Source organism: Amia ocellicauda, chromosome 7 (assembly GCF_036373705.1).
Source record: "Amia ocellicauda isolate fAmiCal2 chromosome 7, fAmiCal2.hap1, whole genome shotgun sequence".
Lineage (NCBI taxonomy): Eukaryota > Metazoa > Chordata > Actinopteri > Amiiformes > Amiidae > Amia > Amia ocellicauda.
In genome coordinates, this window is record NC_089856.1 from 6,987,145 (window position 1) to 7,059,233 (window position 72,089).

The 72,089-nt window shown below is 37.3% G+C and overlaps 1 protein-coding gene across 4 annotated transcripts; it reads right to left on the reverse strand.

The window, feature by feature from the left end:
- Positions 1–13,491: 13,491 nt before the first annotated feature.
- Positions 13,492–58,871, reverse strand: LOC136752643 (cAMP-dependent protein kinase catalytic subunit alpha). Of its 4 annotated transcripts, none has more exons than XM_066708133.1 (10): positions 58,324–58,871; positions 30,672–30,733; positions 25,720–25,848; positions 24,525–24,623; positions 23,364–23,446; positions 20,637–20,763; positions 20,222–20,317; positions 19,440–19,562; positions 17,464–17,628; positions 13,492–14,272 (listed from the first exon to the last, which is right to left on the reverse strand). In XM_066708133.1, exons 1-10 carry the CDS (start codon positions 58,367–58,369, stop codon positions 14,147–14,149), a joined length of 1,056 nt encoding a protein of 351 aa, XP_066564230.1. In that variant the 5' UTR covers positions 58,370–58,871; the 3' UTR covers positions 13,492–14,146. The 4 variants fall into 4 exon arrangements, with proteins under 4 accessions (XP_066564230.1, XP_066564229.1, XP_066564232.1 ...); XM_066708132.1 differs by lacking the exon at positions 58,324–58,871 and adding an exon at positions 49,133–49,797; XM_066708135.1 differs by lacking the exon at positions 58,324–58,871 and adding an exon at positions 43,940–43,965.
- Between the last annotated feature and the right edge of the window lie 13,218 nt (positions 58,872–72,089).

The window sequence follows — 72,089 nt, forward strand, 5'->3', positions numbered from 1 at the left end:
TGGCCACATTGATGCAGCGGACGCGCCATCGCCACCGCTTCACCTGCAGCCGCTGCGAGACACTATTTTCATTGTTTTCACAATTGATTTAACTGTGCTCTGGGGGATGGTCAATGTTTAGGATTTTTTTTTAAGCTGGCTGGTGTTTTTCCAGAGCTTTCTCTCGGACTTGTTTTGAAAGCTCCTTGGTCTTCATTGTGTGGTTTGGATATGCTCTCTGACATACTCTGGGACTTTACAGAAACATGTATATTTAATCTGAGGTCATGTGACACTTTAATTGCACGCTTGGGCTCTGTTCTACTAATTATGTGACTCCTAAAGGCAGATTGGCTGCATCACAGTTTATTTAAGTGTGTCATAGCAGTTTTTTATTTGTAGTTAATAAAACATAAATAAATAAATACATCGTTTTTTCCCCAACATGGACATGTAATACTCTGTGAAGATCAGTGACAGACAAAGCCCTTTATATTTTATTGCATATATTTTATTGTTGGTTAAGAAAGTATTTCAGCAGTTTGGACAACCCCAATAGACATATGTATTAGAAAGTAAATAGTTTATTTTCACCTAAACTTGCTTTTACTAGGTGGAAAGGCAGTGTTTGGAATGGAAGAGGGAGGAACAATGAATGCTGGGAAAGTGGAAGTCAAGCATGAGAGGGTATAGTCTTCCTCTCATTCTTCAGCTTAAAACTCAATTTTTATGTTTAGATTTAAACTGTTTAATTAAGCTGTAAACAACCTAAATAACACATCTGACTAAAGAATAAAACAGGTACTCACCAATCCATTCGGCCAAAGTGGTGAGTTACAGCTAAAAATTAAAAAAAAAAAAAACATGAAAATAACACAAAACTAACAGCCTCAAGTGCCTTTCAGATGGATTGCTACTGACCATGGCAGCGTTTAGAAAAGGATGAAAGCACACGATGCTAATACACTGGGTATGGACAGGCTGCCATAGGTCACTGACCTTAGCTATTTATAATTTGACAATATCTGACAAAGCTGCAAAAATAGTTATGCATCTAAAAAAGAAATGTCAATTTCAGATTGTCCAAACTTATGAACCTACATCAGGCAATCAAGAAATGTAATATTTAGAAGACTTAGGAAGGAAATGTGAAAAAACATGAGGAATGTAGGACACGCATTCAAATTATTATGGGAGACTTCACAAAATTAGAAAACAACAGGAGATATCAGTACAAAAATCTGGATATGGATGAGGAGACAGGAATGAAAGAGAATAGATTAGTGCTATTTTAGTGCTGTGACCCACTTGACTTTTACCCCAGCTGGATAGGTCTGCAGAACAACCTCAGAGTTGGGAACAGCTTTTTCTTTCAGATAACCAAGGTTGCACCCGCAATCCAACATTATCTTTTAATTTGAAAACCGTTCCTAAATTATGGGATACTGTGTAGCCAAGCCTTCATAAGGGAGGGCTAATGGCAAAGACACTCACACTCTGCTGCTCTCAGGGGCCAAACCCAGAGCTGCATCACCAGGATCAGGTGTCACAATACAATCCGGGCCTGTGGCAGCAGCTGCCAAGGCTCCCCATTGACCAACAGAACCAGAGCGAAGAAACAGTCTCCGGGAGGCAACTGGACTTTCTCCAAGAAGGCCAGAAGTGGAATTGGGGGGAACATGTACAAGAGGCCACTCCCAGTGGGCTGTTGGTATTATGGATGGAGAACCACAGGGTCAGTGCACAGTGACTCTCATGAGGCAGAGAGACCGAGACCTGAGCAGTACCCAGCATGCCAGCTGATTAATGTATGAAAGCAACATGTTTCTGTTCCTCACTGGAACATGCCTGCCACAGAGAACTGGCAGGAAGTTCTGTAGGTCCAGAAAGACAGCATGAAGCTCCAGCTTATTTAAGGGGAGAGCCCTATATGGCTCAATTCACACCCCGCCAGCTCTGGTTTTATTTCACTCCACCCACCAACCATCGTTAGAGGAGTCAGTGGCGAGTATTTCCCAGGGTCAGATTCGCGGCCGAACTCCCACCCCCCTTGAACCTGCCAAGGGGTGAAACACTGACCCTACAATAGTCTGACCAGGTCACCAAAATAAATCATAGGCTGTTATACTGAAAAACCTACCCTTGCCAAAAAGCCAACAGTTATATTTCACAATGTAATGGTCAAAGTCAAGTTATATAAGGAAAATGAAAATGTATCCATGAGTATTGAACTGAAACCTGAGATCATAAGAAATGCAATAAAAAAAAGTGTTTCCAATACACACTCTCGTGAGTTATATATTTGGTGAAATGTACAGTATATGAGATCACTTTAGTAAAACTGACAAGATGAGATGAACATGAGGACACAAGTGATGAGTATAAACAAATTAAAAGCATGTAGCTTATATTTCAGTATGATCTATTCATTCTTAGATATAATAATAAAACATACCATGCCAAAATAGCCTTCCTACTGCCATATTGAAAATTGTAGCGAACAAAATGTGACTGTAGTCTTTCCCGATTGATTGATTCAGCCCTTAGACTCTGCAGCCCAGCAAGGCATTTCAACACATCAGACATATTGCAAAAGAACAGATGAAAGATGGACTAAAGAAGCTATATAATGGATCCCAAGACTTGAAAAAGGATCAAGACAACCATATAGATACTACTACTACTACTACTACTACTACTACTACTATTACTAATAATCATCATCATCATCTGGAACAACCTGTTAACCAATTCAAATGAATAAATTACATTACATACAGCACTAGAAAAAATTAAGAGACTACTACAAAATCAGATTCTCTGGTTTTACTATTTATATGTATCTGTTTGGGTAAAATGAACATTTTTGTTTTATTCAATAAACTACTGACAACATTTCTCACAAATTCCAAATAAAAATATTGTCATTTAGAGCATTTATTTGCAGAAAATGACAACTGGTCAATATTACATAAAATATAGTGTTGTCAGACCTCAAATAATGCAAAGAAAATAAGTTCATATTCATTTTTAAACACAATACTAATGTTTTAATTTTGAAAGAGTTCAGAAATCAATATTTGGTGGAAAACCCAGATTTTCAATCACAGCTTTCATGCATCATGCTCTCCACCAGTCTTTCACATTGATGTTGGGTGACTTTATGGCACTCCTGGCGCACAAATTCAAGCAGCTTAGCTTTGTTTGATGGCTTGTGACTATCCATCTTCCTCTTGATCACATTCCAGAGGTTTTCAATGGGGTACGGATCTGGAGATTGGGCTGGCCATGACAGGGTCTTGATCTGGTGGTCCTCCATCCACACCTTGATTGACCTGGCTGTGTGGCATGGAGCATTGTCCTGCTGGAAAAGCCAAGCCTCAGAGTTGGGGAACATTGTCAGAGCAGAAGGAAGCAAGTTGTTTTCTTCCAGGAAAACCTTGTACGTGGCTTGATTCATGCGTCCTTCACAAAGACAAATCTGCCCGATTCCAGCCTTGCTGAAGCACCCCCAGATCATCACTGATCCTCCCCCAAATTTCACAGTGGGTGTGAGACACTGTGGCTTGTAGGCCTCTCCAGGTCTCCATCTAACCGCTAGAAAACAAGGCGTTGGGCAAAGCTGAAAATTTGACTCATCAGAGAAGATTATCTTACTCCAGTCCAATCCTTACGGCCTTTTGCAAACCTCAGCCTGGCTCTTCTTTGCTTCTCATTGATGAAGGGCTTTTTTCTAGCTTTGCACGACTTCAGTCCTGCCCCTAGGAGTCTGTTTCGAACCACCCTCGCCATGTACTTCACCCCGGCTGCCATTTGCCATTCTTTTTGTAGGTCACGTGATGTCATCCTACGGTTGTTGAGTGACATTCGAATGAGTTGGCGGTCATCCTGGTCAGTGGAGTCGTTTTTGCCCTCTGCCGGTCTGTAGCTTTGTTGTCCCCAATGTCTGCTGCTTTACCTTGTTCTTATAAACTGCCATCTTTGAAAATTTAAGGGTGGAAGCAACCCGACGCTCACTGTACCCCTCTGCCAGTAAAGCCAGAATTGAACCACTTTTCCCTCACTCAAAACTTTCCTTTTCAACTCTTTTGGATGATCAAGGGTTATTTTTACGTTTGAGGTACTACTAGCACTGTTTTTGCCATCCAGCTGGTCCTATTGCAAGAGGATAGTGATGACCACAGCAGTGGTTTTTATAATTTTCCTTGTTAAATAAGATTTGGTTCACAATCAGTAGAATGCACCGGTGTTGGAATTCAACAGACACTGGAATGGAATGGCTGCAATACATGTAGAGATGCTGATTTAAGAAAAAAATTCAGTGGTCTCTTAATTTTTGTATAATTAAATGTAAGGTCAGAATTAACACTAAGAATAAAAAATGAAATAACTTTAGTACATTGCAGGTTGAATGGACAAATTACAAGTGATTCATACAGTTCCTTTAAAAAAAAAAAAAAGGTTTTAATGATAAAAATTATACATGCACAACATGCTTTGATCATTAAAAGCATTTTCTTCTTTTCTTTAAACAAACAGGATGAAATCACTTGAAATGTGTCCATTCAACTTGTAATTTACTTGAAATATCTAGTGCTGTAAAAAATTTGATCTAGTATTTACCAATTTCAAAATATGAATCCCAAATTGAAGTTTACGGATTAAAATAAATACTTATGTTCTAAAAATGTAACATTAACAGAACAAAATAAGATTAATCTTCAGCAAAGGTTTGAGCAAGTAGAATAGTATTGGACGAGTAGTACCTGGATGAAGGATCATGTGTGGCATGTGGCTCATGATTAAATTAAAGATGAATGATTAATGATATAGGTAGTAATTTGAATTCAGTTGCTACATATGAACACAAGGGGTCAGCAGATCAGAGAGGTATTGTTGCTCGTTTATTCCACATACGGTGCTCCATATAAAGAGGTTTCTGTATGAATCAAGTTGATAATTTAATGAAACCGTTTGTCAGTTATTTTGTGATACTTGACTCATGAAGGTGGGCTATGTTGGGCAGAGTACTTACACTGGTCTCAGTATTACTACAACTTAGGGAAGTCTAGTATTAAATGGAATTTCCTACTAAGGTAATTTTCTATCCCTGTGTTCCCTGTTCGCCTCTTTTCCTTGTTTACCTTGCTCTTATGCTTGCTATTCCATATTTGAAAAGGTTTCTCAAGGAAGCCTGAAATTAAGTGCACAGAGGAATATATATATGAATTAATAAACTTTGCAGGTGAGACATGGAAAAGGGAAGCTATAGACTGAAGCTGAAGAATATTGGGAAAGCCTTCATTCAGCAGTGGATCAATATAGAGTGATAATTACCCACTACACAGATATATATCTATATACATCTATCTATATATACATCTATCTATATATCTATATATCTATATCTATATCTATATCTATATATATATATATATATACACACACACACATATATACACACACACACACTCACCTAAAGGATTATTAGGAACACCTGTTCAATTTCTCATTAATGCAATTATCTAACCAACCAATCACATGGCAGTTGCTTCAATGCATTTAGGGGTGTGGTCCTGGTCAAGACAATCTCCTGAACTCCAAACTGAATGTCTGAATGGGAAAGAAAGGTGATTTAAGCAATTTTGAGCGTGGCATGGTTGTTGGTGCCAGACGGGCCGGTCTGAGTATTTCACAATCTGCTCAGTTACTGGGATTTTCACGCACAACCATTTCTAGGGTTTACAAAGAATGGTGTGAAAAAGGGAAAAACATCCAGTATGCGGCAGTCCTGTGGGCGAATGATGCTAGAGGTCAGAGGAGAATGGGCCGACTGATTCAAGCTGATAGAAGAGCAACTTTGACTGAAATAACCACTCGTTACGACCGAGGTATGCAGCAAAGCATTTGTGAAGCCACAACACGTACAACCTTGAGGCGGATGGGCTACAACAGCAGAAGACCCCACCGGGTACCACTCATCTCCACTACAAATAGGAAAAAGAGGCTACAATTTGCACAAACTCACCAAAATTGGACAGCTGAAGACTGGAAAAATGTTGCCTGGTCTGATGAGTCTCGATTTCTGTTGAGACATTCAGATGGTAGAGTCAGAATTTGGCGTAAACAGAATGAGAACATGGATCCATCATGCCTTGTTACCACTGTGCAGGCTGGTGGTGGTGGTGTAATGGTGTGGGGGATGTTTTCTTGGCACACTTTAGGCCCCTTAGTGCCAATTGGGCATCGTTTAAATGCCACGGCCTACCTGAGCATTGTTTCTGACCATGTCCATCCCTTTATGACCACCATGTACCCATCCTCTGATGGCTACTTCCAGCAGGATAATGCACCATGTCACAAAGGTCGAATCATTTCAAATTGGTTTCTTGAACATGACAATGAGTTCACTGTACTAAACTGGCCCCCACAGTCACCAGATCTCAACCCAATAGAGCATCTTTGGGATGTGGTGGAACGGGAGCTTCGTGCCCTGGATGTGCATCCCACAAATCTCCATCAACTGCAAGATGCTATCCTATCAATATGGGCCAACATTTCTAAAGAATGCTTTCAGCACCTTGTTGAATCAATGCCACGTAGAATTAAGGCAGTTCTGAAGGCGAAAGGGGGTCAAACACAGTATTAGTATGGTGTTCCTAATAATCCTTTAGGTGAGTGTATATCTATATATATCTATATCTATCTATAGATAGATATAGATAGATATAGATAATCTTAGCCATTCATGTGAATCAACGTGATAGAGGTTTTATAGATTGCAAAAGCTAAGTTAAAGGTTGAGAGAAAGAAAAAATAAAAGTTAGGTCAGTGATTCTCAACCCTGCTTCTAGAGGACCCCCCTACCCTGCTGGATTTTGTTCTGACTGAGCTCTCGGCTATTTAACTGAAGTAATACTTTACTTACATTTGACTTTTTAAATTGTATAACTGATAAAAAGTTAGTTCCTTAATAACATAAGTTCCTTTTTACAAATTTATACTTAACATTAAACTCCTACTATTTTAAATAATTAAAAGGCTGTGATTTAGGAATTTACATTGATTAAGGGTTCAATTAAGTAGTTGGCTAAAACAAAAAACAGAAGGGTAGGGGTTCCTCCAAGACTAGGGTTGAGAACCACTGGGTTAGGTTATGCTGTGTCCCCTTCCTCCATCACAGGAGCACAAGGGTGGTTAACCCTGGTCCTGGAGAGCCACAGGGTCTACAGGTTTTTGTTCTATATAGATCATTGCTTAATTGAACCAATTGTGGATTTTAAGTAGGCAAAATGTCCCGGTGTTCAAGGTATCCATTGATTGGTAAATAAGAGAGACCTGGAAAACCTGCAGGATTGCAGCTCTCCAGGAACAGGGTTGGCCACCCCTGCTCCAGCATATTACAGTGCACAGATCCAACATTTTAAAACTGGGTACTGGGAATAGAACGCAGCGACCCAGAACGCTAATGCAACATCTCTATTTTCAAGGAACCAGGGTTATGTTCATAACATAACGTTCCCTTTCGATTGCAAGATTTACCATTACGGACTATGGGTAGGTATTGAAACTCACAGCACAAGACATCAGCATTGAACTCCACCCTCCCAAGCATGAGAGACAGCTCTCAGTAGTAATGGCTCAATAAATCAGGAGCAGGGAGTATGAAGGGGCCCTGGGACTCAACTAAAATAGATGCCTAACCAAGAGCACCCTGGTCCCAAGCTCAACTAGAAACTATACAGCCTGAATAAACAGGCAGCACCAGGAGCAGGGGCCTGCACAGAGCTCGGGCTCAACTTCAGCAGCAGAAGTCTATAAAATGGCCTGGAGACTCTACTGAAACAAAGACATATTTCAGGATCAAGAGCCACATACAGCCCAACCCAGTCAACTGGACAACAATAACAGGAGAAGGGAGCCCAAAAGGGGCCCTGGGATTGTGCCGACAGAACACACAACTTAACAACATGAGCAAGGCCAGCCACAGGGGCCGAACTCACTGGAAACCAGTGAAATCAGGAGGTGGAAGCCTGAAAGGGGCCCCGAGACTCAATTGAGGTGGAAGCACATGAATAGGAGCAGGTTCATCCAGGGCCCAGGCTCAACCAGAAAGCAAATTCAGGAGCGGGAAGCCTATACAGGGCCCAAGACTTGACAAAAACACAAAGACATAACCAGGAGCAAAGACAGCCACAGGAACCAATCTCAACTGGAGATCAAGCAAAATCAGCAGCAGGAGCCTTAAGAGGGTCCGAGGCTCAACTGAAATGAAAACATAACCAGAATCAGGGGCCATCTGGAGCACAGGCTCAACTGGATAGTGATAAATCAGGAGCAGGAAGCCCAAAAGGTGAAATAAACCCCTGACCAGGAGCAGGAGCTGCTCAAGGCCCAAGCTCAACTGAAAACACTATAAATGGTGAAAAATAAAGGACATTGCCAGGAGCAGGAACCCAGGCTCACAGGGAGAGGACACATTCAGGAATGGGAAACCACTATAGAACTTACAGGGTCCTGAGACTACTGAACTCAGCGACCTACCATGTAGCAAGGGTCACTGCATTGCCTGAGCTCAACAGGGAGTCACCAAAAATAGGAGCAGGAGGCCTATGGAGTGTCCGGTGTCCTTAATTGAATGAAACACAAGAGCGCTGATAGGAGGGACTGGTCCTGTGATGTCAAGGCCAAGCTCACCACAGCACAGATGTTAGACAAAGAGGCTCCTTGAAAAAAGTCAATCAGGTTCCAGAAGGGCAGCAGACTTGTAGGCCATGGCAATGTTTTCAAAATCCAATAGGACATGCGTTGCCCCAATGACCACACTCTGTAACAAAAGACCCGATAGCCCTGGTTCGGTCCATGTAACACTGCAAGGCACAAACAGGGTAGAGCAAATGAAAAGGAGAGAGGATTCTTGGCAGAAAGGACAGGTTATGTAAACTGAAACAAATATTAATGATATTTAACCTAGTGACCATTTTTGGGATTATAGTATTAGGATTATATTCTAAGAATGTCAAACAGTAGTAACAAAGAAGCAACTTAATTTTAACAAGTAAAACTTTATTGGAATGATACTTAATGTTGCAAAATATTACAGACCTTTTTTTATATATATATATAATCATTGTTTGCTAAGATTCTCTGCCATTTTGTATGGAAGAGAGGGTAAAATAATTAAGACTGTAAAAGGCAGAGAAGCTTAAACAATATTCTTTCCTGCGGGTACAACAGACTCCACACCAAAATTGTATTAATCTCAGGAGCAAAGAGAATAATGTGATTGTAAATACATAGAAAATATGAAAAAAAAACTAATACTTTATTTTTTAAGAAGTTAAACATTTTTGCTTGAACAATAAAAAGGAAACTGACAAAAAAAGGTGATTATTTCCAACGGAGAGAATAGCGCAGAAATGTTGAATCATGAAAACAGGAAAAAGAGGGGGAAAAGGGAAGAGAAACACAAGAATAGAAAAAAATAAAAATGACAGTAAGTAGGTCAAGGAAACCAAACTGACAATTGGCATCTCAGTGCCATTTACACATCTGGTAGTGAGGTTTTTGCCTGACATTTTCCACCAGCAAGGAGGACATAGTAGTTATAAAGAAAGCACTTTCCTTAGCTAACCAGAATACCTTTTTTAAAAATGCTAAAACTTAAAAACAATGCATTAAAAATGGTCTCCCTGTACATATTATCATTATCACAATTCAGCAAGGTTTTGTATTGGAATACTTTGTAGTCACCTACAAATACTCGTGCTCTGTGATTGATTGTGTGTACCATGGTATTAAAAACAAACCAAAAATAACTAAATAGCTTACTATCAATAACTAAATTAATAGATATTAGACTAATGACTACCAGTTAGTGAATGGAGTATTTATATTTTTTTGACAAATTTCCAAATCATATCTCGCAGCATGAGTAGTAATAGGATGAAATCATATCAGTACCACGAAGTAATCCGGGAGTAGTACAACAAAACGTCTTTATTTCCTAACACAAAATCATTATTCAATGGCAGACTGCATTAGTCTTTTAAGTGGATTTCCTACAAAACATTGAATCAATTGGGATATTTCCTCATGAAAAGGTGGAAATGGTCAAACACATTAATTAAAGGAAGAAAGATACCTCTAGTCATAGGTGGATGAAATCCAACCATTAAATATAACTTTAGTCCACTATTATTAATTTTTAAATTTGTTTTAAAGTTCCTGTATGAAATCACACAGGTGTATGCATTTACAGAATTAGTGCTTTAAAAATATATATATTTCTTGCAGAAATGGGCTAAATGCAAATTAAATCTTAAAATTCACTTTATCCAAAATTGGCTGGAGTTATAGTAAGTGTTTAAAAGTCAACTAATATAATGCATTTGTATTAAATGTACTTGTATATATATACACACATTTATTCCTGAAAGACTCTCCTTCAAAATATGTATTTTGAAAACATGTATCTAATGAAATGAACAACAAAAAAAAGTTAATATCCCCAGAAACATTTACAAAATATAAATATATTTTATACTTCCCCAAACACAAACAAAATAATAATTGTAATAAATCCAGCTATCCTAAACACTCAAAAACAGATTGTAGTTCAAAAAGGAGCATGTGAAAGAACTAAAATAACCATGGCACCAAATAGGGAAACTTGAATCTTGAGTTTCACTGCTTTTCCCCCAAAAGGTCAGGAAGTACATAGTGTAAAATAACAGTATTAGAAGACTTTTAAAATCTAAATTTCCAATTTTATTTTTGTGTGTGTGTATAATATAAGCCAGAGTTGTTTCCAATTTCTCACTGTCCATATCAGCAAGACTGTAAAGTGGGAAGAAAAAATGTACACAGGTACCTTTTAGTTAGTACACAGATCTGGAAGAGACTTATTTACATCCTAGACTAACATTTTGATGTTCAGGTATTGAAAATTGTATTCAAAATATTTTTTTTTTTATTAGCATATTGGAATTAAGGTATTTGCTTTCATTTTAGTTAAAGCCGCTTTGTGAAAACTAAATTTTGGAATTAATATGAATTACAAGACACTTTGGTCTGCTTAATACTATCAAACTAGTAATAAAAATAATTTAAACAGGAAAACACTGCCATTTGTCAGTATAAACTGAATAAAAAACAAAATGGCTCAAAATAAAATACTGACCTTATTAATTATTATAATTCATACAAGAGAATCACCTTCAAAAAGCTAGGATCAAATTGATTTCCAATATTGGGATTTATCTGAAACTGAAGTATAATATATATATATATATATATATATATATATATAAAAAAAAAAAAAAAAGTTTACAGGAAAAACTACACCAATACACATTTCAGATTTACATGTAAATACTTAGGAGTCCTTATTTTTAGTTCTTCCCTTTATTTCATGTTCAATCAACCACACCTCTGAAAGGGCCTAAATCCATATGTGGGGCTGATCCAGAGAAAATGCTTAATGTTATTGTTAGGATTGCTACAGTTCTTCTGCTAAATCTTTTTCCACCTCAATATACTGGTTTAATTGATTGAACTCTTATTTAAAATCAATGTGTTGTTGTGTTATGGCTATGAAATATCTCAGTGTAAGCATAGGAGCATTTTTTTTTATGTTAAAGTAGAAAATAATTAAGTAAATGTGTAGTGTTAGATGAAACAGGATGTTGCTCAGGAGTGGCATTCAAAGTCAGTCCATGTCACATACAAACTGGGCCTTGGGGTTTCAATGGTGGGAAGTCAAAACCTAAATAAAAAATAAAAATAAAAATAAAAACAAATCTATCACTATCCCATAGTTGGGCCATCTTTGCAGGGAGTCACAGAAGCACCAAATATAAAATCATGTGTCCAACCCTAAAGCTGGTTGTGTCAGTGAGATTATAGCACAATTATCAGTGCAGCCTTTTGTCTGAGACAGAAAAGTGCCGATGCCAACATTATTCAACAAACTTTTCAGATGCACTTAAAATACACTAAACAGACATGAACAATTATGAATTGAGAAGGGTGCAAAAATGGTGGGGTGTCAACAAAAGCACATTGCAAGAATGAAATGTGAAGTACAGAGGTATGCACAAAAAGGCTGCATATCAATGTAAAAAAAGGAAAACCCTCCCTATTCCCCAGCAGGATCATGGATCAGAAATACATTTGTTTAAATTAGGGATAGCAGCTGGTTACATTTGAGGTCATCCTTCATTCGATCCAAGAAACCCCAAATCTTTTATCATTCAATAATGGAACTGCCCTTTATGGAGTCTATTAATTATTAAGCAAGATCTCTAAAAGTTTGTTAGAAAAATCCTTCATTTTAACTGCTATATCCTGTCTGACTGCATTCTTTTATTTACTTTATAACATATTTGTATCATGTACCTGACTAACTAATTTAGATTGGTTGGGCTTTCTGCTGCAGATAAATATTTGTTAACTTTGATGTTCCATTGTGTGTATGGCTGGACTTAATAGATTCATTTTCAATTAATCCAAGAATTGGATCGATCTCGCTCTAATTTGTTGAACTGTAGATGGACAGATGTTTAGATTTATCTAGATTTTATAGATAAATCTATATATCCAGGTACAGTTAAACTAACTGATTATTCTGCATATATAAATGTAAGAGCATTATATATACATACATACATACACACACACACACACACGTGGTTTTAAAAGTATTACTTATTAATATGCTCTTAAATAATTCATAAATGCAGAATATTCAAAATGGTTGTTGAACTGTTCACTCAACTCAATAAACAATTTTTTCATAAAAGTCCACCACGCTTCCCCTAAAAGAAAAATCCATCAAGTTTCTTCAAACATCAAAACTGAACATGTAAACTTGATATGTGTTTGAAGCTGAAATAATATACCACATAACAGTCTTTCGTTTTGATCCATTTACAAATGCAATCACCCAAACCAAATACTCAGTTACAAAACAATGCAAAAAGCTCATTCAATAGTAATTGATGTTTTTGATCTAGGTCAGTAAATTGCTTAAGATGTGATGTACAGTACAAAACAAAGATCACTTGAGAAAAAATGGTCCATGAATTCATTACAAAGTATAGAAATCATCAGGTTGATTTTCAGCATATTCTGATAGCACCGAAATTACCTGCATTAACACAGTCAGTGATTATTTTTAAAATATACTGCCTAATTTTAACTTAGTTCTCTCAATTGGTTGACAGAAGACGTATAACCAATATTGCTAACCCTTAATATAGTCAGTCATACCCATCTATATACAGACAGACAAATAGGTAGGTCCACATAGAGAGAGATGCACAAGTAATTTGTTTGCCCCTCGCCAACCCCTTATTTAAAGATTTTTCTTTAAAAATCCTAGCTAATATCTGAACTCTTGAAACCAGTGGAGTGTCCTGCGCTCTCATGATGTGGCCAGCGCAAGCATATTTTTGGGAGCTGAACATTACATTGAGAAGCATTTATATACTGCATATACAACTTGGCAAATTATACTAAAGATGGTGTAACATTTTAATGCATTTGTAAATTCCCACCCACTTCATGTGTACAGACATTCCGGAAATCAAGCAGTTTGCATTTGAATTGGATCTTTTGAAAGAAATACATAATGCTAAGGAGGTCGCTACAGAGCACGGTAACAATAAGCAACAGAAGTAGGGCAAGATTTAATAACTGAACACCACAGCACTGCTTTCTTCTATTAAAAAAAAAAAAAAAAAAAAAAAACAGCCAAAGGGTCATCTGTCAAAATGGCCTGGTGGTGAAGGGTATTTAAAATTATCCAGATGCATTTTGGTTGAGAATCTGAAATCGAGTCAGAGCAAAAATAACTGAAGACAGGGATAATCAGAATTCTTCTGGTACACCAATCCTAGTCACGACACACTTATTATATCATGGCAATGAAGGTGCACTGCACACCTTGACTCGTTCTGCCCAAACTCCAAATCCCTCCCCGTTATGAAAATGTAAATACAAATAAAATCATAAAATAAAACAAAACAAAAAGGCAACTTTGCTGGCTTGCAATGATCTCCTCTTTTTGCGCTGGTGTATCTGGTTTTGCTGTTGTATGTGAGAGAGCAGAGCTACCCCCGTCACCACAGTTTCTCTCTATTTCTTCCTCTATTGCTCCAGTGATTTAGAACTCGGCAAACTCCTTTCCACACTTCTCAGTGAAGGAGACTCTGATCTCCTCTTCCTCGTAGTCATCAAAGTTGCTGGTGTCCCCAGGCCCCTTGCATTTAGGGATGAATGGAGCCTCAACCTAGGTGCAGAAGACACGACAAACATTGGTGTAGGGGCGGTGCAGTTTTGTACTTAAATGTTAGGTTAAAAATTTGTGTAAATAACGGCAACTTTTTTTTATTTGTAACAAAAGTTAACACGGGTATTGAGTGTCACAAGACTTATACCAATTTTGCCAAGGGAAGAAACCAAGATAATAAATATACCAAATATAGAATTTATTAATGATTATTAACTAATGATGTATTGAATGTTCATTAACAGTAACTGTTATTAACTATTTATACATTGCTTAAATAAGTGAGTTAATAATATCAAGTGTACTCTCTTCACTGTCATGTTGTCTGGTATGGTTTGGTATCTCGTGAAAGCTGAGACTCTCTGCTCTCTAATGGTGTCATGCATTCTCTGATGCGAAAATAATTGTGTTTTGTTTGGCCACTTGGGTGTGTGTTTGAACAATACCTAGACACCTCTCACAAACACCCTTGTACTGTGGATTCCGTTTGTTTATAATATACACACACACACACACACACACGCACACACACACACACACACACACACACACACAGTGAGAGAAAAAAGTATTTGATCCCCTGCTGATTTTGTACGTTTGCCCACTGACAAAGAAATGATCAGTCTATAATTTTAATGGTAGGTGTATTTTAACAGTGAGAGACAGAATAACAACAAACAAATCCAGAAAAACGCATTTCAAAAAAGTTATCAATTGATTTGCATGTTAATGAGGGAAATAAGTATTTGACCCCTTTGACTTAGTACTTGGTGGCAAAACCCTTGTTGGCAATCACAGAGGTCAGACGTTTCTTGTGTGCAAACCTGGTGGCCAACTACATCTCAGGAGGGATTTTGTCCCACTCCTCTTTGCAGATCCTCTCCAAGTCATTAAGGTTTCGAGGCTGACGTTTGGCAACTCGAACCTTCAGCTCCCTCCACAGATTTTCTATGGGATTAAGGTCTGGAGACTGGCTAGGCCACTCCAGGACCTTAATGTGCTTCTTCTTGAGCCACTCCTTTGTTGCCTTGGCTGTGTGTTTTGGGTCATTGTCATGCTGGAATACCCATCCACGACCCATTTTCAATGCCCTGGCTGAGGGAAGGAGGTTCTCACCCAAGATTTGACGGTACATGGCCCTGTCCATCGTCCCTTTGATGCGGTGCAGTTGTCCTGTCCCCTTAGCAGAAAAACACCCTCAAAGCATAATGTTTCCACCTCCATGTTTGACGGTGGAGATGGTGTTCTTGGGGTCATTCCTCCTCCTCCAAACACGTCGAGTTGAGTTGATGCCAAAGAGCTTGATTTTGGTCTCATCTGACCACAACACTTTCACCCAGTTCTCCTCTGAATCATTCAGATGTTCATTGGCAAACTTCAGACGGGCCTGTACATGTGCTTTCTTGAGCAGGGGTACCTTGCGGGCGCTGCAGGATTTCAGTCCTTCACGGTGTAGTGTGTTACCAATTGTTTTCTTGGTGACTATGGTCCCAGCTGCCCTGAGATCATTAACAAGATCCTCCCGTGTAGTTCTGGGCTGATTCCTCACCGTTCTCATGATCGTTGAAACTCCACGAGGTGAGATCTTGCATGGAGCCCCAGACCAAGGGAGACTGACAGTAATTTTGTGTTTCTTCCATTTGCGAATAATCGCACCAACTGTTGTCACCTTCTCACCAAGCTGCTTGGCGATGGTCTTGTAGCCCATTCCAGCCTTGTGTAGGTCTACAATCTTGTCCCTGACATCCTTGGACAGCTCTTTGGTCTTGGCCATGGTGGAGAGTTTGGAATCTGGTTGATTGATTGCTTCTGTGGACAGGTGTCTTTTATACAGGCAACGAGCTGAGATTAGGAGCACTCCCTTTAAGAGAGTGCTCCTAATCTCAGCTCGTTACCTGTATAAAAGACACCTGGGAGCCAGAAATCTTGCTGATTGATAGGGGATCAAATACTTATTTCCCTCATTAACATGCAAATCAATGTATAACTTTTTTGAAATGCGTTTTTCTGGATTTTTTTGTTGTTATTCTGTCTCTCACTGTTAAAATACACCTACCATTAAAATTATAGACTGATCATTTCTTTGTCAGTGGGCAAACGTACAAAATCACCAGGGGATCAAATACTTTTTTCCCCTCACTGTATGATATGTGGAGATTCAGCAAGCTATATATAGAGGCGTCTTCTTTAGGGGATGTGAAACATTACTGATACTCAATTCAACCCATTTCCTTTCAAATGATACCATCCATATGCATGTGATGCAAATATTAACAAAGTTATGGGCTTTTGAAATTGGGCAAGTCCTTTTAGGAGGAGGTCAGCTGAAGAGGTTAAAGAATATTAATACAGAGTTTTGGCAGAGACATTTGATATGCTATTCTATGCAGTGGGTTAAAATATTTTGCACATTAAATTTAAATGTACCTCTGAACTAAGGGAAATCTTAATGGTTTTGACTGTACAAATGCTGTCCCAGTAAAGATCAATGAAAGCCACTTGTTTTATGCTGTGACTGAACCAAAAGGACCACAATTGTGACCTTCAAACGAGACAATTGTATACAATAAAATAATAATAAAAGATACATACAGTACAGTATGGCAAAGTTCAAAAACTGCATTGAAAGTTCTAGTGAGGTACCATAAAGGTTCCTCATTAGCATAGTTATTGTGTAAGAGTTTCTTTGCAAACAACTTCCCTGTGACCTGAACAAGGAATCAGCAACTGAGAAACACTATAAAATGTAGAGCACTTTAAAAAAATAGCTTAGGTATCTTTTCAGTATTCATGTGTAAACTTAAAAGCCATTATGTCACATTAATACAATCACTTTCATTATGCCACTTTGTGCTGGGGATGTGTCCTCAAGAGTGCTGTCCGTTTGCTCAAAGTTGCTAGAGAAAAGTCGATCTACCAAACTATAGCTCAATATGTACTTGTTTTTTCTCCAGAAGCAGGAAGAAATTTCAGATAAACAGGTGAATCAAGGATACACACACTTCCAGATTGACACTTTGAAAGTGATTCCATTGGAATAATAACAAATAATTTAAAAAAAAAAAAAAGATTGGCAGGATGTGAACAAACAGGAAAATACAACAAGATATATCTTAGGTTTTTGGAACTTCTCCATTAACTCCTTCCTCTGATCCTGTCTCCCCGATCAGTGTTAATACTGCTAGGGTTACCTTTCTCTGGTAGATTGCGATCCAGTCCGTCGTGGCAAACCATTTGTGGTTTTTTATGTCGTTGACTGCGTTCTTAAGGTTCCCGAAGCGCTTGGTCAGATCCACCTGCAGTAGGTTCCGAAGGAGGTCCTTCAGGTCAGAACTAAAATGGGAGGGGAACCGAACCTAGGTAGAGGGGGGCACACAGTAAAGCCTTTTACTGAGGTCCAGGCTCCGGCCTATATAAGTCAGCAAACAGTTAATCTTTTTCACTTCCACACTGGAATAATGGTATTCTCTAAATACTTATGCACACCTCAGCAATCTTTTTAAAGGACTTTTCTGAAACATGAAAACAAAGACTTTAAAGTTGGTTCTATCATCAACACTGGTTTATTCTTTGGGAATTTGTGCTGTTATAAAAAAATGCACACCGATATAACACTGTACTTGGCTTCCAGGAATCATTATTTATTACATTATTCATTAAATTAAATAATTAATGAAAATTAAATGTAATAAGTTGTGGTTGTAACTGCAAATTTTAGATTGAAATAAACTAATTTTGCTAAAAGAATATCCAATGGATATGGATATCCTGTTTGCAGATGCAGTGTGGGAATTAAAATTGTAGTCAATTGCGTCTATGATAAACCTGCCATATACTACAGAAAGGATTCCTAAAGACAGATAATATTGTGTCCGATAGCAGTGGTGTACGCAATTATACATGCAGGTAGGGCTGTGCGATATGACGATATATATCGTATGACGATAGAAAAATGTCTATCGTTTCATCTGCTCTATCGTTTATATCGTGGTGTCGCAAATCCCAATCTTTACGGCAGTATTTTTCGTCATTAGGATGCTTTGCGTTCTTCCCGGTTCTTCCACATGTGTCGGATGCAGGAAGAAATGTCCATCAGAAACGCAAACAGACATGGAGGAGAGTGAACTGACAGAATAACCAACATAACCAAGAGATACTTTAATGCGCAAGCGCTCTCGTCGCCGGGCTAAACTCGAGCTGCAAGCACCCCCCACCCCCGCTAATTTAGACCGATATAATTTGTATAAAATTAAAGAATAAAGTTTGTTTGCATTTTAATAAATTGGAAAGCAATGCAAACAGATGCACAAAGTTGCATTAGATGGTGAAGTGGTACAACAGTTTTTTTTTTGTTTTTTTTTTAATTATTATTTTGTATTAACACATGCTGTGCCGGCAAGTAGAATCGAAACGGGACAGTCAGAGAAGAAATGTCCCTGTCTAGCAGATGTTAAATGCACCACTATAAACCCGGATGTGGTAGAATCTACCTGAATCTATACCTTTTACAGCGCAGCATGTGTTGTGTGATTACTATTACTTGTGTTATTGTTATGTGACAGTAAATTATATATCCCATAACAACATAACACACGTAATAGTAATCACACAACATTTGCGCTGTAATGTTGCATTATATATATATATATATATATTTACAATGATATAGTATATATTTACAATGACAGTCTGCATGTAGTATTTGTTAGTTTTGCATATTTAATGATTAACAAAATACTTGTAGTTTGAATGTCTTTGGTCTTACAGTATTTTGTAGCTTGATTGGATGAAAACAATAAATTATATATATATATATATATATATATATATACACACACATATATATATATCGTGTATCACCCAAACTTCTAAAAATAGAGAGATTATTTTTAAGTCATATCACCCAGCCCTACATGCAGGTAACTTTACATTGCTTTAGAATTAGGATTAATTAATTGCGATACTCAATGAAAATGTTTCTTTCAGTTCTTTCAAGCTACCCTGGAGAGGTACTTTGAGGAAGGGACCATTTTCTTGATGCACTGAAGGGTGGATGCTAATTAAATAAATGTTATTACATATCATTTCAGAACTGCATTATCTGTGAATGAACTAACCAGTTCCGTTTGCAGAGGGTTGAACAGAATACATTTGGAATCTGACTTACCTTCCCAGACACTATTTTTTCATAGATCTGTATGGGTTGGTCTGCAAAGAAAGGAGGATATCCTGCTGCCATCTCATAAATCAATACACCCAGGGCCCACCAATCAACTGCTTTATTGTAACCCTGTAAAATAATTTCAAACTTTTAACATCACCACGAGCATGACAGAAAATAACATTACACTTAATATAAGCTAACAGGATTGCCAAACTCACACAAGTTTGGAGGCAACTAGCACCCATTTCAAGTTGGCTAAATATTTTGAAAGAAAATAAAACACCCTACAACAAATATATATATATTTTTTTTAATATATTGTTTGCTTACTTAAAAGCACTGTTTGGCCCCTTCTAATATAAATACATTTTGAACACACTCTGGCCCGGTTTATAATTGGTCTGGTAACCATTACTGACTCCAGAGTATACAGTCAGGATAACATGGCATTTGGTTTTCACACACAAAGAAGTATCCCCCGAGTATCCTTTCCCGAGCTTATACATTTTTAAAAAGACTGTAGGTACAATTAAATCCGGTTTAAAACAAGCTTTATTCATTTAACTTTGCCTAATTGGTAACTATTTTATCATGTTCTATTCTAAAATCAAATGGCTACACTTTAAGGTTTGATAAACATTGGTTTTAATAATTGTCAACCTTTGAGATATTTGTCTATGAAAAATCTAAATCAAGTAAAGATTATTGTAGTAGTAATGGCAACTGGTATGTCCCCATCTGCCTCTACCATCTGTGGTGTGGGGTCATCTTGAGAGGGGTCTCACCTTGCTCAGGATGATTTCAGGAGCCAGATATTCTGGAGTGCCACACAGTGTCCAGGTCCGGCCTTTCACACGCTTGGCAAACCCAAAATCTGTTACCTGGGGAGCAAAAAAAGGGGTTATTCCAAGGCATCCACTTACTTCATTTTTATTTTTAAGTTGTTCAATCTCTTAATTTACACCTGCTTAAAATTCTACAACAGACGCTTACTCCAACTTTTTTTCTTTTTTAACCTCACTGCCTTATGTTGAAAAAAAAAGAAAAGAAGCAATTGCATAGTGATTATTTTGAATATGTTAATACTATTCCAAATTTTCTGCCCTACTCTCCTCTTTCAAATCAAATAAAATAAAATCCTAGCCTACATTCTCTACCGAAGTGGTGGTCTCTTAAATTGAAAACTATTGGTGTCCTCACCTGTATGTAGCCTTGTTGGTCTATTAGAAGGTTCTCTGGCTTCAGGTCTCGGTATATGAGGTCCAGTGAATGCAGATACTCGAAGGTCAGCACAATTTGGGCAGCATAAAATCGTGCGTGAGGCTCACTGAAGGAATAAGGCACAAAGTTAGAAACCATTACCATTAACTGAAGCGAGGACAACAGTACTCAGAAGGCAAGGCCATAAGCACTTTTACACTGCCATTTCTGATCTGGATCAAATGCATCGGTATATTTGATCAGGATCAGTGGTGTCACGTTTACACTGCCATTTGATCAGCATCAACTTTCAGCCACCACAGGGGTCCATGAATGCGAACTAGCATGCAAGTACAAACTTAATTATATGCATATATTAGATTAGTCCTTTAGAACACAGCTATATCAAAAAGTGTCATTATCTTGTTACAAACGCACTTGCATATATTTTTGCAACAAAGCATTTTAAATAAATATACACATTTATTTTTTACGTAATAGGCAAGTTACTTTTTGCAGTCAAAATATTTTAAAATTAAAATACAATTATATATTTTTTTTCTCTCTTATCTCGTCTCTTATCTGTGCCACTGACATCTGCCTCCTGCCATTAACACAAACACCACCGCACTAGCTTGTAAGTCCAAATTTAATTATATGTAGATTAAATTAGTCCTTCAGAACTAACCAAAGCACTTGCCTATTTTTTCACAACCAAAGCAAATAAAATAAAAATACAATTCTATATTTTTGCCAATATAAAATAAGCCATTAACTGTTAATTTTAATAAGGTTTTATTTATAATACGGGCAGTAGGGAAGTGTTCTTTTATCTGCTCCACTGATGTGAAGGCCTTTTGTCTGCCGCCTGCCTTTAAAACACACGCCACTGCAGTGCATGCTGGAACTTGAGCCGGTCGAGCGTTTACACTACCAGGATCAAATGCTACCGATGCATTTGATCCTGATCAGAAATGGCAGTGTAAAAGTGCCTAATGGCTGTTAACGTGTGAAAGTGCATTTGACCGAAACTGAAGTGACAGTATGGGGATCTCTTACGCTCTTCCGTTGTGGCAATAATTTGTGCCAGTTTGTGACAATATTATTTTAAGCATTTTTCACACATTCCAGATCACTACACACATGCATCAGGCATTCGAGCATTCAACAAGGATTGGAAATATTCACTTTGTTTATGTATGCAAATGCTGATGGTCTCTGAATACACTGACATTTATATATAGGAAACTGAGTAGCCAAACACTAGAGCTTAATTTTGTATAACATTTTCCATAAAATAAATATGACAAATGTTTTCAACCTAAACTAAACACCCATAGACATGGCAATAAGAAGGCATTCATCCAGAGGACCTGTTCTAACAAGCACTATTCTATTTTGTCAGGTCCTTCCAATAACATGATGTAGAGAAATTGTGTTAAGATTTCTTATGTACTAAAGGCCTGATTTTCCAAAGTTGAGAAAATATTAGTTTTTAAATTCTTAGGTAATTCAAATAAGACCATTTAATCGTCCAGAGTACATAAGCTAGAAGAACATAAGAAGGTTTACAAACGAGAGGAGGCCATTCGACCCATCACGCTCGTTTGGTGTCCATTAATAACCGAGTGATCCGAGGATCCTATCCAGTCTGACTTGAAATGTTCCCAAATTTTCATGTTCTACCACTCCAGTTCCCTCAGTCTCTCAGTAGGACTTTCCCTTCAGACCTGGAGTAAGTCTGGTTGCTCTCCTCTGAACTGCCTCTAGAGCAGCGATATTTTTCTTGAAGTGTGGAGCCCAGAACTGTACACAGTATCCAGATGAGCTCTAACTAGTGCATTGTACAGTCTGAACATTACTGCCCTTGTTCTCAATTCTTTTGACAATATACGCTAACATTCTGTTTGCCTTTTTTATGGTTACAGTAATTAAAAACATATGGAATGCCCTTATTCATTAGTAAATCTGTTACCAGCATTGGAATGTCTGTTATATTGATCATCATTACCACAATGCCTTCTATCAAACTGAGGGGACAACAATGCGTTTCTAGAGACAGGGTAGCAAACATCTGGAACGGTTTACCAGATGCTGCTGAACCACATTCTCTTTGATCACTTTACAAAGGACTGGACAGTGACATTTTGACAGGGAAACTTTAAACATCCCCCATAACATAGTTAAATCCATTATAAATACATTTAAAGAATATGGCACAACCATGACTGTCTAGCACAGACCATTCACTGTTACTGAGTGATCGGGCAAGGAAGTTGGTGGTCAGCGAAGCCATAAAGGGGCCTAAAGCATGTGTAAGACATAGTAAAGATGTGGCACAAAGGTTCTCTCGTCAGATGAGACCAGAATTGAACTTTGTGGCCTAAATGCAAAATGTGCAACACCAACACTGCTCATCTCCCCGAGAACACCATCCCCACGGTAAAGCATTGCGATGGCAGCATCATGTTATGGGGATGCCTTTCATAATTTGCATGCATTTCCAATTTGGATTATAGATTTAAAATTAAGGATAGATAACATGTAGGCTATAATGTGCAATAAAATTTAATCAGAATTCCTGTATATACCATAATTAAACAACCTGTATTCTTAAAAAACGATGATCACATTTTTTGTGTTAAATTGTAAGGTTTTAGGTTTGAAGTAATGAATGAGGGAAAATAAAAATATATATAAAAAATTGATTCTTTAAGCACTACATACCTAAACCTGCCAATTCTCCTTAGATGTGAAAACATCTCCCCTCCAGGAACATACTCCATCACCATGTAGAGATTAGTGTTGTCCTGTGAAGAAGAATGAAGAGGAAACATTGTGAGTAGCTGACCCTTGAAGGGAATGTAATGCATGGACATTTATTATGTCCTCACAAGGTCAAAAATAAAATGGCAGTTCAACAGACTTTCCTGTTCTGCACGTTCGGAAGTGATATGTGCTGGACTGTAAGCCTACATTTAAAATCGCTACAAAACTGTCACTATCATATACAGCACAGCTAGTCAACAATGTTTCCCACCATGTTGATGGAACACAAATTTGAAGTCTGGGAAAGGTTCTAAAACACACCCTTCCTCAGAACTGGTTCACATATTGATGGAGGAATGTGTATACCTCTAGGTATTATGAATTATGGACTTTCTAGGCACTTGACCAAGGAACAATCAAGTCCTCCGTTTCCGAAACACAGCTTTAGGGTTGTTGATTAATGATACACAGACACGGGGTAAATACATTGTATTAAGGACTACTATGATAAGTAATGAAAATTGATAGATTAACTACTTATATTTTAGATGCCTAGAAATTGAAAAAGCACTCCTAAATAAAAACCCAGCACCACCGGGTTACAGTACAAGGGTAATGTAATCTAATTTCGAAAAACAAATTATATTAAGAGTTCATTATGTTACTTATTGTAGTCCTTCTCAAGTTAATAGTTCAAGTAAAGGTATTGACTGGACTAAATCATCAAGAGCTCAGATGGGCCAAAAAACAAAAGGTTAGGATTTTGACATGCATAGATACCAGTATACAATATATTGTTAATAATTCCAGTTTGATAACACAACCATAAATATACAAGATATTTAGAAAACTGCATCAGATTTTCAGAACAGCATCTAAATCAGGAATCAGACAAAGAAAATCCTATAATCATGGGACCATGTGACCTCCAGCCAGAAATCACTCACCCGAGTAGTTTTGACATGCATCAATCAGGTGTATGGAGACATTCAACCATTGGGTAATGGGGAACACTTTTCAGTACAGGTCAATGTAAATGATATAATAAACTCCATAATCCCCCCCCCCCTAAAAAAAAAAGACTAGCTTTCAGGCTGCATATGAAATGGTTTTGCACACCTTGAAGGAGTACTCCACTCTGACAAGGAAAGGAAAGCTCACTGCTTGAAGGATTCTTTTCTCATTCAGTGTGTGTTCAATTTGTTTGAGCTTCACCACCTGAAAAGAAGAGAGAAAAGGGAAAGTGAGGGGGAAGCAGCCATGCCAATTGAGATTTGAGACAAAATGTAACAATTCAGAAGCATTTTTTATTATTTATTTATTTTTTCATTACTTCATGACAATTTAAACTGAACAAAAATATAAAAAGCTGAAATGAAAGATCCCTGAAATTTTCCACACGCACAAAAACCTTTTCTCGAAAAATGTGTGCACAAATTTGTTTACATCCCTGTTAGTGAGCATTTCTCCTTTGCCAAGATAATCCATCCACCCGACAGGTGTGGCATATCATGAAGCCGATTAAACCGCATGATCGTTACACAGGTGCACCTTGTGCTGGGGACAATAAAAGGCCACTTTAAAAGTGTGCAGTTCACACAGATGTCAATCGCACAATCCCTCAAAACTTTAGACATGCTGACTTTGGCAACAGCTCTTTTGGACATTCCTAGAGAACTGAATGCTAATTTCTCTACATAATTTTTGAGAATTTGGCAGTACGTCCAACCGGCTTCACAACCACGTACCACGCCAGCCCAGGACCTCCACATCCGGCTTCTTCACCGGTGGGGTTGTCTGAGACCAGCCACCCAGACAACTGATAAACTGTGGTTTGCACAACTGTAGAATTACTGCACAAACTGTCAGCTCATCTGTGCACTCGTGGTCCTCACCAGGGTCTTAACCTGACTGATTACACAGACTTGAAATCCATAGATTAGGGGCTAATTATTTCAATTGACCAATTTCCTTATATGAACTGTTACTCAGATAAAATCTTTTCTGCAACAGTGTACAATTGTCAGTTTCTGGTTTTAGAGGTTACATAAAAAAACAGAATACTTGAATCTCCCAGAGAATCTTCCCCAGCAACTTTCTAAAAGCAAAATCCAGTTTCATAGCAAACTTTTGCCTCATAATTCGAATACCTCTCTGTGCTAGCTGAATATTGAAAGATAATGTTCATTGTAAGTCCCTTGATTGTACAAATTTTGATTTTTAAAATAAAAAAAAAAAAAGTCTAATCATGTGCCCCAAACCATACTGGGAAATCCCATTCTTCTGAACGGACTATGAGACCAAGTGGACTGACCTTCTGTTTATCAAGGATTTTCATGGCATAGTGCTGCCCCGTATCTTTGTGTTTCACAAGCATGACACGGCCAAAGGATCCTGTTCCCAAAGTCTTCATCCGCTCAAACTGGTCCAGGGAGGCCGTGTTCTAGAGAATAGAGAATACAAAATAAAAACAAAAAAAAGCTATTACAATCCAAAAGAATCTGGATAAGTACTTGTCACAATCCCTTCAGACAAAGCTTTAAACATAACACTGAAAAGTGCAGAAATGTTCTACAGGTCATCTTTTGAATACAAAAAAAGGCAGATTAGGTACAAATTCTCATTACTCATTAATATTTTGTTCCTCTAATGCTTTTGGTTATCCTTGGCCATAAAACCAAGATGCATAATTTTAATTATGGCACTACTTTTTCTGTCTAAGCTGTAACAAATCATATAACACATACATATTTTTTAGGTGACACTCTCTCGCAATCATAGATAATTATTCTTAAAAAAATACATTTTTAAAATATCATCCTTGTCACACTAATGTTTTACAGATATGCAGGGGGGTAGCATGTTAACAGCTCAACAATTATATTGGACCTGCTGGAGTAGCCATCCATCTCATTTTTTGTGAACATCCATTTGTTGTATTTTATTTATCAGTTGGGATTTTCTCTCTGGCCTCCCGTTTTAATTTTTAAGGTTTTTATATACAGGAACCTTCATAGTGAATTATGCCAAATTATAATTAGTTAAGATGTCATGGTGTAACAGTGGAAGTATTCAAAGTTCAATACATTTCAGTTTTTCTCTGTAGAAGTACATTGTATAACAAATTGGGGGAAAAAAAAAAAAAAAATCTGGTAAGTTAAGTCAATTTCACATTCCAACACTACAAACCAAAAACAAATGTATATTTAAAACAAAATGTAAACATTATAAATACTGAAAGGAATAGCATTTTTAAATCAATGTCTGAGAACAGTTTATTTATCTTCGATTTACATCACTGGGATTGGGAGTCTGGTTCCCAACTTATGAGTAAATAAAATCGGTTCATGAACAATGTCAGTGCTATCATCTGAGTAGAGGTGAAATGGTTTTGTTAACTTTTAGTCTGTGAAAGCCACACAAGTTGGGTTCTCATCTCCATACCTGTTGTTTCCATTAGAACAGTGCTATATCCATTTACATTTCATATGAACATCAACACAATGTATAACCACTAGATGTCATCACCGCCACAGACAAATAGTTTTGACTAGTCTCCCTAAGTGATTTAGGGAACTACTGGTTTAGGAAATGATTTAAAAATGAAGAACACTTTTCTACAGCAAATGAAGTTATACACACATTTGTGTTGTAAACATGCATTTGTATAATGTGGATGAGATGCAGCTGAAATTGAAATTTCAACATATTTTAGATGTAACATTCATATTTAAAATATAAATTAATTGGTTGGTTCAAACATTAATGCTCAACCCATTGTGAAACTAAACTGATGAAGACCAAACCGCTTATCAAATCACACGTGAACATTTCACAACTTACAATTGGCACTACCAAAACAAAGAACTTGCATAAAAGCTGTAAGAGAATCACAGGTCTCTCATCAATAAGTTTTTTTTTTTTTTTTTAAACCACTGGCCTGCTATTGGCTTGATGCCCTTTGGGTGTTGGACCATCCTTGATGCACACAGGAAAGAAGTTGAGTTTACAAAACCCATCAGCTTTGCATTTATTGACACAGTCAAACCAGCAAGCCTGGCACCTACTACCATACCCCATTCAAAGGCACTTAAATCTTAAGTACTCAGATTGAGTGGAGACAGTAATTACGCCGCTAATAAACATAGATCGACTCCAGTTCAGGGGGCATCAGTGCTACTGGTAATGAAAGCGACCATTTTTTGCCAGTGTGCTGAAAACATTGCGAGTAAAACACCAGGTCCAAATGGCACCATACTGAATTTTACTCTACTGATCAATATGCAATTGCTACTGCACAGTACAGTGTACAATAGCACAGGCACATCAAATGCAAAATAATGATTCATGGACATTATCAGTGGAGGAGTACTTATTGCAATGCTATACATTCGTTGTGCAAAAGTATTCACGTGGAGAGGGCTGTCAATAGGCAGTGTGAGGTATGTGCTCATTCACGGAAAGTGGAGAAACGTGTCCTGTGTGGACTGTACCGTGAAGACAGCTGCCAGGTATGCAGGCTAAATATATAGTAAATAGTTTATTGAAATCTAAAGATACAGTGAATACAAGCATTGAATGTTTTGGAATAGTTTACATGGTTTTGAACCCATTTACTTTCCTTAGTAAACTTATTTTTTTTGGATAAATGCAATAGTTATTTTTGAACAAAAAATATTGCATTTGAGTATTATTCCACAATTCATGTTTACACTTCTTTCATTTGCATATTTTATAGAGTTATTTATGTTTTGACTGTGCAGTATACATGTTTAAAAAAAAAAAAAGTCATGTTCATATTTCCATTTAACTACTCCATTTGTGCCATGTAAATGTTGGATTTGATATTCATGAATAAAACCCGAGTTTTATATGATTGTTTGCCTTTCATTATCATTTCATCTTTTGTAGGTCGTTCGAAATGTTGGCACTTCTAGTGTTAAATCGGTCTCCTCCCTTTCATCTACACTGATTATAGTGGATTACACAGGTTACATCAATAAGGTATCATAGCTTTCACTTGGATTCACCTCATCAGTCTATTTCATAGAAAGAACAGGTGTTCCAGATGCTTTGTATATTCAGCATACATCTCTTTTTGTAATGGTAATCTGTTGGTGCTAGTGCAAATAAAATATTGGGGTCTGGTTTTAAATCTTCAAGAATCTTTTCCCAATATATTTGTATAACTTTGAATGACTGAAAGATTTGTATGTTGTGCTAGGGATTCCCCAGTTCACAGTTCAGAGGTTAAAATCAAGACACAAACAAGGAAGAACTACAGTTTTCAACCCATTCAATAGTAAACTGTGCAGAGTTTACCACTGCTCTGTTTAACTGTAGCATATGGACATATCAAGCTGGAATTCAAAACAAACCATGTTGTCATTACACGCCCAAAGATTGTACCAGTCAAATCAACCTGACCTTCAGTACATGAACAAGAATATTAGGTGTGTAAACCTTTGGGCCTATGCAAGCAAATACATGCGAGTCATAATTATCACTGCAGTTACCCGAAACACTACATGATCACACTGTATAATATCACTAAGGAAAATAACACTTACTACTAGATAAAGAAAGTTGTTCTTGCCCTAATACATTTTTCTCTGTCCTGGTAAAGGTGTAGAGAGGACACATTTGAAATAAACATATAAATGTGTTCTTGTTCAGTGCTAATGCAGCATTTGATACTTTTTAATTTACATAGGAGCTAACCATGAATGAGAAAAAAAAAAAAAAACGATATTACAAAAACAGCCAAGTGGAAGGGTTATGCATTCAACAATGCAATAGTGGTGGATCTTAAAAAGTCAAAGGTCTACCAATGTAAAAAGTTTACACACTAATAAGCAAACGGCAATGGGTGGCATGAAATTTATATAGTGCTGCTTGAATTTTTTAAGCTCTAAGTTGACATGAAACAGTGACCCCTCAGGCTTACAACTGTGCTTATGAGCCTGCAGTGTCATCTTTGACAGGTGCATTAATCCACCCTACAATGCTACAGTTCTGACCTTTTCGTTCTACATCTAGTGTTATTTATGTGAAATACTGCATTATCGTGAAATAGTGAATTATTGTGACATACTGGTCTCTTTATTTTGGACTTTCTTTTGTTGTGGTCTGGACTAAAAGGTTCCAAAAGAAAGTAAGATATTACCAATTGTATTGCTGCATCTGTTAATTACACTTACATTACTCTATTAAACTTACTAATGTGAGCTTTTTGGTTATGTGTAATACTCATAAATGACTGAAATTTATTTTGTTTGAAAACATGATTCATGATTATACATTTTTCCCCCTAATACATTTACAGACTATTGTTGTAGTAAATGTGACAGAGGCTTAAAACATAATCCATAGCACACACTGACTTTTCCACCAGCACCCGTAAGACTCCCATGAAAGAGTATATGAAAGATCTGTTAAGAAAATATTTTAGATCTGTAAAGAGTACAATCAACAAAAGGAAGAGTAGAATAAATTAAGTCTAATACAAAAAAACAAGACAAAAAACAGACAAGTAAGTTCAAACAAAAGCAAATAAAGTAATACATTAAATTGGCACATTAGTACAAAAACAATTCATAGACAATGCCACATCATATTTTCTCTGCACAAATTATACATTTAATTGGTATGGATGTTAGGTGCAACATCTCATGTTACACACAGTGTACACCTTTATTTCAGTTACTGTAAGCATTCGATATTTTCACTGTACACACAGGAAGCCTTTTATATTTGCTATACGTGCTTTGTTTACATTTTGGCATAACAGCGAGAGTGATCTTGTTAATCTATCCCAAGAGGAGCTGTGAGAGCATTTGCAGGTTGTGTTCTGGCAAGTATTTTCTTTATTTAATACTGCAAGAATGTGACCACTCCCACAGCATTGTTGTTCAAAACAAGATCTGCGAGAATGTCCTTTGGTAGCACAAATCATTAAGATTTGATACCATGCAAGTTGAGTGGGGCGAAATCCATTTGCAGTAATGCAGCGAATGTCTCTGCGAGCGATTTGCAGCACAAACTAAATCAGGCCCTAGGTTTGCAGTTATGTTGCGTATATTTCTTCTAACTTGAATTATGGGTTTACCATCTCCATGCTGGCAAAGTTGGTCTTGTAAGTTAGCCAGTTGGTTTGATATTTACACTTTAGATGGCTGGCTACTCTATGTAACTTGATGTTATATGGCATTGAAAGAAGCCTTTACAATGAAGAGCAGTCATTTATGTATCAATTGTTTAACCTACCTGTGCTGGATTCTCCCATTTTCTAAGGAAATCTTCTTTGGCTTTTGCAAGAAACTCCTTCACTATAATATAAAAGAACAAGAAAAAAGCATTATACAAACAGATACACAAGGCTCTTATTTAAATAAATAAATAAATAAAATATATAAATACAATCTATCTTTATTTGGATTTGAATGTTATTTGGATTTGTTAAATCAACTTAGCCTAAAGGCAGACACATTATAAGTAGTAAAACATGCATTAGTCTTTTTCTCACACTTCAAATCTGAAGACTTATAGCTAGGCACTGGATGGAGTGACAACACTCTCACATGTTATCACAGTCTCTCAGACTGCTGAAAAAACACAGGGGTCATTATTGGGAGTCAAACACTGACCCACTTTGAGACCTAACCAATTTCCTTTTGGCACATTGCCAATTGCTTCATTACCAAACTACCCATGGGAAGACTTATATTAGACAACGCAGCCCAAATTTGTTGGGAAAAAGTGGCTTGTATTCATATCTGAAAAACTCAAACCAAATACTGGATTGTTTATGTTGTTGCAAATCTCCTGACTTAAACATAATTTGATACATTTGTTCAATATATTATACAACTGGAACACTCCAAAATCAATAGTTTTCTGTACTCCTCTCAGCAAGCAAATTACACACAGACTGTTAATGGTAATGACAAGGCCTATATTCGTCTCCATTCCCTTTATTCCACAGTCTTACCGATTAAATATTACTCCACATCACAATCACGCATCCAAATTTGGTTTTTCAAAATCTTAAATTGGCTTCAAAAATAAAAACAAATAAAATAAGACAACAGTAAAAGAAATCAGTACAACAAATGTCCTATTTTCTTTCAAAAAATAAAAAGATGTAAATAACTTAGAATACAATACAGTGACACACAAACTACTAGACTATACTTAACTTTAGTAATTTAAACAGATTTGTCCAACTATATAAGAAAGTAAAACATTTTGTAATATTGGGTACAATACTGAATTAGATAATTAGCTAGTATAAATTTGGAATATGAATTTGAAATAAGCTGCAGGATAGTGCAGACTTGAGAATAACTATGAATGTGGTTTAAAATAGACCCGGACCGATAGTTTTTTTGGGTCCGATACCGATAATTGGGAAGCTAAAAATTTCACGATTACCAATATATCTGCCAATTTACTTTTTTTTTTCTTAGCATGCAAAGAAGTCATTTTCTAGCATGGATCCCTCAAATATCTCCGTCAGAGAGAAATTGTCAAATATGCACTGAAGGCAGGATTTTTATATTTTATATAAAAAACGTAACATTAATTTTCATCATAAATAACCACAAATCAAACATTGTAAAAAATAAATGAAATAAGTTTGAATAAGGGAGAATAAAGGAGAATGTATGTTCTATACATTAGAACAAAGGACATGGTATATGAGCAATTTCACACAAATAGAAAAATGTGCATGTTCTGTACATTAGAGCAAATAAGATAGTGTTAAGTGCTGGTCTAGTTCATATTAGCATTTTACACATGCAGGTTCTCTCAGGTTCACAAGTCCTGCTCAATGCTCAATACTGCCGATGCAACAGTGGCAGGTTAGAACACAGGCAGCACAGCTGGATTGGTTTTCAAAAATGTATTTAAAAATTCCCTCGAAAATGTAACTTATTTAATACTTATGTTATTCGTATTGCAATACGTTTCACAGCGAAAACACAAAACTGAAAACAAACTATACAACATTGTCTGAGAGATGCATTTTTTTTACTCATTTTCTTTAGATGTGTTACTGTTACTGAGCTTGGTTGTTATTTATAGATATCCAAGTCTTCAGCAATCATTTACTTTATTTTAATTACCATTATGAATTTTGAAAAGTGATTGAATTAACTTTTCATTAAAAATGCGACTGTCATAATATACAGTAATCTTCAGTAATGAGGAAAATAAACAAATCCATGGATACTCAAATGCAGCGCAGGTTTCAAAAATACTTTCTATTGGTTTTGAGGGTTTTAGTAAAAACACATGTTTATTGGTTTATGAGCCCTGTGTTTCTCAGTGAGTGTGCATTTGTTTCTCACTGTGTTCAAACTAAAGCACCATAATTGTTAATAAATAATGGGAAATACTTATAATAAACGTCAGAAAAAAACAAGTAAACTTATTTATTGTCTGAAGTCTGACAAAGGATTATTGTAATTTGAACAAAATATTTAGCCAATAGTTTGAAAAAAAATATCGGTGCATGATCGGTGGAATATGTACCGATACAGATATTTCTGTAAAAGGCCTGTATTGGACGATAATATCGGTGCTCTAATATATCCGTTGGGCCCTAGATTAAAAGTTTAATATGTTGGTTGTGTATTTAGACGTTTGAAACCATTATAGTGCATTTTCCTTGACAACATAAAATATATAGGCTAGTAAAAAAATAAAACATTGGAAGAAAATGGGGATACAACTGAATTAGTTTAAGAAATCAGAAAAGCATAGCAATATGTAATACTCTTGCACACAGAAAAGGAAGTTATGATTATGGTTATGACTTTTCATTGTCATTAAGCATTTTTTTCAAATGTGTCCAACATAGCCAAGATAAAGAAATAAAGAGAACATGAATTGGCTGCTGTAGCTTCCTACTTTCAGAATATCCAGATATTACTAACATCTCATAGGGTGCTCTCTCTCTGGTCATACAAATTCAACAATCAAATGGCAGCACAGAGGGGCAAAGATACTGTGAAATCAAGCCTCCTAAGCAAACGTAACAGCAAACCGAAGGTAAAACTAGTTAACCAGCTCAGTTAAAGAGGCACAATGCATTTACAGAGAGCCTTATATTGACATTTCCAGTGTTCTGTGATGACAATTCTCCAATGGAACCTTTCTTTTAACTGAACTGCTTTTTAGCATATTGAGAAAGTGCCCGGAACCTCTTTATGCAGATCATGCAAGGTGAACGACAGTCCTCTGTTGCAGAGTTTTGGCAACATTTCTTCCATTAGCTTTGCCAAATTCAGATTCCACTTATTGTTTTATAGTTGTTTCCTTGGATGTTTTTTTAAATGCAGAGTGATGTTTCTTTATTCTATTAATCACTGTTTGAAATTTGTAGCACTTGGTTTAGAACATTATACATTCTTCGACCATAGACCTAATAAAATACTAAATCAAGAAACAAAAACAAACGAGTACCAGCATGACAGTACTATAGCAGGGCTCTACTGTGCAAAAACACATAAATGGTTCATATTCAATGCTAAAATGAAAAACAAATGCAACAAATGTTCAAGACGTAGATACACTGCTGTACAGTGGAGCCTCGTGGAGGGCAGTGGCACAAACCAAGAAAGGGGCAATTCTAGCAAAGTGCGGTCCGTGGGGGCAGGGGACAGAAAATGGGCACCCCTGCCGCCCCCTCTTGTTTTTTCGTTTATGATGTACATTTATATATTGAATTCAATATGTATGACCAAAATAAAATCAACGATTAATTACGTTAAGATTTGAGTAGATTTTAATAATTGACGTAATCGCAACCCCGCTGTTACGGAGGGCTACTGTATCTGTAATTGTGTTTTAATGAGGCGACTAATGCCAGCTAGTAGGTGATTGGATATGGTGCCAAATGACCCGCTGCAACACTGGGGCATGAATGTAATTCACGGGTAGTTTTCGTTGCCTTCTCGGTTAATTGCGACAATAAACAGAACTGCATTTTGCTACATTTTCTAACATAATAACGATTAGTGTAAAGTATTGTTATTATCATGATCATGTCAATGTAGTATTTCCTTATAGACTTGTAGAACACCCAAATTGTATTTCACATTCGCACATTATTTTTACTCACACTGCCCTGTATAGCCTATCAAACAAATAAAGCAAACATCTGATTATACACCAACATAACCATGAATAATTAAGCAAAATGTATTTATAAAGGTTCTCTTGCCGAATGCATAAGCCTCTTTTTAGGGTTCATCTTGGGGAATACATACAGCTTATACACAATTATCTACAGGAAGTGCTATGACTAACTTAAAAGGATTTGGATGGCTAGTGAATGTACATTAGTACTAATTCCATACAACTGAACAGGTATTCTGCATGTATTTCTTCAAAACACAATGAGCTTATGCGAGAGATTGTACAACTTGTCTGGAAACCTGGGAATGCATTAGAACACATGGGTTTCTGCCAGCTGGATACAAATCACTCTTGCACTGCTTCACACATGGCTCTACATGAGCGACTGCCGGACGGCCCGATGCAGGTTGCACGTTGCGTCAGACAGGCTTCTTTACAATACTGCATGCCGGCGGTGCAAGTGATAATCTTCCCTCCTGGAATTGGCACATGTGTTCACATCAGAAATGGTTAAGCAACCTACAAAGTATTCATTTCCGATGACCATATTTGGCACTCGGCAGGTTTGCAAGACTTTTTAAAAAAGCAATTATGAACTTTTCAATTATGAGCATCATCTACAGAATGTAGCATCTCCTCACTACTGAGCTTCGAGTCCAGTCCCTTGCTGGTCAAAACTAAACTATGGCAAATCTCATCCGGATTCTATTGTTCTCTCTCTTGCAAAGTTAATTTCTCCCACTGCTCTTTTCACCATGCTGTGCTTTCCTACCCACAATTTAATCTCCCCATCAGTGATGTGGTAAATTTCATGAATTAAACTATCCAATTAATTATTCAGTTGGATTCCTTTAATTCAGTTCGTGCTCTACACCAATTAACTCAATTCATAATTCCAGTGGGGTCAATTCCACCTGTCCAACACCAATGCAAATCACCTCTGTACATTAATTCTTTCAATTAAATTCCTTCTACAGATCAAAACCTTAAATTCCAAAATCGTCCCATTCTAGATTCAATTTAAATGCTATAAAGATCAACTAAAATTTGAATTAAATAACTGTCATCTGAATGTTTTTTATTCATATACAGAAGAACACAATCAATATTGAATAAAATTATTCCTGGCTTCACTTTATTCATGAATCGGAACTACGGACAGGTAAATCATTTATACGACAATTTTTCCATAAAAAACTATTCCTGAAAACTGCACTAGATGGCAGCACTATGAATGGCGAACAATAAATTAATAAGAATGTCTAACTTAAAATGGGGAACAAAAAAAGCACACTGACACTGCCAACAGGGAGAGAAACACTAAAGTTGCTGGAGAGATTCAGAACTCTTTGGCTTGTTACAAAACTATAGGGAGAGGAAATAAATGCTGCCCGTCAGCTGACTCTTGACCATTTCATCAGTACACCAACCCATTGCCTTCAAGGGGCCAAGAAAGTCACTGAAGGAAAAGAAACGCATCCCTGTTTTACACACGTTAACATCAATTCAGAATATTAATAAATGTACATTAATATATGTACTTAATTTATTTAAGTACATAGCATTTTAAGTACACCATCTTGTGACTAATAACACCATAAGTTGAACATGGGAAACACTGTTAGAGCTAATACCAGAAAAGCCAAAGTTATCCTCTTCATTAATATAATTTAAGACCGGTAACTTCTTTCAAATCAAGATAAATAAAATCTGAAAGGAACTGGCACAACTAGGCATTTTAATAACAGCTACAGGGTTTCCCGCAGGTATATTCAAGCCAGCCACAAATCAGTGCCGCAAATCAGAAAAGCAAAATCAGGTTTGAAGACAAAGTTGTAAATTAAGTTTTGCATACATTTAGCCTGTACCCTAACACTGAAAGAATTCTGTGGGTGAGAGCTCTGAATGTTGTTTGGACACAGCTTAAGCACCTGCCCTTTACACCCCTGCTCCACAATGTCCAGCTCGGTGGAATCACAGTTGAACACAGTCACAGAAGCCTGTGAGACGAGTCACATCATTAGAACTCCCTGTAAATGAACATCTACTGTATTGCTAGGCCAAACCGATTTTATGAAATGTCAAAGAGGAAGACGCTTCATAAAATCGGTTTGGCCTAGCAATACAGTAGATGTTCATTTAGAGCAGCACCTTGTACAAGCAACAGACTAAGAGCTACATTTCTTACAGTGTATTATCCACCCTGTAACAGTGATATATCCACTGGCTAAGAGTAAAATTTTGACATGGTAACACCACATTCTGGTAAAACTGACAATATCATAACAAAAGCAGCCTGCATGTTAACATTACTCCTCATTAATAAAAGCAATAGCTTATATGTTTCTACTAAAGGAGTCTACTGTAATAGGAGAATATATATATATACATACATTCAGAACTGGTAAATGGTTTATGCCACTTTGAATTTGTCACTTATTCAGTAGCAACCCCAGGTGCGAGAGAAAACCCACATTGTCAGACACTGACTGGCCTCTCATTGCATACTGCAAATAGTGCAATGAAAAAGGAAACAGTTGCACTCATTCCTTGGGCCTGGCACTGTATTGCCAAATACATTATAGGAAACAGCAACAACAGACTTCCTTTTGCAAATCTGAACATGCATATTCTAAACACTGTCGTTAAACCAGAGAGTAAATTGAACAAGATTAGTCCGATCCTGAGGCCAATACCAAAAAGTGTTACTTCACTCCAGAGAGCATAAGGACATGATTAAGCCTTGGCAGTGGTTATGGACATAAGCAGCATAAATACAGAAATTACATGCAGTAACATTTTGCAAACACTGATACAAAAGTAAAACAAGCCTTATTATAGCATCCATTCACAGATCTCAGCATTTCCATTGATTGAAACTGTTTAATATTTATTTAAAAATAATCAGAAGTGTGGGGAAAACATGCATATCTGGTGTTACAATTATGTAATATAGTTTCTTATATTTATGTTAAGGCTAAACAAATCCTATCCTAGGAGTATGAAAACTTAATTCAAATATGACACTAGAAGTAGAATACTGCCCAAGTCACCCCACTTGAATAGAATCATTACATAATGGAAATTCTGCAATACTAGCTATTGTATTTGTAATATAGAAGTTCTCTCTAGGCAATATGTAGTTAAAAGTGTATTCTTACTGGAAAACATTTTACTAACCAGTCAGAAAAATAAATACAAATGAAACTGTTTGTACTTGTGAAATGCACACAGGAAGAAAAGTTAAGATTCAGGTTTAAGTCTTATTTCCTAGATTATGATGGACATCAATAACTTGGGTTACATATTTTACAGTAGGTAAGAAAATGTTTATCATCTTTTATCAATTGGATACCCTTAAAATCAGTTTTGATTATAATTAAAGGGAAAACCACAACAACTGGGTTTGATTAAATTAATTGCAATTAAACATGTCGTCACCTTTTTATTTATTTTTTTAAACCAAAATGTAAGTGTACCAATAAAAATAAAGTCCATCTTAAAACCCTCAAACCAAAAGCCTGAACAAAGTTCACAAAAACATGGCATTGTTTATTTAACCAGACTGCCTTTAAACAAAGGGTGACTGAAGGAACTTGGCTTAGACAGCCTTAAACTTTAAAACGCATCTAGTCTTAAACTTGATTTTAAAACAGCCCCAATGTGAAGGTCCAACTTGAAATAGATATAAAGACAACTACATACATAAAACTTCCCCTTACCATCCATAGTAAGTGAAGAGTCCACTGAAGAGTCTTGCGATCTCAATCTAACTTCCCTTTATTCAGCATTTTCTTTTTTTGCATCGGTTGTTGGCAGCAATGACAAACTGGAGTAACAAACTATACCCACGGTTCAGCGTTCACTATTCTCAACCTATTTTGTTTTCCAAAGCTTTCAAAAGGTTTCCACCTTTTACAACTCCCCTCTCTGCCAATCGACACAATCATCTACTCCGCTCTACTTTCTATTTCCATGTCTTCCTACTTGGCTCTTACTGACAATCACTCTCCTCAACCCCTCGGTTCCCTTTAGTTGCAGCCTTTTGTGTTTCTGAAACTCCTCTGTTACTCTCGCAACCTCTATCTCTCACTTTCAGTTGGATTCTGTTATTAAACAACTGATCAATCAAACTCCAAGCTGGTTTGTATCAATATTTATTCAGCAAACACAGCTCTCCAAATAGATAGAGTCCTTTACTGCAGCTTTATCGATTCAGAGGGAGAGTGAGTCTAAACTAGGCTTTGGTCACAACAGGCAGCACACTTAGGCTAAATGATAGAAGAGAACCCAGGAATGTAATTAAAAAAACAGGTGTAGTAAGAACTGCAGATATCTTTGGGGGGGGGGGGGGGGGGACTCGATCCAGGTATTACAAATTATGAATGGTATCAACCTTGCCAATCAAGACTATCTCTTCCAGATCAACAAAGACAAGGACCTGGGGATGCAAATGGAAACTGAGTTTCAAACCTTTCAAACTCCTCAGCCATGTTGTTGAAGCTCTCATTCCAGAACAGAGTGGATGTGATTCTAGTAACTTAGTGATCCTAAGAGTATGAAAACTGAATTCAAATATGACACTAGAAGTAGAATACTGCCCAAGTCACCCCACTTGAATAGAATCATTACATAATGGAAATTCTGCAATACTAGCTATTGTATTCGTATTTAAAATATAGAAGTTCTCTAGGCAATATGTAGATAAAAGTGTATTGTTGCTGGCAAACATTTTACTAACCAGTCAAACGAACATGTCAATTGGCCTGGTCTCCTTTGTAACCTCTTATATTATATGCATCATTGTAGGTGAGTGAACAGCATCAGTGGAGGTTGACAATACTGAAGTTCTTATCATTTCTATCAATATAAACAGATTCATAATAAAGTGAAATCTTTAGAACTTTCAGTAATGTTGAAAGTGTTCTATATACTTAACCGAAGTTCATTTGTTGCTTTTTTATATAGGGATTGGCAATTTACTTGAAAGACAAATAACCATATTATTTTCTGGCTCTCCTTGTAATTTAAATCAATATTTTTTAACCCATTTTACAGCGTATGCAAAAATTTGAAATGTAAAATTTTACACACAAATAGTACATGTGTAAACTACAATTGAAATTAAGATATTGCAAGTAATTAAGATGTTTACATGTGCATGCATTGATTTGATCTTTTCAAAATGACCAAGCCAGAGTCAGAAGGACACTAGTTAGAGAACAAATGGCAAACTGTGATCACAATATGGTTAGCTTTGGGGCATTCTTTAATAAAACAAGGCCCAAGTCTGAAACAATGGTCTACAATTTTAGAAAAGCAAACCTTGAAGGTATGAGGTGACACTTAGAAGAGGTAGACTGGAGCACATTGGATACAGATTCAGTTGAAAATGGATGGGTATATTTTAAGAATATAGTACTTGAGGCCCAGGAGAATTTTTTACCAAAACTTAGCACATTGAGGACCAAAAAACATTGCCCAAAATGGTTTAATAAAGGTATGCAAAAAATATCAAGAAAGAAAGAAAAATGAGATGAAAATGAGATGAAACAAAATACAAAGAATATGTTGCAAAGAGAGCTTAAGAGAGGGATCAGGAAAGCTAAGAGGAAAATAGAAAGAAACATAACTCTTGGAGCGAACACTTTTCATTTTTGCCCTTTAGCTTCCTCCTTTATTAACCTCTTGCTGTTGTAGTATGAAAGTATCTTGGAAAACGAACAAGATGTGGCAAATGTTCTAAATGAGTATTTCACAGAGGTTTTTACAAATGAAAAAACAGATAACATGCCACAGGTTAACAATCAGTCCAGACAAATCCTAAGAGAGACCAGGATAAATGAGGAGGAGGTACTAAAGGCACTAGCAGAATTAAAAACAAACAAATCACCTGGGCCAGATGGTATATTTCCAGCAGTACTTAAAGAAATGAGGAAAACTATTTATAGGCCGCTAACTAAACTGACACTTAGAACAGGGGATGTGCCAAATGACTGGAAGACGGCAAATGTCATACCAATCCACAAGAAAGGGGACAAAACTGAGCCAGGAAATTACAGACCAATCAGTCTCACCTGCATCACCTGTAAAATGTTGGAAAAAATGATTAGACCGCAAATAGAGGAGCATCTTAATGGAAACCAAATTCTTGGTGATAGTCAACATGGGTTTAGGTGAGGCAGATCATGTCTTACTTATTTATTAGAATTGTTTGAACATGCAACTGTAGCTGTAGATCACGTGAAAGCATAGATTTTCAAAAAGATTGATCAGGTTCCATACCAAGACTCAAATTGGAAGCTGTAGGCATTCAGCGTAATTTAAGTAGATGGATTATGAACTGGTTGATGTATAGGAAACGGAGGGTGTCAATTAGAGGAGTTGCTTCTGGAGTGAGGTTGTTAGTGGAGTTCCACAGGGATCAGTACTAGGGCCTTTGCTTTTTCAAATCTATATTCATGATCTGGACTCTGGGATAGTTAGCAAACTTGTCAAATTTGCAGAGAATACTAAAATATGTGGCTCAGCAGATACAATCTCGGCAGCACAGGTTATTCAAAGGGACTTGGATTATATTCAATTGTGGGCCAACACCTGGCAGATGAAATTCAATGTGGACAAGTGCAAGATACTACATGCAGGTAACAAAAATGTCCACTATATAGATGAAGTAACCCATGAGTAAGACCTAGGAGTGTATGTGGACTCCTCACTTTCTCCATCCAAACAATGTGGGGAAACAATATCTTGATAGTTTTCTGTCCAACCAAACATTTCCCATATGGTGCAGAAAAATTCAGAAACAGTCATGGATGCAAGTGATGAAATGGCATCTTTAATTGCCAAGACATCTCTGCCTTTCACCCTTGAAGAATTTGTAAAATGTGGCTTCGCTAATAGCATGCAAAAAGCTTTGTCCAAGTCTGAAACTCCTCACTTCAAAAAATCTGTTTGAATCTTAACTGTGCAGGGCTGGATGTCTCACTTGTTACACAAAATTGAATGTCAACTGAAACAAGTGGCAAGAAAGTTTTTATTAGAGAAAGAATGGCCTGTGACCCCCCTGAGGTATCCTTATTGACTTTATGATCTTGCATTACTCACCTTATTTCCCATCTTTATGATCTGAATGTTTGGTTTCAGGGAAAGGAACAACTTGTGCCTGAACTTGCCAGTCAAATCACAGCTTTTAAAACGAAACTGAAAATGTTCTATAAGCCAAAGCAGCAAGGTAATCTCTCACTTTCCTACCTGCCACCAGGTGTTTACAAACACCGCTGTGACTTGGGACCTATTCTGAAGTCCTAGGGAAGCTTCGGTTTTCATATGAGCAGCAACTCTCAGAACAACTTCATCTATTCACCGGCCCGTTATCAGCTCACTCAGAAACAGTGAAATCAACCGTTCAAATGTATGGACCTGCAATGATCGGACTTGCTTTGCAGCAAATACCACAAAGAAAATCTGCTCAATTTCAACTATTGTCTTGATTCTATAGTTACCCAACCTATGACAGAGCTATGCAAGCATGCATTTTCTGTGCCGAGTCTCAACAAAACCAAAACGCCATAAATTGGATTACAGATGAAAATCTTGAAACATTTATGCATCTGGCAAAATCTAAAATAAAGCCTGACACTCCCAGAAGCACTGCAACACGTTACAATAATCCACCTATTATCAGCATTTCCCAACCCCAGTCGCAAGTTCACACTAACAGCCCAGAAAAAAATACACCTACTAAGAGAATAATTGTAGATTGATGGTGCATAATAATTCTCACAGGTCCTTTCGGTGCCAGAACATGAATGGTTGGAAAAGTGATTTCAAGCTTGTTTTTATTTAAGGAAACCATTATTAGCTTGAATTATATAGTAGAAATCTGAACAGAAACTAGGCTATTATAAAACATTGACATTTGTAGAATGTAGAATGTAGAATATTCTCAAAGCAAAACCGATCCACCCCCATATTTCACAGAGAGGATGAGGATGAAACGCAAGCTTCAGTTTTGGTGCCAAACATAACACTGATAAATAGGGCTTATAATAAAACATTTTAAGTTTGGGCGATACATGATACACATCTCGATAGTTCTTGTTTTTCTACTAACAAGCTAAAAAAAAATAAGACCAAAGACATAATTCAAACAACTTTCTAATCATTACATATGCAAAACTAATAAATACCACTTGTCAGGCTGTCATGGTAAATATGATTTTAGGTTTTACCTTACTGAAAGGAGTACATTAAATAAATACAATATAACAATAAAAAAAATACTCTAGTATTCCTGTAAAAACAATGTGCAAAACAAACTATTATTCTTTAATTATATACAAATAAAATATAAAAGGAAAATAAATGGTTTCCCTAAAAATACACACTGCTTCTAAAATCACAGCTTCTGAACCACACACTAGAATTTACATATACACATCAACAAACATGTGCAGAATCCATTCTCCCGATAAAATCACAGTAGCCTCCCAGCCAGCAAAGTACAGCTCTGACGTCAGTAGTGGGAGCAAGCAAGGGAATAGGAATTTAAGGACCTCCTAACTAAAATGCTTAATTCATAGCCAGGCATCTCAACATGGAATTAACATGCAGGTGGCAACTTGAATAATAAATATATACTATATATAAAATGCAAAATTCATGGTTATCCCAATCCTTCATAACTCAACGAGTGTTCAACAGCCCTTGTGTTAGTTTGCCCAGTGTGATGACAACTCCTTGAATAGAGAATCACATAGATATCTCACTAATGCAATATTATTATTATTATTATTATTTTTTTTTTTTACTTGTATAGACATCTGCATCTGTAAGCATGAACACAAAGCACAATCAGACAGGGTATAATCCCTGAGTGGTTAAAAAAAAAAGGTTGAGTTTCCACCACGAGCACAAACCAGTGTTCTGCAGAGCCTACAAAAAGGAACACCTTATTCCGAAAATATATTGTCTTTTCTGATATCCAAAAAAGCTTATATCCATGCAGAAGGCCTATATTTATTGCCTTGCTTGGAAACAAACATTGCTAATGACCAACTGTGTAGCACTCTTCCAACACACAATTGCAGGGATGACAATTGGGTGGGGAAAGAAAAGAAAATATCTGTCAGTTTTTACAGTAGGAAAGATATTAAAGTACATGGTGTGTTGATATGCACACAATACAATGTCAGGCTGGGATCAAACAGAGTTAAGTCAACCTAATGCTAAGTAGAAGCGGGATGGTAAAATTGATAAAATCATCATGTGAAGTCAAATCTAATCTGGCTTTACTCCTATTCATAAGTAGCATATACAGACTGGCTCTCACTGACTGCCTCAGCTTGCTTCTTTATAGGCAAAAATAAATTAAATGGTGTACCCACTGTTGTGTGAATATGACACTGGACACCTCTGCTGAAAAAAAAAAAAAAAAACAGTTGGTTCCATTCAAAAGAAAGAGCCACCATTGTCATGTTTATCATGAGAATGTGAATGCATATAATGGTCTATTTTTGGTTTCAGGTAGTTTAGTATGAAAATAATTGTTATCATATTAGTTATAACTAAACAGAATAAAAATGAGACTTAAAAAGAAAAATAAGGCATACAAACTTAAGTAACTTGGACCATTAGGCTACCTAATCACTTTTGAACTCAATATATAAAATAAAAACTTGTTGAAACTTGCCACCTTAACGCTACAGCATGTTAAATTCATTAATAGTTATGACCTCTATATAGAAAATAGATTTCAATACGTGCAGATGAACATAAAAAGACCCCTGGTATGTATTTAAAGTGTGGAGTGTCACAGGGCTGTCCTCGGACTACAGCTCTTCTCACTGAAAGTGCTTTAACGTGCTTCCACTAGGCAAAATTGTGCTTCAGCACAATATCATTTTCATTGTTATACTGATGCGCAACTGTATTCATTCATGAATGCTCTGATCTATAAATAACCTGTCTCAGTGCTCCTCTGAGATTTTTTTTTTTTTTTTTTTTTTTGGCTGAATTCTGATGAACATAATCGTTTGCATTAGTCAACAAAACTTAGTGAATGCAATATTTACTGGAATAAAAGTAGACTTTAAATGTACTTATCCTCAGTCCTAAAATATCAGCACATAACAGCATGCAATCCAGACCCCTCTTTAATACACACATTCTAGGTCACATTTTTAATATCATTCCTTCAGCTCTGAAAAACTCTATACTTAATAAGTTATTTCTTTTCAAAATACAGAGATTATTTCATAACATCTGGATGATTACTGTAATGCAATACACACAGGCAGTCTTAACTATGGCATCTCTAAATTAACTAGACCAAAATTCAACTGCCAGAATTTAACAAAAAAATATATATACTTTTCCAGTTCTAGCATCTCTTCATTCACTATTATTGACCTGATAAACACTAATCTGGATCTGGAAAGATCTGTTGGCCAATTTCCGGGATGCCCCTTCTGTCTCAGCCTTTAACTCTTACATTCCTACAATAGTCTTTACTTCATGCTACCGATGTTACTGGACATGTTGGACATTCACCTAGGCTGAATCCTCACCCCTCCTGCACGCATCACTAACACATCTTGTTTCCTCTGCATGGAAGGTCCCCAGCCCCAACAGCTGACAATACCTGAATACTTTTGGGCATGTTTCTCTCTCCTGTGCCTAATAGTATAAAATACTTTTTGTATTTAGAACATATTCTTTGTTGATTTCAAGACAAAGCACTCTATTGCAACTCTGCAAAAGGGCACTATATCAAAAATATTAACTGATTGATTTCATACCACTAGAAATGTGACCACTCCCACCCTCTGAGAGAAGCTCCTTTGGCACAGGAAATCATTTTAGATTTGACACCAGGAGCAGTACAATATCAATCTGAAGAAATGACACGTTTCTGAGATTTGCAGTGACTTTTTTTATATATATATATATAAAAAAAAAAAAAGTCCAAAATTGAATGCTAAGGTTACTATCCACTTTGTATTTGCACATGAAACCCATGGATAGAGTTAACATTAGTCACCTGATTTGAATGTAAATATAAGAAATAATGCAGGAAAAGTATAGCCTAATTGGTGTTGAGGATAAGTACTTCTTAACAGATGTTATTTTCATGAAGAATGGCAATTACTGCACTCTCTCTCAAGCAGCTCTGGAGTTTCTGTACAGGAATAAGCTGAGCTTCAGTGACATTTGGTAATTGGTCACTGAAAATGCTGCATACTGTCTGAAAGCTTAAAAAGATGTACTTAAAAGGTAGACTGCCCAACAGTGTGCATGTGACCCATCCGTTTCACCAAGTAAGTCTGATGGGGGAGAACTGGGATCCGTCCCACACAGCTGGCTGAGTTAGACAGATAACTTTCAGGATAACTTGACAGAAGGCTTTTTTCCTCAAAGCAAGCTTAAAGCCCAGCTGAGTAAGTTACCATAGGAGATTTCTTCAAAAAGGCAGCAAGAGAGGGAAGATAGGTTGCCTTCCTGAAAGACAGCAGGATGGTCATTGCAAAGGTTCCCCATGAAGAAAAAAAAACCATCTAATTACAACAGATTTTATAGGGCCCTAACCAACAGAGTTTGAAAGACAGCCGACAGCACTCGTGGTTTAATAATTAAACCACAGTGTTTATTATGGTGAGCTGAGGAAACCCTGGCCAATTTGTATATCACTACTTGGTAGAGTCTAACCATTTGGTTTACACAGGAGCCTTCAAAGGCATTATCATCACCCTGTTCCAGAGGGCCCTGTTGCTAGTCACATATGAGATTGTTGCTGCAACAGTGAAGGCTCTGTGTATGAACTTTGAAAGCGGTTTGCATACTTCTTTTACAGTACAGTAAGAGCAGAATGGTACGAGAACACTGCTGCCTTTATTTCTACTAAGCTGATGCAGGGCCTTACAGACCCCGTCCACATTTGAGATTTATGGCCCAGGGCCATATTTCCTCTATATTGTTTGAATGTCATATCAATCTATAGCCTTAAATGTACCGATACATTTCGCTAGCTCACATGTTTATATATATAAAAAGTATAGGCAAAAAAACGACTTATAATGTAAACAGTTCAAACTACACAGTCAATGAAATTAAAAGTGTGTAGCTGGTAAACTTGCTATTGTTTTTTCTTCTAAGTAAGATGAGTAAGTCTGAAATTTAACAGTATGTGATTTTCAGGTATAAAATGCATTGTGAAATTGTGAACGGCACCAGGTAACTTTATTCACTTTTCCAAATTTCGCATTAAAACGAAATACATTTAACCGAAGCAGGTTTCCATTCAAATCAGTGCATTTTAAAACGAGACCAGATGTTTACGGTGCAATCCAAAATGCGATTATATTGAGCTGAGCAGTACAACTACAAGTGCAAGCGTTGGAGGTAACAACTGGAATGATGCAGAAATTAAAGCACTGTTTACAATGTGGATGGAAGATAAAGTTAAAAAACAAACCGAAGGAAGTGTACAAGCGCTGCTGTTTATGAGCATATAACGACAGAACCGATCACAGAAGGCTTCTTTCGATTAATATCAATCACTCGCCCAACCAAGTAAAAAGGAAAATAAAAATGCAAAGATCAGACTTTAAAATTGACAACAAACGTGGTGGAGTCCAGAGAAAAGGTTGTACGTTTTTCTGAGGAACTCAGAAGAAATACTGAGCAGCAGCTTGGATTGCATGGGACACATTGACCTGCAGCAGACAGCACCGGAGAGACAGACACTTTTGAAGTACTACTACTGTAATATAATTATATTTATATATATATATATATATATATATATATATATATATATATATATATATATATATATATATATATATATATATATATATATAAAATATAATTATATGTACTGTATGTATGTATGTATGCATGTAAGTAATAGACATTTTCAGATTATAAATCTCAATAGGCTATTGATAACTAATGCATACAATCTCTTGTGATTTAATGTAGATGTCCTACTAAATGTGCTTCGCTTTTGGGTGAATTGTATAACACTTTTAGACTTGCAGAACCGAAGACTGACATTTGAAAAGGGAAATGTATACATTTGATTCCCCATTGAACCAGCACATTTTTATTTATATTAGAAAGCTTCGGCTGCAAAGGGTTAAGATTACTTTCAAAGAAAATATAGAACCGATCAATAGCCTATATATCAATATTAATAAGTTGTGATTATAAATACATCGCATACACCTGTAAGCAGACCTAATGTCATGCATAACTGGTTTGAGCAGATTTGTTTAATTCCCGTCACGCATTTCTTTTAGGCCTCCTTTTCGCCCGCATATGTAAACGCATTTAGGCCTCCTAAAATCGCAAATGTGAACGGGGTGTCAAAAAAAAGTAGGACTAAATTTGAGGTGGCCCAGGGCCGGCCTAATAAGTGTGAACGGGGCCCTAGTCAACTGGTTGAAACAGGTGACGAAAGCAAAAATAATGTGAACTGTAAATCCAATCATAACTAAGTAATTCTCTTACTCATATATTTGAATGCTACTTTGAATAATAAACATGTGGGCCACTCGTCAGGAACCTTTTAACAAAGGCATGCACTGTATACAAGTAGGAAACTGTCAGCTTTCAGTCTTGCCACTGAAAACATACATGCTCATATTTCTGTAAACACAAACTTTCTGCTTGCAAATAGTTTTATTACGAGAGTCACAATATAAAGCAGAATAGACCTGCTAAAAGTCCACTTTGCATAGCTACCAAGTTACAGAACAGAAAGATAGGTAGGCCTATATAAACAGGCACGTCTTTCTTTTCTTAAAAGGACACATCTGATAATATTAAAAACTTAAAGGATATGGTATTAAAACAAATAATTAACAAGGTATGTACTGTAATGCATCTCTTTACAGTAATTATTTAGGCCCCATCTTGTCTATGATTATTTAAGTCTCAAACATGAGGGAAAATCAATTTGCTCTTTTTAAATCGTACCGTGTTGCCTGCTGAGTGGAAGGAGCCAAACACAGAAGTGGTTAAATAGCCTTCCAGACTCCAAACTATCACAAAATATACCCAGCTTAATATCATCATAATTGGTTTTATTTTTAGAGCTAGATTTTCACTATTCATAGTTGCTGTAATCCAACATCTAACCTGATATAATGTCTTATAAAAAAGACTGACCGATCTGTATTTTCTACAGCTTCATATTTCATATCAATAAATTCACATTTGTTATCCATTTTGATCAGATAATTAGCCGAATTTTAATCACATTATTAAATTTGCATGAATTTACAATTCCTAATTTAAAGAAAGCAGCTAAAATGTTTTTACCTACATCTTGCATCACTAGAATACCTACTCATGGTTACAGCAGTGTAAACCTAGAGACAACATGATCAGGCAAAAAAGCAAATCCATGAAGAAGGGGACAAAAACAATATTATCCAAAAAACACAAGATGAAAAAGTTTAAGGAAATCAACATTCAAATGACTAATATTTGCTATGGCAGAGTTCGGTTCCTCACATTTTTTCACAATACGATGATTACACTAACCCACCCCCCCTTCCCAGCCCCTCACTCACTTCTGTAACCAGACTCTTGTTCCTCAAACCTGAAACTGGCTTCCCCTGCCTCCAGGTCACCTAGCCGAGGACTGCGCTGAAAAAACTTCCCTGCAAGCCTGTGGAAGGCGGACATTTTCTGGGGCCAGTGCAGTGAGCTTTGCTTCCTGAAGACACCAGGCGACTCTTCCTCAGCAACAAGGCCTACTGAGCCTAATCGCTACAGAACTCCCAAGCCTCAAGGTCAGTGGAATTTAGTCAGCAGTGTTCGGACAGCATACTACTCAACCTTAAATGAGAGGTACCCGTTGCATTCCAGTAGTTTTTTTTCCCTTATCTGCATTCAAGGAGCGTTCCTACTTCCCTCTTTTCACACTGAGAACATGCTGCACTTTCTCAGAGTCTTCACCAAGTTGCATCTTAAAATAAAACTTCTGCACTAGTTCAAACAAAATGTGGAAGTGTACTCAATTTTTATATCAGCACCTGTGTCAGGCTTTGACAGTCTATAAATAGCAACAGCACCTCCCCGCTTACAACATTAAGAGAGGGGAAGAAAAAAAAAAAAAAAAGATACTTCCTACTCATTTATGTCCCCAAGAGAGCAGAACAGGAGAGAAGCTATGCCATTTAACGTTCAGCATCAAAACAGGTTAGTGCACTTCCATTCACTTCGCCTCCTTCACCGATCTTGGTCTGTGTCTGTGGTCACTTTGCAGTTCTCCTCAGGAAAAAACAGTGGTCAGTCATCTGTAAAAATGCAGACTGCGTTTGAGGAACTAGGGTGTATTCCAATATCCTTTTCTTCATTTTAGAATCAGTTCAGCCTGCAAAACTAAAATACTAATGAGGCTTTGACCTCCAAATTATGCAAACTCCAAAGCAAACTATTTATTTTAGTTTAGATCCACAAAAAGGGTAAAAAATATACAACACAAAATTTTTAAATATCCGAAACACACACACACACACACACACACACAAATTGGTTTGTGTAAAACAACAGCCCAAAGTTGCAGATAATTAATCCAACATATTCAAGATCACATTATTCTGGGTCTTTTTCCTAACAGTCGTTTAAGATAAAGGATCTCCTTAATTTTCAAAACAGATTTACTACAATCCCCCAAAAGTCCACTCTCCACGATCTTCCACAGTGTTTTTGTCCTTCTACTTTCTTTTTCTGGAGCACAAAGAGAATAACTACCCTCCCTTCTTCTGAGCTAGTAAATCATGGAATAATGATTGGTTGGTAAACCAGTTTTTCCTGCTCTAGCCTGGGGATGGACATCCAGTACATCTCACTGTGCACATATGATCTGTCTGCACCAGAACTCTCTACTACTCTTGGACTCTGGAAATTGGTTTTCAAAAGTCAGTAATTCATTAATCTAATATAAAGCAGCATTAAAATGAGTGCTGCAGCCATACAGTGCAGGACAAACTATATTTCAGTAGATCCCACCCCACCATCAGTTTACCAGAGTTTAACCCTGCTCTGGTACCATGAAAAAAAAGTTGCATTGACAGTACCATTGGGGTGGGGTCACAGAGACCCCATGGTACCACAGCAGGGTTAAAGTTCCATGCAGAGTAATACATTTTAATACAAAGTAAAACAGCTTTGAAGGATCGATTGATTTAAAGTCTACATTTATTTCATATTATAACACACATATAGGCCTATACATATTTTATCCAAGTCTGATAAATGTAATTCTTATACTAATAATAAAATGCAGAAGTAGCACTGTGACAAAAAGGAAATGTAAACTTGCATCTCTGATCTCTGATCTAGCATGCAGTAACAGCACACTTATTAAAGTACACTTTCTGCACAATACTGACATCCTGTGGGAAGTTTTCCAAAATGCATTAAACTAACAAACAGTTATGGTTAGTATTAAACAATTGAGTCTGGTGAATTCAAACTAAATGTCTATTAGTAAAAAGGCTTCTATAAATTACAATAATATAGTTTTTCAACTCACAAGGCACACTATTTATAACGGATGGGTTATACAATGGTAATATCAAGTTGTCAGGTGTTTTAAATCTTATGTATACAAGGTTGTAAAGTTGTTGTTTATCATTTCATTAAAGGTCTACACTGCTTGTTCTTAATGAAAGTATGCTGTATTCCCAAACCCATTTGGTTAATGTTTACTAGGGTAACCTAGCAACAGGAAAGCCATTTAATGCTGACTAGATGGAAGGATTTTATTTGGATGGAGAGGAAATGCAGAAACTTCCTCAGTATCCCCTTAATTCACAAAAAAATTAACTGTTCTATGAAATGGCTATTAGACCTATACCGTGAAAATTCAAAACTACAACTAAGAAAATAAATGATGGTCCAATTCTCCAATCATAATTATTCAACTCAAAACAAAACATTACCCAAACTCCCTTCAAACTAAATACAATTTTGAAGAAAATTATATTTCTATTTAATACTTTTTTTTTTTTTTAACCCAAATATATTTTGTTCTCCTTAGAAATAAAGTATTTCATTTTTTTTGTTTTTACCTTGAAGGTTCTGCAGCAACAGAAAGGTTTCATTAAGCAAAATATAGTCTAAAATGTCAGTTTGGAGCCATGGTCAGAAATCAAGGTAAAGTTTACATGCTTTTTTGTAATTTGCATTTCTAATATGAATTTATTAATTACCCATATGAAATAAATTGTCTGTCTGTATGTAGGGAAAAACTAGGTACAAACCTCACAACCAAAGCCTGTAAAAAGACTGGGAGGGGAGTAATCCAACCTTTAAATAATTTCAGTATAATTAAAGAGCGGAATTGTCCCACATATTAACTTGATTCATCCTGAGTGCTGTAGCATGTAAGCAAGCACCCTGTATGAACTGTGAAAGATGTTGCAGGCTACCCCCCCTCCCTCTCACAGCAGAAGTTCAGTATTAGTCTATTCTCCCGATAGCAGACAGATTAAACGGAAGGCTTTGCATTTGAGGACAGAGCACTCCCTTGTTCAGACTTTCCATCACATGACTTTCAAGAGACCAGCGTCAGCCTGGCTAGAGATAAAACTCAGAAGATCAAATGCAAAGTTAACATGATCAAGCTTTTTATACAAGCACCATAGATGCTTTTGTACATCATGGAAGGATTGCTTTGGGGAAAACAAAGCAAAAAACAAAAACAACTTCTCACTAGCACTAAACTATTTGGCTGCCCACTATAACTTGTGGTTCATTGTTTCTCTTAATGCATTATTTGACTTTTTCCCCTTGTTCAACCAATCCATACGGTCTAACTTTTGCACAAATTTAACTTTTTGCTGTCCCCTATAACATTATACTGGACATGTAGAATAAGAGACATTGGATAAAGGTGTCAGCAACCACACACACAGATTATATTAAATACCAAACATATCTTAAGATAAATACTGGGCTTTGGAGAGTGGAGCGGAGCAGTAGGTTTTTGCACGGCGCTAGAGCAAGGAACAATTTGCCTGCTCCGCTCTCCAACTTCTCTTCAAAAACATTCATGCTGAAAACCTCAAATGAGATGGAAATAAACCAGAACAAAGTTTCAAGTCAAAGTAAGTCATTTTTCACAAATCAGTGATATCCCTTTCTTTCTAATAATTATTTCTGTCTAAGTTAATTATTTTATTTGAGACAGAGTACAATGTGGAGCTGGAGCACCCACTAACTGGCCGGAGTGGAACAGTAAAAAAATGTTGCTGTTCCAGGATAAATACATACAAAATATTTTAAAATTACATAATTCAGAAAACTCGTATGCATTTTCAATTACATAATTTAATCTGCTTATTTTTTTTGTAATATTATATATCTTTGGAAAAAACTTTTTTTTTTTTTTTTGCTTAATACCAAGAATTCTCTATATGGTCCATTGTAAGACAGACGATTTCCCTATAAATTCCACTGGCTAGAGATAGACCTATGCCATTTGCGGTTTGTATAATTCAGGGATTCAGTGACATGTCTGAGCTTTTTCAAAATCACCAAAATCACAACATTAAGCAATACTGTAGCCCTGTCTACAAAACACTATATAATATAAATCTGCTCCTGAATGACAGCCATTTCAAGATGCTGATTTTGAGGATATGAAACATTTGAATATGAAGTATTGAACATTAAGAGTTTCCAACTTAGGCCTTTTTTTATTCCAATTGAAGCCTTCAATGTATCCATAAATTTAGATTCTTGAAAGTATAAATGTTACTTTTTTAGTATCACTTTTTAGGCCTACTATTTTAATTTAACACTTTCTAAAAGGCTACAATCAGCCACAAAAATAATGTAATTTTCTTGTTCTACTACAAAAATGAATAAATTAATAACTAAGGAATTTTGTTCACTTGCCATGACAAAGTGAATTGAGCTGGTATGTACACAACCTGCAATAGCCTACTCTTCATCACAAAGCTGCAATCACAAGTATATGTAACTTAGCAACTGGCACCTAAAATGTGAAAAAATAAATCTGGGCTAAAAATGTCATACATGATGGGAAACCCAAGCAACTCTTCTACTTCACTGACTATGCACCTCTGCTAGCCTCAAATTCAATATTCCCGTCCTTGCCTACTAGTCTCTCGGACACGCTGCTCCTTACCAGGTAAAATACCCATCTTGGCCTCTCTGCTCATCTTCTGCTGGTTATAAATTCCCCGATTCCAAGTTCTGATTACAACACCATCTGTTATTACCATCTGCCTTTGTTATGACGATTCCTCTCATTGATTACACTGCACAGTCTACACCAGTCTCGTTTTGCTGTTTAAGAATACTTTACTGTCGTCCTGCACCCATATTTCTCCTATGCCTACTCATCCCTTTAGCGCATTATGTCTGCACTTATTAATGCATTGCACTAGGATGTATGCTTATTGTATTTTCTGCTGATTCGATTTCATAGTTATAGCTGAAACAAAGTCATACAGGTACAAAGAGTGGTGTAACAATGTAGGCCTAATTTGTAAGTAAATAAGCAAGTAATTAGATTAAAAGTAGAATGCTTACACATTTACAAAGTGCAGTCCTACCTTTTTAAAGTGTCACCCTCCCCTCTGAAGGATTATCCTGATGTGCCAATAACATTGATATTTATGCTCTTTTTGTAACCTTCCTGTAATGTATGGTCAAAGCCACGTTTGTTTAGGATACAACTGTTAGCCTAGTGTCTGATTATTCCACATTCAACCAATCACACATTGATTAAGTGAACCTTCCACAGTAACTATAATGTTAGCTGGGTTTCCAGTCCATGTGACAAAATAAGAACTGTAGGCCACAGAAAAGATGTTTAAGGGACCTGCAAAAGACAGCAAAGCAGTGTTGGTCTTTAACAGCACTGTTTCCTAAAAGGAGAACCTAACATTAATAAACATTTTACTATTAAGTGAATTCAATATGAGGATAATGAAGATTGACTAAAGGATGGGATGCGTTATATCATCTGTGATTAGCTAAACTAGAACGTACCATGCAACACTTCCTCACAGAAAAGTTCTGTATGTAAATACTTTGACTAAGTAAAACAGGTTAGGTGCAATATATGTGCATTGCAATTAAACTACAAAATACAAATGTTAACCCACCTATAACACAAACATCCTTTTGCGATGCAAGCAATGACAGGAAAGAGGATCACAATAAAAAGTAACTATAAACTACTGCAATAATTGTCACATTGTATTATTTAGCATTTCATGTTTGTCTCATTTTGAATGGGGGGGAATAGTCGACTACAACAGCTGTGGAATTATTGTTAATGGTGTTGTGATGCATATTGTATCATTAGGGGTACAAATAAGTCAACACACAATACATCAACACAATCACAATGTATGCATGATAAAATAACTAATTTAATTATACTTAAGCTCCGTCACAGCTACTGCAATCATTGAAGGTATACGTCTCAGCAACTTGTTACATAGCCATAGGAACACTGCCCTATCTTCTCACAATGCAGTTCCAAGTGCATTCAGTCTCCTCCCAACTGGCCAAGCCATCCCAGAAAGAACAATTCATGAAATCTTGCACCCCAAGCTTTGCACATGGTATGTTATAGTGTTGACTATGTAGCATTCTGGGCCATCAACAAAAATGTCAATTTACAAATCAATGCTTACTGTAAAGATCTTCAAAAATGTGACAGTATGTACTGCTAGTCCTAGTGGATTTCAAAGAATCCAGACAATAAAAAACAAGCCTACACAATCACAATGCTACACACAGCTGAAAGAATGTACTGTGGACTGAAGCATTATCCCATCTGTCACCATACCCAAACTGCACACCAAAAACAAGGAATAGTCAAGAATCCTCACAGCTCTAATTCTGAAGGTCTCTAGACCACTGTAGACATCTCCACAAACGCTGCTTCATGATAAACTGCTTGGGGATGCCTGCCCTGCAATAAAATCTATGTGCAATTTCCTAGTTACAGTGAACACACTTCCAAACACACCTGTGCCATCGATCATCTCCTGGGGTGATAGCCTTTGTCCCTTTGGTATTCAGTAGATTTTAGTCTTCACCATGCCCTGCCTAACATCCAAACAATATTATACACACAGGATTCTGGATACAATCTTACCAACAGTAACAAATGACAACCAGATCCAATTCCTCATTGAAATTATGTGAACCATAAACCATGTACCATATTATGGTCTAGAATAGACTGCAGATTGCCTTTCTACAACTGTAGAAAACACACACAACCCCTGGTATAATCCATTCCTGGCAAGGAAGGAAAGGAAGCTTGTCCTAACTTATTTGTGAATATGCTGTGAATATATGTTCTATTATTTTCTTACTAGAATTGTTTTAGAGATGTGATTTTTCAGAACCCCAGAGAAAAGTAACTCTACTGCAGAAATCACAGATGACTGGAATGCAGTTGCCAACCAGAAAAGGGGTAACATAAAACTAGTTTCACCAGCTGCAGGCTCTTACAAAAGCCAACACCAGGTGCTGGATAATTTAAGATGATCATCATATTGTGAGTAAGACAGGCCTGTGAAGTCAAAACATTAACTGAATGGATTCTCAGTTTCACCAGTACAATGTGTACAAGAGACAGCAGAAAAACTAAAATGCTGCTAGGCAATGGGAATCTTTCTTTAATCTTGATGCAGGCTTCTGTATTGCCGTAATGCAGACCTGGGCTGCCTCACTGATGTGTATTGTACAGAGAAGTGTGAGACACATTACATTTTTGGATGCTGATTAAGAAATTAAAATTCTCATCAAGGAACCTTCAGGAAATGAATGCAGGACATTCTCAGATAAAGCACTTACTTGCAGCATGCCATGTCATTTTATTTCCTGGTAGAGATAGTTCTATAGCCTACATGTCACTTTCATAATGGCTGGAAGCAACAAAGCAGTTAGAATTGTGTTCCTTGGGCATAGGTTATCAATAAACATGCAACTTATTAACCACTTCATCATCACTAGTCATATGAATTCTGTATGGCTCCACACAATGATACACATATAAAAAGCAAAACTCCATCAGGTATTTTAAATAAATAAACAAACAAACAAACAGACAGACCTGAGAAAACAGAACTGAAACTGAACCGGGTTTGGGGAAATTCAGTACACATTTATGGCATCTCTGAAAATCAGGTTAGATAGCTAAGCTTCAGCTCAACATCTAAACCCGAGGAAGAAATGGTCTGACAGTGCTAACTGATGAAGAGCCCTCAGGTAAAATTAAAAAAAAATCTTTTATAATCTTGATTAAGTTGGCCAAGACAGTATTAGGAGGTGCTGCTTTACATCTGTAAGTGTAAAATACTTTACAACATAGGCTACAACATGAACAATTTGAGGACAGTAAGTGGTCCAATGTGAGAAGTTAATTCTGCCGCTGCTTATTTCGCTTTTCTTCCAACACAAGTAATTGACACCCCAAATCCTCCCAGCTACAGGATGTGTGCGAAAACTGTATTACACTGCATTCTAGGTTAAACACAAACACTTGAATACAAATATAATAATATGCACTGCTAAGGATATTCTGAAAGGTAAATAGACATTCAGTTTAGAGACACTGATGAACAAATAAATAAATAATATTATTTTAAAAATCCAGGAAATTAACTAGAAGTTACATTGCATTTTAAACACCCAGTGTGCATAATTATAGTGTCAACTATCATAGGGTGACTTTTCAAGTATTCATGCTCGCTTGCATTCAGATTTTGTAAGTATTTATTCGTTTCCCAAAAACATTTTAAGAAACTAGGTTATTTTCAAATTTCAGAATTGCCGTTTCTTACATATGTGTATTTGCCTTGAACCAATAATCAATAATAAAATGTGTCATTTTTAATGCCATTAAATTGCTGACTTTTCAGATGCTGTTCTGGACCATCACCAAAAGTATGTATTTTCTGGAAACTTGTTCTACAATTGCCAAAAGTATTTCTCTCTTAAGGTATAGGTTTCCTTCCAATAGCTAGCTGATCAGTCAATTTAAACAATTGAATCCACCGTTTGAAGGTTACTGTTAAAGGACGCTGGTGTGCAGTTATAAAATCCTAAATTACTTGTATCTGCTTCCAATAAGTATAGCAAATTTAATTAGCGTGTCACATTGTATGAGCTTGCTTTTTCCAAAACTACAAATCGACTCGGTCTGTCACTACCATGAATTACGAAGGGGGGGTGGGGGCTCCGGTATAAACCGCCAACAATTGACATACTGACACTGAGTCCCACTCAGGATGACAGCTGGCCGAGTTCAGAGAAATGTCTGCTGCCTGTGCTCCTGGTGCAAAACAGGGAAGGGACACAGGAAAAGTGGAGGCCTCTGCACAATTATTAATTTTACATTAAAATAATGTAGCTATATATACACATACTCATTCTAACACACACATACAAATAAATATACATATAGACAGGGTGTGCGTGTCTCTCACAGAACCCACACATAGCCTGGTATACACCTTTTAGACCAGATCTGGCCCATCCTGTGGTCAAACCCAAAAGCCATATTAACACACATCGCTGGAAACGAGGCTGACTTCATTAACTGCTGTGCAAAACAATCGTACAAGGTATACTGTTTCAATTGTTGCAGGGCATTCTTAATACATAATCGGCAACGTTTAGAAATGTGTTTATGATCATGCGTTACGAGGCCAGCACTAGTGAATGCATGTAAAAAGATGCGATAAAACACACTCACCACTCTCCATCTCGCTGCCCTTCTTGGCGGTGGGCGCGTTGCCCATGTCTCCAGGCCGGTTTGGCGAGATTTCAGTTATTTCGTCTCCTAATTATCCCCCGGACCTCCTAACCTGGTTCGACTGGGTTGTTGTTGGGCTTTTCTCTCCGTTTGATGTTCTTGTTTTGTACAATCCACCCACTGATTGCAGTGAATATAAATTTTCTTCCTAAGTTTCGTTGGGTTTTCCCGACTTCTCCGGGTTGAGTCCAGTCCAGTCAACCCGGTTCGGATCCCCTATCCCCGCCTGTCCCTCCTCAAAGCCCCCGCCGAGGCCCCCCGGCTCTCCCCCTATATTTAGAGCACGGAAACTCGCCCTATTTCGGGCTGCCTCGAGTACCAGGACCTCCAAACGGGTCACACGCCCTGCCTTTCCGGTCCCCGGTTCTGATGCGATTTCCAAACCAGATACCAATTACAAACAGCCCAAATCAACAGCCCCCCTTAATCTCCACTTTAAGGCTGACGGAACTCCGGCCTCACAAAAAGAATCCCGCCCCTGCGAAGCGCCCATAGGCTTGTTCAAACATGACGGACAACATATTGGCATTAATCATTGGTAATAAGCCAGTAAATCCTTTCTTTGTCGCACTTGGATTCGTCAATGCTGGTCTGTCAACAGCATTATGTCCCGCCTCCTCAGACCTACAAATAACGTCACCTATTATTTTTCCCCCGTCTTTACCACGCCCACTTATTCCGTTCGGAATTTTGGTTGCTTGATTCGGGAAGATTTATAGCCACTTTCACCTGGAAACCTGCCCCTCAGACGAATTTTCATTGGCTCTCGGTGTGGGTTTTGTAGACGAAATGGCCTCGCTAACCCCCTCCCGCCTGGCTAATCCCTGATTGGCCGAGTGACGTCAAGAACATGCTATTTTTAGAAAGTTGGTCAGAATTTAAGGCACGCGGAGGCTCTACGACGGTGGAATATTAAACAGAGCCAGGCGTCGGGGTTTGAAATTTTAGGCCTACAAATGTAGCTAGATGCGATTTGCACAAATTTTGCAATCAACAATAACTAGATACAACTAAGCGCATCATGCTTTTTGCACCAAGAACGTAAAATTCATGATAAAACATAACCATAGATTATGTGAGGTTTAAATAAATGCATTTATATTAATAAGATGTTATAGTTTGTTTTTTTCAAACTGTGACGAATGGGATTATAATTAGACATACCCTGCAGTTGGCTTACATATGTTTTCTCTAAAATAATATTATTCCTCTTATGTGTTTATTTATTTATAATAATTCAGTGAGCCAGTTTTATACACACCTTACTTAATAGTAATGAACTCTAATGACCTATTGTAGCTTTCATTGGACAGCAAAGTGATGTGCAGTACTTGGCTGAGGAGTAACACTTTGATCCTACTTCATCAGGTGATAATAATAATAATAATAATAATAATAATAATAATAATAATAATAATAATTAATACTTATAACTTGATATTGCTTTATATTTTTACATTTATTTTATAATAATAAATAATAATGAGGGAACAAACCAAAATATGTGACATAATTGCAAGAGTGAAAATGTTAAAATGGCAATTGGCCAGACACATTGCAAGAAGGACATTTCAAAGATGAACAAAGGAAGCTATTTAATGGATCCCACAAGATGAAATAATATGCAGAAGACAACTACATAAAATACGGGAAGATTAAATACACTTTGCAGGCAAGACATGGAAAAGGGAAGCTATGGAAGTGGAAACATTTTGGGGAGGCCTTCATCCAGCAGTGGATCTTTTTTTATTTATTTTTTTATGTGGTTCGCACCTCTTTGGAAAAGATCTCAGTTTCTTGTGTCATCTGTTACCATAATTAAACCTAGGGCTACACCAAATCCAAAGTTTGACCTACCAGCAAATCATAAATTGCAAAGTTGTACCCTATCATGTTTTGATTTCTAAATAGTATAATGTGGTTTCTAACAATGAATTAAACCACAATAGGTCAATCATTTAGAAATAAAAGTTTCTTTCCTCTGTTTCAGAAGCTCACTTCACATAGTGTTTGCAACCACAATCCCTTTTGCTCAAAATATTAAGAACAACATTCCTCCACCTCCCCAGTCTTAACCTTTAAAAGCAGCTCCTTAGCGCCATCCACCATGTTCTGACAGCCTCATCCTCGTGGCCTTATCTCATCACTACCTCAGCCAGCTCAATTTCTTCAATGACTTGGATCTACCACCTACTTGAATATTAGGTGGTCAAAACTAATGAATAATAAGAAAAAGAAGTGTCAACCAAAGAAACATCCAATTATTAAGGTAAGGTTAGGTAAATAAGGTTACACATTTTAAGGGCTTTTGAGGCAAGTATGAGAAGAATGCTTTGGGTGTTTCTTTCTATTTAATTAGGAGCCTGAGGTAAAACTGCATAATTTTTATGTCATACTTGGTGGTTTGTTTTATAACTTTAAGCGCTACAGATATTCACAGGATGTCTAATCCCACTGCATAGGTGCCCCATATTCTATATCTGAATAAACAGTATTTATTTTTTTCCATATCCACATTACCTGTATCTATATATGTATCTTTAGACTGACATACATCTTTACATTCACATAACCAAAATGAAAAGTACATTTGGTTCTGGGGCAAAAGGCTTTGTAAACCGCCCTTAGTATTTGTAATAAAAAAATAGCATGATTTCCATTGCCATTTGCATTTCCTTGAAGTCTGAGTCACTCAATAAGATATTTGTATATTAACTTAAAGGACAAAATAAAGATGTACAATATAACAGCTATAATAATGTCGGGAAGTATAACACTTTAGTTTCAAAACCCTGTTAAATTATATTTAAATGTACTGGAAACCAAGTAAATGAAAACATAAATACATTTCACTTCTTAATTTAATCAATAACAACAACATAATACTCACACAACTCTTTATTTACAGAATTAGTTTCTCTGAGCTCAGGTTGTGGAGGCCATTAAACATTGTTACTTCATTAAATATGTGTTGCTGAATCTTTGAAGAAGGTACCAAAATACACTGTTTCCTACTTTCTACTTCAGAAGCATAAGCCTGTGAAATTGAAGCACAGTACAAAGGCAGTTTTTGACGACTCTTGATTAGACTAGACTAGATTAGATAAATGGCCTTCACATAGGCGGACCAGAGCTTATCCCAAACCATGATAAACTGCATAATTAAAAAATTAAAAATACAAGAAGATACATAGATTACATAGATTTTTTTAAGGTCAAAGTTCTTCAAAATAGTTGGTTTAATAGTTACCTTTTAAGTTCAAAATAATTATTGTTTTAATCATGATACCTATTTATTAGCATTACAAACTGTGGAGACCAGTTGTATATTCAATCTAACTGTATCATAAAGACAGGGTGACACACAGCATCATCAGGAAGTATACATTTCTAACTACTTTCTATGATTCAGGTGTGCTGCATTGAATACTACTACTACTAAGTGTCAGATTACGAAAAGCAAATTAAAGATGACACTCTTTGATAATCTGGAATCCCAGTTTTTGTTTGAAGTCTAAAGAAAGCAGCTAAATAAACCAAGTAAATCGACTATGTATCAACAGAGAAAGCGCAAATATCGAAAAGTGTACATTTAAGTTTGTCATTGTTGTTGTTATATGGCTTTAAGATAACACCCCCCCCACCCCCCGACACACACACACACACACACACACACACACACACACAAATAACACCCATCCCTAAACCCAACCTCCCTTCTCTCCAGATGCATCAGGTGTGTGCTCTTGAAAACAAAGCAAGTTTAGCTTCAGAGAGCGTTGAAAGTGCAGCGCCACCTTTCATCCTCCTCAGAGATGCAAACACAAACCCGGGAGTCCCTCGGAAGCCACTCACCGACCTTTCATGATCATCTGAGAGCTGCCTGGCAACAATGCTAATTAAAGCTAAAGAGGACTGGTTCTTTGTCCAGTCCAAGTTGCCATAGAGCAGAGATGAATAGGTTGGCCTGACTGCCATTCTAATGAGCTAGAGCAGCACCTAGAAGAAATGGATTGCACAAAACAGGCTTGTGTTTCCATTTCAAAATGCCCTTTTACTCATGGTTCTCTTTTAGTTTTTTTACTTTTGAGCTTCAATTTGGGAGTCCCTAATTCACAGCAGACGCTTCAGTAACTTGAGTAAATGCAGAGGAATCCTGAAGGCAATCCTCTGCTGGCCACTTACGTGTATTACCAGCTCCCAGTAATACCTGGACTGTGCCTCCTCCTGGTGAAGAGTGTGCTTTTCAGAGATTATCCGATTGTAAGCAATACGCTGTTATTCAGGTGTACTTTGTTCCTACACCTCATTATCTTTATTTGATGTAGCATATTGTACATATAATGTAACTTCCTTATTGAATGCAAGTTGACATGGACATGAGACTAATAATAATAATATTAATAATATAAATAAAGTGACATGCACTGCAGGAATCCAGGATTTTTTTACATATAAATCCTAGGTACACGTCCACAACAATTGCAATTAAATTCCTTGTATGTGTTTTGATCTGAGCGATGTTGCTAAAATAGATTTGTCTTGCTTTACTACAAAATTGACAGTTTACCCTCATTTCTTTTTTAGAAGTATAACCAAAATGCTGTGTTGCATCCCCTACTGTCACCTACACTACATGTTTTATAGAAAAATGAATATAGAGTATATATGTTTTTTTACATATGGTTTCTAAAAATAAGATCAAAATATTGGCATGAAAAATAAGGAACTTACATTATATGTATAATATGCTACATCAAATAAAGATAATGAGGTGTAGGAACAAAGTACACCTGAATAACCAGTGTGTTGCTTACAATCGGATAATCTCTGAAAATGTATTATTTCAGCAGTCCAGTGTTGGTGTTAGTCTGTTGGGAGTCTCAATACAGTCAGTTTGGCAGCCAGCATGAAACACCTGTAGGCAGAGAAGAGCAGCATGAAACACTGTTGTATAGTACACAATATCTGCACAGCAGCTTCCCTGTTGCCTAGAGACGCCTTGTGGGTCAGAATGAAATGCTGAAAATGGCTGCTGTGAGCAAATGCCTGTGTAGTACTCTCCCTGACAGGAGATTTATGAATGGGACAAAGAAGGCAGAGTTTCACTGCCAATGTCGTAACCAGTCCTGCCTCCCCATGCAACAGCGTCTCCTGTGTGAATGCCTCCCCACTTCGAGATGAATCTTAGTGGTTAATTTGACATGTTGCAAATGTTTTAAGTTTTATTAAATGCATGTAAATCAATTTAATGATGAAAACAATCAGCATGGTCAAACATTATTTCACACTGAAAGGCTCCTTATTTTGGTTCTCTTAAATATCAGACTATGCAAATATGTTATGTATGTATATGTGTGTGTCACTAGTAATTGCCCAATATGACTCTCATGGCTCTCATTAACCACCTCAGCATACATTTTGCTCTCGATATTTTATACTGTTAAGCACAGATTTATTTTCCTTGTGATTACTGGAAACAGAATTAAAGGATATACTTGCATAAAATTACCTGTGTCTGTGGTTGGGTGTCCCAACATAAGGGGTGGTAGTGTGGTTCGCCTATCTCGTTAAATAATTAGGGGTAGTTGAACTAAGGGTTTAAGTATCATTACCACATGTGATACAAGTGTGCAATCTTGTTTTTCTACTCAAATGAATTAAACTGTGTATAAGGTTCTAGCACTTCTCAGGAAGGATTTGTGGGCTCTCCTTTTGGCAGATTTTCTGCTGCACCATCAGATTTATTGTTTTTCACTTGTAAACTGCTTTTTGAGTTCAAAGCAAAAATAGTATTTGAAATTAGTTTTTATGTTTATCTGAGAAAAAAAAATCTTAATATATATATATACACATATATACACTCACCTAAAGGATTATTAGGAACACCATACTAATACTGTGTTTGACCCCCTTTCGCCTTCAGAACTGCCTTAATTCTACGTGGCATTGATTCAACAAGGTGCTGAAAGCATTCTTTAGAAATGTTGGCCCATATTGATAGGATAGCATCTTGCAGTTGATGGAGATTTGTGGGATGCACATCCAGGGCACGAAGCTCCCGTTCCACCACATCCCAAAGATGCTCTATTGGGTTGAGATCTGGTGACTGTGGGGACCAGTTTAGTACAGTGAACTCATTGTCATGTTCAAGAAACCAATTTGAAATGATTCGACCTTTGTGACATGGTGCATTATCCTGCTGGAAGTAGCCATCAGAGGATGGGTACATGGTGGTCATAAAGGGATAGACATGGTCAGAAACAATGCTCAGGTAGGCCGTGGCATTTAAACGATGCCCAATTGGCACTAAGGGGCCTAAAGTGTGCCAAGAAAACATCCCCCACACCATTACACCACCACCACCAGCGTGCACAGTGGTAACAAGGCATGATGGATCCATGTTCTCATTCTGTTTACGCCAAATTCTGACTCTACCATCTGAATGTCTCAACAGAAATCGAGACTCATCAGACCAGGCAACATTTTTCCAGTCTTCAACTGTCCAATTTTGGTGAGCTTGTGCAAATTGTAGCCTCTTTTTCCTATTTGTAGTGGAGATGAGTGGTATCCGGTGGGGTCTTCTGCTGTTGTAGCCCATCCGCCTCAAGGTTGTACGTGTTGTGGCTTCACAAATGCTTTGCTGCATACCTCGGTTGTAACGAGTGCTTATTTCAGTCAAAGTTGCTCTTCTATCAGCTTGAATCAGTCGGCCCATTCTCCTCTGACCTCTAGCATCAACAAGGCATTTTCGCCCACAGGACCGCCACATACTGGATGTTTTTCTCTTTTCACACCATTCTTTGTTAACCCTAGAAATGGTTGTGCGTGAAAATCCCAGTAACTGAGCAGATTGTGAAATACTCTGACGGGCCCGTCTGGCACCAACAACCATGCCACGCTCAAAATTGCTTAAATCACCTTTCTTTCCCATTCAGACATTCAGTTTGGAGTTCAGGAGATTGTCTTGACCAGGACCACACCCCTAAATGCATTGAAGCAACTGCCATGTGATTGGTTGATTAGATAATTGCATTAATGAGAAATTGAACAGGTGTTCCTAATAATCCTTTAGGTGAGTGTATACACACACACACAGCAAAAAAAGAAACGTCCTCTCACTTTCAACTGCTTTTATTTTCAGCAAACTTAACGTGCAAATATTTGTATGAACATAAAAAGATTCAACAATTAAGACATAAACTGAACAAGTTTCACAGACATGTTGCTAACAGAAATGGAATAATGTGTCCCTGAACAAAATGGGGGTCAAAATCAAAAGTAACAGTCAGTATCTGGTGTGGCCACCAGCTGCATTAAGTACTGCAGTGCATCTCCTCCTCATGGACTGAACCAGATTTGCCAGTTCTTGCTGTGAGATGTTACCCCACTCTTCCACCAAGGCACTTGCAAGTTCCTGGACATTTCTGGGGGGAATGGCCCTAGCCCTCACCCTCCAATCCAACAGGTCCCAGGCGTGCTCAATGGGATTGAGATCTGGGCTCTTCACTGGCCGTGGCAGACACTGACATTACTGTCTTGCAGGAAATCACATCCAGCAAAGGTGGGTTTGTGCAACGGGCCTACAAGTCCTCAGTCCAGCCTCTTGTCTGAGCACTGATGGAGGGATTGTGCGTTCCTGGTGCGACTCAGGCAGTTGTTGTTGCCATCCTGTATCTGTACCAGGTGTGATATTCGGATGTACCGATCCTGTGCAGGTGTTGTTACACGTGGTCTGCCACTGCGAGGACGATCAGCTGTCCTTCCTGTCTCCCTGTCTTAGGCGTCTCACAGTATGGACATTGCAATGTATTGCCCTGGCCACATCTGCAGTCCTCATGCCTCCTTGCAGCATGCCTAAGGCACGTTCAGGCAGATCAGCAGGGACCCTGGGCATCTTTCTTTTGGTGTTTTTCAGAGTCAGTAGAAAGGTCTCTTTAGTGTCCTAAGTTTTTATAACTGTGACCTTAATTGCCTACCGTCTGTAAGCTGTTAGTATCTTAATGACCATTCCACAGGTGGATAATCATTAATTGTTTATAGTTCATTGAACAAGCATGGAAAACATTGTTTAAACCCTTTACAATAAAGATCTGTAAAGTTATTTGGATTTTTACAAAATTATCTTTAAAATACAGTGTCCTGAAAAAGGGACGTTTCTTTTTTTGCAGAGTATGTATGTATATATATATATATATATATGTATATATATATATATATATATATATATATATACTGAGTATACAAAACATTAGGAACACCTTCCTAATATTGTGTTGCTAATCTCATGCCACAGATGATTAATTGGATTTAGATCTGGTGACTGGGGAGGCCACTGCAGTTAACTGAATGCACTGTCAGTGGAACCAATCCTGGACAATCCCAGCCTTGTAGCATGGGGCATTATCCTACTGAAAAAAATCAATATGAGATGGATAGCTGGAACTGGGATTCATCAGACCAGACAATGTTTCTCCAATCCTCCAGTGTCCAGTGTTTCCATTCCTTAACCGCACTGTCGTGTGTTTTGCTAAAAGAAGTGTAACCATTAGGTCATTGGCAGCCATACCCCATTTGTGTCAAGGTACGATGAGTTGTGCATTCTTTTATTTGTCTTTCAGCACCAGTGTTGTACTGGACTGTCAGTTGACTAACTGTAGCCTGTCTGTTGTTCTGGACAATTTGTGCTAGTCTCCTATTACCTCAATGAGACGATTTCTACCACTGATCTGCCATTTGCTGGATGTTCTTTGGGTGGTGGACCATCCTTGATGCACACAGGAAACCGTTAAGTGTACAAAAACCCCACAGCATTGCAGTTCTTGACACACTCAAACCAGCAAGCCTGGCACCTACTACCATAGCTTATTCAAAGGCACTTAAATCTTTTGTCTTTCCCATTTACCTTCTGAATGACACACATACACAATCCATGTCTCAGCTGTATTAAGGCTTAAAAATCCATTATTAACCTGTATCCTACCCTTCATCTACACTGATTGAAGTAGATTGAACAAGTTACATCAATAAGGGATCATAGCTTTCTGCTAGATTAATCTCGTTGTCAGTCTATTGCATGGAAAGAGCAGGTGTTTCTAATGTTTTTTACACTCAGTATATATACTGAATGTTTTCCTAATGTTTTATACATACTACATTTAAAGTATTAAAAAGTGAAAACCAAAAGAAAATATTTGAATCCCTAAAAACAGTTACTGGGTCAACAAACTGTTTTTGAAAGACTAGATAATAAATCAGAGCGTATACAATCTCTAATTTCAAAATTGCTCAGCTAATTGCAAAATCTGCCTGTCATTTCAGATGGTTAATTTTTTTCATAGGTGTGCCAGATACAAATAACCAATGTTATTTACAAAGAAACATTTTAAAACATTGGCCTTTCCAGAATGACTATGCAGCAATGAATTGTTGGCATGTCAGATAACTGCCGTGATAAACTAAATGAAAATCTAATCCCCTGTGTATTTTTCTGCTGCCCTGAATGAAAGCAGCAATGCATTAGATACATCCCAGCTTTTAATACTTACTCATGGAGTCACAGAATCATTCAACGTGCATCAGGAGCTTGCATCTTGTGTTACTGCACAGCAAAACCACCAGATCAGACATTTTCAATGCTTTCAAGAAAGCTGTTGAGGATTTAAACTTGCAGTGAGATACGTTGGTGGAGGGAAGTGAAAAACTTGTCAGCGACCTGTTTGAAGCTGTGTGTGCATTTCAAATTAAACTAAAGCTGTTCAGATGTCAGCTCAATAAAGGCATCTGATACACTTTTAACCTGAGGCAAAGACCGAGGTGCCATGCACATGTCCTTGGAGAACTACAAAAGAATTTAAAACAGATTCAGTTTTGGAACAAATATTCATATCCATTTCACCATAGATCATATTCTAAAATATGAATATGTAACTTTGACTTTCAGGTTAAGAGTTTTCAACCAAATATTACCAAAACATTACAGGTTTTAGATTGAAACCATGTTTAATTCAGAACAAAATGTTCCCTTTTTTTATTATTATTAATTTCCTGGCAAGTGCCCTTATTCAGGGTGACTTACAGGTTACAAGAGCCATGCAAAAGTGCAATAATGCAGTACAAATTTCAAATTAAGCATAATACAAATAGTTTAAAAAAAAAATCTGAATTGGATAGGTAAAATATACAGTTCATATAAAATACAAATCATACATCAAAGTCCTAATAGATAACAGGTGCGGACATGGTACTGTGAAGACAGTGGTGTGGTGAGCTTAAAGGGAAGGGGGCATTAGGGGAACTCACAAATAAACAACAGGAGTTGTAGTAATGTATGAGTAAGCAGCATAATGAAACCGTTATATATAGTGCAAATTTACAGTGCTGAACAGCTCAGCAGAAGCTGCTATATTAGTTACAGTCTGACAGATGTGTCTTGAGTGTTTGCCAGAGGGTGGTCAAGGTTCGTTCCACCACTTAAGGGACAGGGATGAAAAGGAGTGACTCTGGAAGAAGGGTAGTGGAGAGGGGGCAAGGTGAATGGAACAAAGAAGGCATCGTTTCACTGCCAATTCTTAGAGATGAATCTTAGCGGTTCATTTGAAATGTTGTAATCATGTAATACTGGTTTGAGGTAGCCTGTGTCTTTAAGTCTTAGTGCAGTATTTAAGTCTTATTAAATGCATTAAAATCAATGTAATTATGAAAACAATCAGCATGGTCAGCAATTATTTCACACTGAAAGGCTCCTTATTCAGTATCTCTTCAATATATTTTACATAGCCTGATATGAAGGCATGTAATTTATATATTATACACACACATATAATATATATATATATATATATATATATATATATACACACACACACACACATACATACATACATACCGATCAGCCATAACATTATGACCACCTGCCTAATATTGTGTAGGTCCCCCTTTTGCTGCCAAAACAGCCCTGACCCGTCGAGTCATGGACTCCACTAGACCTCTGAAGGTGTGCTATGGTATCTGGCACCAAGACGTTAGCAGCAGATCCTTTAAGTCCTGTAAGTTGCCAGGTGGGGCCTCCATGGATCGGACTTGTTTGTCCAGTACATCCCACAGATGCTCGATTGGATTGAGATCTGGGAACTTGGAGGCCAAGTCAACACCCTGAACTCGTTGTTGTGTTCCTCAAACTATTCCTGAACCATTTTTGCATTGTGGCAAGGCGCATTATCCTGCTGAAAGAGGCCAATGCCATCAGGGAATACTGTTTCCATGAAAGGGTGTTCATGGTCTGCAACAATGCTTAGGTAGGTGGTACGTGTCAAAGTAACATCCACATGAATGGGAGGACCCAAGGTTTCCCAGCAGAACATTGCCCAAAGCATCACACTGCCTCCGCCGGCTTGCCTTCTTCCCATAGTGCATCCTGGTGCCATGTGTTCTACAGGTAAGCGACGCACTCGTACCCGACCATCCACGTGATGTAAAATAAAATGTGATTCATCAGACCAGGCCACCTTCTTCCATTGCTCTGTGGTCCAGTTCTAATGCTCACGTGCCCATTGTAGGCGCTTTCGGCAGTGGACAGGGGTCAGCATGGGCACCCTGACTGGTCTGCGATGCGATGCACTGTGTGTTCTGACACCTTTCTATCAGAACCAGCATTAACTTTTTCAGCAATTTGAACTACAGTAGCTCGTTTTAGAAAAAACAAATTTTAATTGTTTTTAAAGAATTAGTTGATTTTAAAGGCACTTGTTTTGTTTTGGTATTTGGTTGGTTTTGTTCCGGGTTTTTTTTGTCAAATACAGTGGCCGTTTGGTTCTTAATTATAAATGCATCAGATTGTTTTGTTTTTGTTTTTTATTTTATGGTTTTATTTGTTTTAGGATTTATCTGATGCATTTTCAGTTAATTTCAATGTATTTGACTATATTGTTTAATGGTTTTATTTGGCAGTATTGCCTTTAATCACAAGTTTATTTGATTTATTGCACATGTTTAATTGAGTTCATGGATTTTGGTTCATTCTTAATCACATTAAGATTTTAAAAAATGTAGGTGATTTTAGAAATTGTTTTTAAAAATGTTTTAATCATAAGTATTAAAAAAAAAATTGAATGTTTTTTATATTTTGAAATGTAAAATACTAAATCCAATAAAACAGTATTTTACAGTAGCTCGTCTGTTGGATCGGACCACACGGGCCAGCCTTCCCTCCCCACGTTCATCAATGAGCCTTGGCCATCCATGACCCTGTCGCCGGTTCACCGCTTTTCCTTCCTTGGACCACTTTTGATAGGTACTGACCACTGCAGACCGGGAACACCCAACAAGAGCTGCAGTTTTGGAGATGCTCTGACCCAGTCGTCTAGCCATCACAATTTGGCCCTTGTCAAAGTCGCTCAGAACCTTACACTTGCCCATTTTTCCTGCTTCTAACACATCAACTTTGAGGACAAAATGTCCACTTGCTGCCTAATATATCCCACCCACTGACAGGTGCCATGATAACAAGATTATCAGTGTTATTCACTTCACCTGTCAGTGGTCATAATGTTATGGCTGATCGGTGTATATATATATATATATATAGTGACACAGTGTGGTGTAGTACATGACGGCAGGTGTATCAGGCAAGACTGGATCCTTCTGTGAGCACTTTCACTCCAGGACAGTATGTAAAGATACCAGCAGGGCACCTGTCAGCACTAACAGGAGAGAGGACCTGCAGCTGATCTAGTCACTGATTTAAGGAGCACACACCCCCTCCTTGATTGCATTGAACACAAGAGGCAGTACAGAAGGAGTGCTGAAAAAGCAGAGTATTGTTTGATTTACCTTTGATTTACAGACCCCTTGGAAAATGACCACGGACTGGAGAAGGTCTGATCCATAGAACAAGTGTGAGCTCAACAATGAGGGACTTGGTTTGACATCTTGTTGAGGCAAACATCACCCAACAGGTGGCTTAACCCAGAGTTGATTGCTAAATAAAAGGTGACCACTGTGGCGCTACAATCTGAATAAAAATAATTGACACAACCTCAGTACAGCCACAAGAGGGGTTGTGACAGTACGGGGCCAGAGAGAGTGGGAAGGATGGAGAAGAGCGAGTCCAAAGAGAGTTTGTATGAGTAAGCAGCATAACGAAACTGCTATATATAGTGCAAAATCACTGTAATAGTGAATAGCTCAGGAGAATAAGCTGCTATGTTACCAGTAGTCTGAACAGATGTGTCTTGAGTAATCACCGTAAGGTGGTCAGGGACTCTGCTGTCCTGACCTCAATGGGAAGGTCGTTCCAAACCTTGGTGGCCAGGGATGAAAAGGAGCAGCTCTGAAGGAAGGGGAGCGGAGAGGGGTGTGTAAAGGTAGTCCTCTGCTACAGGAGGAGCAGAGAGGTCTGGAGGGGATGTACAGAGTGATGAGGATCTGAAGGTATCTCAGTGCAGTCTGGTCGAGACAACAGTAGATAAGAGTCAGTCTTGGACTGGATGCATGCCAGCATCAGGAGCCAGTGGAGGGAGTGGAGCATTGGAGTAGCGTGTGCGAATCTGGCCTGAGAGAACACCAGATGAGCCTCAGAGTTCTGGATGAGCTGGAGTGGGTGGATAGTAGTTGCAGGCAGGCTGGCCAGGAGGGAGTTGACCAGGGTCTGGACAAGAATGGGCCTACGAAGGGGCCTAGGAAGGAGCCTTCTGGTACGCCTGCTA

Coding starts and splice junctions, on each gene's coding strand:
- LOC136752643 (XM_066708132.1), bottom strand. CDS start 49,247: ATGTCCGCCTTCCACAGGCTTGCAGGGAAGTTTTTTCAGCGCAGTCCT. Junction 30,734..49,132: donor ACAAGAGTCTGGTTACAGAA/GTGAGTGAGGGG, acceptor TTTATATTATAG/TGAAGGAGTTTCTTGCAAAA. Junction 23,447..24,524: donor GAGTGGAGTACTCCTTCAAG/GTGTGCAAAACC, acceptor TCTTCTTCACAG/GACAACACTAATCTCTACAT.